This window comes from Clarias gariepinus, chromosome 7 (genome assembly GCF_024256425.1).
Source record: "Clarias gariepinus isolate MV-2021 ecotype Netherlands chromosome 7, CGAR_prim_01v2, whole genome shotgun sequence".
Lineage (NCBI taxonomy): Eukaryota > Metazoa > Chordata > Actinopteri > Siluriformes > Clariidae > Clarias > Clarias gariepinus.
Window position 1 is genome coordinate 12144703 of NC_071106.1, and position 72089 is coordinate 12216791.

The 72089-nt window shown below is 39.3% G+C and overlaps 3 protein-coding genes across 4 annotated transcripts; 2 read left to right on the top strand and 1 right to left on the bottom strand.

Annotated features, from left to right (window-relative positions):
* The first annotated feature begins 6901 nt into the window (after positions 1–6901).
* On the top strand, positions 6902–13050 carry si:dkey-5i3.5 (uncharacterized protein LOC565091 homolog). Of its 2 annotated transcripts, none has more exons than XM_053499983.1 (3): positions 6902–7098; positions 9915–10396; positions 12235–13050. In XM_053499983.1, the coding sequence occupies exons 1-3, from the start codon at positions 6947–6949 to the stop codon at positions 12594–12596; spliced, it is 996 nt and encodes a 331-aa protein (XP_053355958.1). In that variant the 5' UTR covers positions 6902–6946; the 3' UTR covers positions 12597–13050. The 2 variants fall into 2 exon arrangements, with proteins under 2 accessions (XP_053355958.1, XP_053355959.1); XM_053499984.1 differs by lacking the exon at positions 6902–7098 and adding an exon at positions 7116–7378.
* Positions 13051–14853: 1803 nt separating this feature from the next.
* On the top strand, positions 14854–36087 carry rbm28 (RNA binding motif protein 28). Its single transcript, XM_053500549.1, has 19 exons — positions 14854–15218; positions 18105–18263; positions 18352–18473; positions 20144–20219; positions 21622–21714; positions 21806–21877; positions 21948–22029; positions 22804–23039; positions 23126–23195; positions 24476–24585; positions 26648–26721; positions 26881–27016; positions 28142–28206; positions 28347–28505; positions 30422–30571; positions 31300–31407; positions 34194–34444; positions 34534–34648; positions 35766–36087. The coding sequence occupies exons 1-19, from the start codon at positions 15101–15103 to the stop codon at positions 35904–35906; spliced, it is 2337 nt and encodes a 778-aa protein (XP_053356524.1). The 5' UTR covers positions 14854–15100; the 3' UTR covers positions 35907–36087.
* Positions 36088–36676: 589 nt separating this feature from the next.
* lepa (leptin a) lies at positions 36677–39949 on the bottom strand. The gene is made up of 2 exons (XM_053500548.1): positions 39753–39949; positions 36677–38516 (listed from the first exon to the last, which is right to left on the bottom strand). The coding sequence occupies exons 1-2, from the start codon at positions 39909–39911 to the stop codon at positions 38148–38150; spliced, it is 528 nt and encodes a 175-aa protein (XP_053356523.1). The 5' UTR covers positions 39912–39949; the 3' UTR covers positions 36677–38147.
* Between the last annotated feature and the right edge of the window lie 32140 nt (positions 39950–72089).

The following is a 72089-nucleotide window of genomic DNA, read 5'->3' on the forward strand; positions in this document are numbered from 1 at the left end:
TAAGCATTAGCTTGGCAGAGAGATAATCACTGCACATTACAGTATGCTTGGATGTCTGAATGTTCTTCAGGCTAAAGGCTTGCTGGCGTATATGAGAAGCTTAACGATGTTGCACATTTGAATTCTAAGAAAAAAATCAAAGAGCTTTCGCGTCATCAATGCGACTTACACAATATAATAAAAATTAAAATAATAATGATTTCGTCCAGAGGAACAAGCCAAATAACATTTAACAACCTTAAATGTTATTTGGCTTGTTCCTCTGGACGAAATCATTATTATTTTAATTTTTATTATATTGTGTAAGTCGCATTGATGACGCGAAAGCTCTTTGATTTTTTTCTTAGAATTCAAATCTCATCTTCTGACTAGAATCTACATACCACCACAAGTGGATACTGCTATGGATTTCCCCGTTGCCTGGTGGTTCCCATGGCAACTAACAGCTTGTGCTAGTGTTTGGTGGAGGCATTGTGTTTTTAGGTTGTTTAAGTCTCATTTAGTGTGATCTTTAAACAAGTGGATGAACGTCTGTAGGATTCATACTGCATGTCATCATCATTGTAACTACTGTAGGAGGTAAACCAATTAGATTATGGAATTGATCAGGGTCGGATGTCTAAAAAAGGTTTTCTTTAATAGCTAAAAAGAAGGACTACTGTATATTCGTGGAAGGGTGAAACATCCAGGTCTACTTTCGACCTGTCTTGCTTTCTGTTTGGGTTTTGTATTCATCGCATGTCCTGTCATCCTGTCCTGTGTGCACTTGCAGCTTCTAACATTAAGTTCAGTTGCATTGCCACCTGTGTACGGGGTTTAACGATGCTTCTTGCTTGGCCGTAAATATAGCACACATCAAGCACCTGCACTTTTCAAGCATTCTGCCTCATTCTTACATATGTTACAGATTCACTTACTTTGAGTTGTGTCCTTATTTTTCATCAGGATGTAGAGGCCCAGACACCACAGCTAACCTACCGTAAGACACGCATCGTGGAAAAATAAAAAATGTTCCATCAAACATGCTTACGTAAGTTTATTCCTCCGGGAGCTCTCTTTAAGGTTCTGCTTAGAACACTATACCAAAAACTTTGGAGATACTTTCAAAAAGAATCCTTTGAAGCTAGAGCACTTAACCACTGAAAGAACACTTAGTGCCCACAGTGGTTATAAATGCACATGTCATAGGATGTAATGGATTTGGAAAGTAAGTGTATGTGGTCAGACAGTGCAGTCAGGGTCCAGATCAATTAAAACTGAGCCTGAGAGAATACAAACTAGGACACTTTTACAAAGACCTACTTTGGAAAGATACAAAAAGCATGAATGCTACCTAATATGAGTTTTACAATTAGACATATATACATATAGCAATTACTATTTTATTGGTTTCTCCATCAATGTAGTTGGTTTAGAAATGTATACCTAGATATCTACATTAGGCTGTCAGTTTATAAGATGTACAAAATCACTCAGTCCATGTTTTCAGCAACACAATGTGAAATGGAGTGTTGCATTTAAAATAAATGTTATCCATTTGTACAGGTTGTTGTTATGAATAGAGCTGTGCATAACTGTGGCTCATGGTCGATGGTCATCTGATTTTCCACTGTTTAAAAGCACAGGAAGACAGCAAATGAGCCAGAACTAAAAGGGGCTTCGGGATAAAGCAATGACGAGCTGGTTAAACATATGACATCACTGTGATCCGCTGCCTGACTCCCAGACAGGCCAGTGGCTCCTCTTCTGCTAATCATCTGCATGAGTGACCTTAAGCAGGCGATTAGCAGACCTGCTGAAGTGGGATTGTGCAAATATGCTCATGACTGATAACATACATACAGTCAGCAGGCACTGCAGTGACTTGGCCAGGACAACATCGGCTACAATTTAGAGACCAAACATAGTAGCTAAGGTTTTGGCCAAGACAAACTGAGACAGTTTAAGCCTGCGCTGAGAGCAGGTCTATAAACTGACCTACATTCTTAGGAAACAGGGTTAGAATTCTTTTAGGTCTTGTATGGTTTTTGGATCCTTAAGGCTCCTTGTCAATAATTGGTGAAAGGAAATTGCTGCTAAATATAATCACTAATTGATCTTGGCTCATTTGCTCTAACAAACATTGGGTCATATATATATTTTTCTTTTTCTTTTTTTAATCCCCCTTGTGCACTTTCCCACCCATTTATATTACTTAAATGGCATATGGTGGAATTAATAAAAAAAAAAAGTAAAGAAACAGATGGGTCTTTCGTTGTTGTTGTTTAAAGATTGCCAGAGACTCAGCTATATGGACATCTAGAGGAAGTTCATTCCACCACCTAGGGTTCCAGAACAGAAATATAGGTTCAGGCCTTCCTCGATGTCTGAGAGATGGTGGTACCAGCCGATCAGTGGTGGAGGATCGGAGGGCACGTAGTGCGGTGTGAGGTTTTATTAGAGCTGAGAGGTACAGTAAGTGGGTGCTTGGCCATTTTTAGCTAAGTAGGCAAGCATCAGTGTTTTGAGAGCATTGAGAGTATAAATTTTTTTAGGGAAAAAATTTCCATGAAGTTCCTGACTATTTTCCTTTTTAAAATTCTCCTTACACTTTTTTTATGTCTGTTCTTTAACCTCTTTCCTTTCTTGTGCATGGAATTGCATAATACATAAAACCCCTGTATTTCTGTTCAAAAGCACATATCATTAACACCATTAATGACCAACACTGATAACCAACTATAGACAAGCAAACTGGTGACAGGATCATGTGCACCCAAGGGTCCAAAGGCCAGTCTGTCAGTCAAGTTCAATCACACAGAAAATCAGATGCAGCACAAATCATAGGCCCTCCAGAGCCACACACTGAGATGCCAAGGCCATCCCTGGTACCTATAATCTAGGTGGTTTTAATGTTATGGCTGATCGGTGTATACAAAGATAACAAAGGAAAGTTGCAAAAAAATCTCTAGCACAGAGAACTGATCTCCTTTGCATATGATTGAATTCTAGTCTCCTGATTGCACGTGTCTACAAATAGGAACCTGGACAATATAATTCCATAACATTCTCTCAGCAGTAAATTGGGCGTGTGTTTGTTTTTGTGTGTGTGTTTTAATATTCCTGTAAATAGTCCTGTGCCACAATGTACGATATATCACCATAAGCAGCCAGTATAACAAAAATAATCTGGGTTTAACATGCTTCAGAAATCATATTAGAAGTTCTCATTTTTTCATCTGTATTTGGAGAAGTCATTTCTATTTTGATTTATACAAGTAATTTGTTATATAAATATTGTGTTTGTTCTGCTGGGAAATAAAATGAAGAAAACAACTGTACACTTTTTTTTTTGCATAATTAGATTTCACTACTGTATGTTGTTTTACAATGCCTAGCCAAAAAAGTCAACTCGATTTAATTAAGCAAATAGTTTCACTGGATAATTACTGCAGAGATTAATATGGCTCAGCTGGCAACAGATAATTTAACCCTCACTGATCTGAGGTGGGAATCGAACCCTCGACCCTGGATGTTCAAGGCCACCGTGCTAATTACTAAGCCTCTGTGTATCATGTTTAAAGTTAGTACTCTCCTTTTAATTGTATAATTTGTTTGTGTAAAAACGATAAAACAAATCATCTTATTATTGCGGGTCTCAGTATTAGGCAAATACATCCTCAGACGAATAACATAACGTTTTTCACCATTGCATTATTTATTTAAAGAAAATGCAGCCAAAAATGACAAAAAAATTCATAGATCCACCTTTAACAGCTTGAAATAATAAATAATAATTTCCTGTTTTACTTTATCAGTTTTACATTGTTATAGAGAAATTTTATTTCATTTATCTTTACAGCATTAATACATACACACAGAGCGGAACAAAAACAATGTATGCAAACTTTAACATAAAAAATATATACAATATTAAGAACTAAAGGTATGCAAACTTTTGAACAGTTATTTTTTCATTTTCTTTATTGTAATGTTTTGTTTGATAATTGTGTCATTCTGTTATGCCTTACATACTGTATGAACTTGAGTCCTATAAAAAATATAATAAATTTGTTTTGCCCTCTCACTGATCTTTGCATTAAAAAATGGTACACATCTTGCAAATTCTCGCTTGGTACGCAAACTTTTGAGCACAACTGTGTGTACATGTATATACTAACAGAAAAAGTATTAAATATGTACAGTGGAACCATGTAACTTGGTCTACGAGTGTTTTTGCATTGTTTAATAAATGTTAACTTGATAACCGCGCAAGGTCTTGACATTCGAGTAGTACGCTTTGTCTCCCGAGCGTCACATGATCATAACTGAGCCGATCTTCTTTTTTTTCTCGCACTGCGTCTCGGATGCTCAGTCTCATCCTTGTGTGTGTGTATTGTATATTACACAAAGAGTGATTGTGACCCACTGTGTGTGCGCAGGCGTAAAGCAAAAGCAAGTGCCATTGGAGAGATTCCTTGTTAAAAATCCAGTTTCCAGAGTCTCTCTCTGTCAGAAAACAGTGATTTCGTTAGTGTGTGCACGCACGCACCTGAGTGTTGTTAGAGAGATGCCTTGTTAAAGAAGTTTCCCGACAGAGCGGTGTTTCTGTGTGTGGTCCCTCCTTCCTTCTCTCCTCTCTTGTCTTACTTTAGCTTTACACACGCAAGCAATATAATTATTTTTATATTAGGATTTTTGGGTTGTGGAACGAATTATTTCTCATGGAAGTCCAATTTGATATTCGAGTGCTTTGATATACAAGCACGCTCCCGGAATGAATTATGCTTGCAATCCAAGGTTTAACTGTAATACAGTATATACACACAAGAGAGGGAAGCATGAAGTGCTCTAAAACATCTTAGTTATCCCTGATGCTTTTGCACCTTTTTCTACCACACTCTTTTCATTTCATTCTACTTTTCATTGTCTATGTGCTCGGATATGGCACTCTGTAAACAGCCAGCTTACTGAGAGACCATTTAAAGGCTCAGGAAACCTTTAATTAGCTGATTAGAGTGTGACACCATGATTTGAACATTTTCACAATATTCTATAATTTTGAGTTACTAATTTTGGGTTTTTTATTAGCTGTAAGCCATTATCATCAAAATTAAAATAATTAAACACAAAATACAATATGTGTGTGTGTGTGTGTATGTGTGTGTGTATAAGTGTGCATGGAGGTTGCCTGTTTTCCCTGTGCTTGGTGGGTTTTTTCCTACATGCAGATTAGGCTAACTGGCGTTCCCAAATTGCTTGTAGTGTCTGAATGCACATGTGCATGTGTGTGTGTGCCCTGCGCTGGATTGGTTGTACCCTGCCTCATCCTCATAGTTTCCTGGGATAGGCTCCAGGCCCCTTGCCATCGTGTACACAGAATAAAGCGGTATAGACGATAAGTGAGTGAGTCAACTTGGCCCCTGAAGTAACAGCCACAGAAACAACGGACATACACCATATGGACATAAGTATTATCCACAGTGAAAAGCAATCTTAATACTTCAGCATACCAAGACATGTTGGAGAATGCTATGCTTATAAAATTGTGGCAAAATTGTGGCCTTTTCAGTTCTAACATGACTGTGCCCCTGTGCACAAAGCAAGGACTACGTATAAAGACATGGTTTGATGAGATCAGTGTGGAAAAACTTGACCGGCCCACACAGAGCCCTGTGCCCTTAACCCCTTAGAGCAACTTTTGGGATGAACTGGAACAGAGATTGCAACATCAGTACTAGTACCTGACCTCATAAATGCTCCACATGAATGGGCTCGAATTCCCACAGAAACACATCACTTCCAAGAAAAGTGGAAGCTATTACAACAGCTGCAAAAGAAACAGGATAGATATGCCTCAATATGGACCAACTCCATATTGAGGTATATCTATTTGAATACAATGTCATTGCAGGTTTGGACAAATACAAACACTTATGTTTTAGTGATGGGTCGTTCATAACAGATTTGTTCTTTTTGAACAAGTCTTTAACATGACTCAGAAGAACGAGTACTCTAGAGAGTGATTCGTTTGTTTATAATTATTATTATTTTTTTTTACTAGTGCACATGCGCAAAGCATCGCAAAACCTCCATACGTTATGTACAGGAAACAGAAATGAGTGGTTACCACTGGCTGCCATCTGGTAAGAGACTCCGGTCACTCTGAACAGTAGCTTTTTCTATCAGGCTATAATGGCAATAAATACTCAACCCCACCACATGACTGACAAACTCAGCACATATTCACTTTATCTCACTCACTCACTCACCATCTATACCACTTTATCCTGTATTCAGGGTTGCAGGGGGCCTGGAGCCTATCCCAGGAGACTTAGGGCACGAGGTGGGGTACACCCTGGACAGTGTGACAATCCATTGCAGGGCACACACACACACTCTGGGCAATTTGGGAACCTAACCTACATGTCTTTGGAATGTGGAAGGAAACTGGAATACCCGGAGAAGACCCACCAAGCACGGGCAGAACATGCAAACTTCATGTACCCAGAGACAGGAATCAAACCCGGACCCTGGAGGTGCATAGCGGCAGTTCTAACCACTAACCACTGTGCAGCCCAGTCGCTTTTTACTTTTTGTACAACAAAATTCTTTATAATTTTAGATTTTATTATATTTTGTAGATATAATTTTGTTTCATTTATGTCGATTTTTTTGTTTTGTACAGTACATACATACATCCTTTAAAAAAAAATTGCACAGTCACTACTGTTGTACTGTACAACCATGTACGTGACAAATAAAATTGACTCAAAATAAGTTTCGTTCATTTTGATGAACGAGATTGAAAGAACCGAGTCACTAAAATGATCCAACCTTCCATCACTATTCAGTTTACAATATCAACACACACACACGCACACACACACTTTTGGCGCGGTTTAAAGGAGGTTTTTTTAAGCGGTTGGAGCTTGTGGGCGTGGCTACAGGAACAAACACGGTCGTCATGGCTGCCAGACTGATTCGGAGGTGTGGACATTTCTCCGGACAGAAGCTCGGTCTGATCCCGGTACTGCTCAGAACTTCACATCGCTATTATAGCAATGCCCTTCACCGTGAACACTTATGTACAGCCGCCTCTAACCTCAGCGCGACCAGGTACCAGCGACATAACGCTAAGTTTGGCATGTTTGTTCAGTTATTACTGTTGGCATCGTGTCATGTTCCACCTGTATTCTCAGAGCTGAGCTTATCTCTCTGTCCTGTTGTCTTTGCTCCATACACTGAACTGTTGTACTTAGTAACGACATATAGATTAGATCAGACATGGCGGTGTGGGCGGAGCGTTAACGTGAAGACTATACAGTACTGTAGCTAAACCACTGCCTGTAGCTTGTTTCTGCTGTTAGCAGTGATATAGTTTAACAAGTGGAAAAAGGTAAGAATATTGCTTGTAGCTTACCTTTTATCGAATTATATATCTGTTTAAAATATAAATATACTGTTATAACAACATGTATTATAATTAGTTATCATTACTATAGTGAAATGTAACTTAGTGACAATGTTAAATCTTGGTTGCTAGCACGGTTCTTGGCTAACTGCTTGTTTTGGTTACCATGACGTCATACATCACACTATTAACAACATTTTAAGTGTTTAAATATTTTGTTATTTCTGTTATATTTCTTTTCCTATATGTGTGAAAGCCTGTAGGTTTGTAATAAATAAATTAACCACATAAACTCTTTGACCTCTATCTCTGTCCACACTTACACACACACATACATACATACATACCACAAATCAACTCAACTTTACATCTCACAAACTGTCTGTTATTACTTTTTTTATTTCTATTTTAATGTATGTGGTTGAGTCAAAAATGATCCTCCCGTTGTAGAATTTATTTTAATTTCCTTTTACAAAAAAGACTAATTAGTGATAGGAAACACCAAGGTTAAGAGTTATTGCTTGTTGAGTCTTGATGTACATTGATACACTACACTTACCGGCCGAATCAACTGGGACGCATACACACAAAAGTAAAAATTTGTTTATTCTCAGCAAAGAGAACACATTAAAAATTTGGCAAGGTATGTTCTTCTGAACCACAAAAGAACCAGTAATTAACATGTCAGTCATAGAGATCCGAAGACAGACAGATGTTTGTTTAAACAAATTGGTTCTGGCAGACAGAAGCTGTTTGGATGTGTAAGGAGTCAGGAAGCACAATGAGATCGCTGTTCGAGGTTTTGGAGTGGCCTAGCTAGTCAAAGACCTTACTTAAATCCGGTTGAGATAATTAAACTCGAATACCCTCTAATGTGGTTGATTTGTAAAACAATTCTGCAAAAAGTGGGCCAAAATTCCCCCACATTAATGTGAAAGACTCATTGCCAGTTATCACAAATGGTTGTTTGAAGTTGTGGCACAACCAGTTCTTAGGCTAAGGGGCAATAACTTTTGTTACAATGAGTCAGACAGCTATTTTCCCCCTCAATAAATTAATTTATCTTTTAAAAGACTGTATTTTGTATTTACTCGTGTTACATTTGTGTAATATTAAAAATTGTTTGATGATCTGAATCGTTTAAATGTGCAAAAATAAGCAAAAAAAAAAAGCTCTGTACAATTGTAAATAATGAATTTAAATTTGGCGAAGGTAGAATCTTTAAAATCCTACAGTAAAAGATGGTTAATCCTGCTGGCAGTAGAGTAAATGATTTGTAACTGTAACTGTTGTGTGAATATACAATATGTTAGGATGTGCTCTGGAATGAACTGATGAGTCCTGAAAACACCACAACCCTGATCAGGCTAGAAGATTAATGATGGAGGGTTTCGAAAGTATTAAAGGAAAACTACAAATACATACAGAATATGTAACTTGTATACCAATCAGTCATAACGTTAGCATTGAGCTCCCGAGGCTCATCTATGCCTGTGGGGAAAAAGCCAATATAGCACAACTGGCTAAAAAACAAATCAATGATGGCCATGAAAGCTGTGCACAGGCCCCAGCAGGGAACGAGCCCAAGGACCTCGACCTAACCTTTTTTTTATGTGTAGTGTCCAATTATCTTTCAATGTTTTCATCTGTATAAATTTGGAGCCAATGCTGTACTTCGGCATTACTTCACAGATATTATTCAGCAGACACATTTGTTTGTGTACGAAGTCAAACAGTAATTACAGTACGTCACTTCTTCTTTTGGGCACGAGCACATAATTATTTCCTGCCTTCCGTGCTCACTGACAAAAATTAACTGGTCCCGGGGCCAAGTGTGCTCGGAAATGGTTCCCGGACCCCAGTGAGAAAACGCCCTTAAACTCTCCTTTATCCCAATTTTATTAAGCACCCATGGGATGGGCCGGACAAATGAGTCTGATCCATGGAGGGCTCCTTCCTGGAAGCCACAGCGACCAAAAGATCCTTGTCCTGGTGCTAGACACCACAGCACACCCCCGGAAGTCTTTTGGAGCCACGCCTCAAAGGGCAGAGCCACCCAGGCGGCACAAGGGGGATGTAGGCATATTGTTTTGTGTAATGCTGTTACTGATCGGTGTAGCTGCTGTGAACAGTGTGGAGAAAATCCATATGCGCTTTACTAGGGTGTCCAATTGAGGTGGTAAAATGTGACGAGCCCTAGACTAGTCACAAAGTACAACATTCAGTGTAGTAGGGGCAAATTATTTGCCAAGTTTGTTTAGAATTGTAAGAAAATCAAAAAAAACTAAAAGATTGTGATAGTTACAGAATTTTGATAAAAATCGTGGGTATCGTAATAAAATCCTATCAGGTGCTCCATGGTGATTTCCATCCCTAAGAAATACAGTAAATAGTATTACAAGGGATCATATTTGAACGCTTCTTATTGCTATGCTTTAGGATGTGATAACGAAACATCTCCTCCCTGTATAGTGATTATTGGCTTATGTATGTGTATATAATTTCATTTTTATCTCTTTAGGTCTTCTAGTATGATGTCTCACAGTGATGGGCCCTTAAGGAGTGTAACGACTCACCACCTCAGCAAGGGCATCGTGTTCTATGCAAATGAGAGTGCCGTGAAGCCTGCATTGAGTGGCCAGGCCAAGCCGCTGCTACTGATGCTGCCGTGGCTCGGCTCGAGGCCTCACGCTCAGGCCAAGTACTTCGAGTTCTACCTCAGGACAGGTTTCGATGTGCTGGTAGTGGAGAGCGACGTGGGTAAGTTCCTGTGGCCTCCCTGGGGCCTGGAACTTGGTGCTGAAGTACTAAAGCTGCTGGAGAGCGATCGCTTCTCAAATCGCCCCCTGGTGGTCCATGCCTTCTCCATCGGAGGGTACACGTTTGCTCAGCTGCTCGTTCACGTGGCCAAAGACACTCAGCGCTATCAGGACCTAATCAACCGAGTCCAAGGGCAGATCTATGACAGTCTGGTTATTGGCTCTCTCGAGCGAATGGCTATAGGTTTGTAAAGAGACAGAATGATGGTTAACCAGTTATTTATAAGTTTTATGTGAATTTTTTTGATTTACAATAAGATAACTTATATATTTTTAATTTGCAAAAAAAAAAAAAAAGTTTCTGTTTACAATTCAGGCAAAAGCACCCTGTATTCAAGTCAAATCAGATTAAAAAAATATATATATGTGCTATATCTGAAAAGGTCGGAATGATTCACGACTCTAGAGTGACCTGCATGTGCAAAACAACAATGTGTTATGTTACTTTGTCCATTCTTTGGGTTATGTCCTTAATTTCGTTAAAATTTTGTTGGGGTTTCCCTTAGCACTGCAGCCAGATTTCTCCCATGGTCATGTTCTGCCTTTTCCTTAGAGATCTCTTCTTCAAACACAGACTGGTTGCGATATGCACCTTCTTATTTTGCTTATTACAATAAGGTCTGTTACTTTATTGTTCAACTATGTCACTGCATCCTTAATCTTTTATAGTGTGAGATTTTCATGCTGACGATCGCATGAAAGTGGCCCAAATCAAAATTGAAAAAGATCAGACTTCATGTGATTTGTTCTGTTCAAACAACAAAAAAAAAATTGCATCACTAATGCCTGCATTGTGAACATTTGATGATGTGAAAACCTTTTTTTTCTGGGGCTGTATTTGCAATAACTATTCGAAGATATAGCTCTGGAATAAAAATAAGAGACTGCTGCAATTTACTCCAGGAAACGTCTGGAATGTCATCAAGAGGAAGATGGATAGTCACAAACCATCAAGCAAAGCTGAGCTGTTTGCTTTTTTGCAAAAAGATCTTTGGTTATTCTGATTTGTTGTGATGATGTCATTTCCTTTAAATATACTCTCTAAATAACAGTAGTTATATTTTGAATTTAGGAGAAATATTGTCAGCAGTTCACAAAAAATGAAACAAAACTGTTCATCTCACCACTACATGCACCTGTAAGGAAAAAAACATAAGAAACTGATTATTTTGCAGTGGTCTCTTATTCATTCTTTTTTTTTTCCAGAGCTGTATGTTCCAATGTTAGGTTACTACAGTTTTTACCTTTCTTAGGTCAGTTAGGATCACTATTTTATTTTAAGAATGTGAAATGATAAAAAGAATGAATAGTGGATAGAGATTTATTTCAGCTTTTATTAATTTCATGGCGTTCCCTGTGGGTCAGATATTTACATACACGGTTATTATTAGGTTTTAAAATGTTTAATTTGGGTCGAACATTTTATGGAGCTTTCCACAAGCTTCTTAGAAAGACTTTTGAAATTGTATCCTCCTAACAGACCTGGTGTAGACCTTCTTGCTAGCATGCTTTTTTAAATTCCACCCACAAATTTTCTGTTGGATTGCTTAGTCCTCCAGACAATGATGTGTTGTTATGGCCAAAAAGTTCCCAAAAGGGAAAACCTATGTTCCATCTGACCAGAGGCCATTTGAGCTGAGCTGAATATGGTGGCTGTGTGGTCCCATGTTCTTTTTTTTTTTTTTTTTTTCGCTTTCCCCCCCCATTTCTCTCCCTAATTTAGTCATGTTCAATCAAATAAACCTTTGACCCACTGGAGTTGTGATATACTGAGTTATAAGTAAAATAATTTATCCATAAACAATTGTAAAAAGTAAGTGTGTTATGCATAATGTAGATGTCATAACTGACTTGGCAAACCTTTAGTTTAACATCTCTGTAATAACATCTCCCCATAATTTGTGAAGTGGTAAGAAAATCAGTTTTAATGATTTTTAAATTATTGAGGTTCAGGTAATTTTCTGATTTTAACTGTAAATTTTTACCTGGATTGATTTGAATCATTTATGCTTTTTGTTGCAGGTGTGAGTCAGAACTTGTTTCCTCGTTTTAAGTTTTTGGTAAAGCACACCAGCCTCCTTTACTTTCACATGTTTAAACGACAGACGGTGGACTACTTCAACAAGAGTATTGACGTGTTCTGGAACAAGCCTCTGACGTCTCCTGCGCTTTATTTCTACTCTGGAAACGACGTCTTGTGTGATCCAGAGGTCATAGAGAAGTTACTGGAGGACTGGAGGAGGCAGGGGATTTCTGTGACGAGTAAAAAATGGGAGGAGTCTATACATGCCGGGCATCTGCGCGCTCACCCTCAGGAGTACCTGTCAGTCCTAGTCCACTTCCTCTGTTCTATTAACTTGGTCCCTCTAAAGGCCAAAATGTGACTTTCTGATAATAGGGACATCATTTATCATGTGTATTAACGCACAATACAGTTTTCATTTAATTACGTTGTAGTTAGAGAGTTAATAGATTGATATTGATTGTGAAGTCAATCATATTACACATTTGCTAAAAAACAGGTGGTTCAATTTGAAGAGACATTTTGCTGTCTGAGGCATCAATAATGGTTATTTCTTGTTGCTGTTACAGCTTGTTTCTTACTTTTTCAGTTGTGTTTTCTAAAATATTTAAACAGTACAGTAGAAACTTGGATTGTGAGTATGTTGGTCTGCTTTGATATACAAGCATGCTCCTGAAACAAATTTAACGAATACTGTTAAACCTTGCATTCTAAAGTTTAACAGTACAAATATTTAAAGGTGCATTAAAGTGTAACAATGAACTTATACAACACTAAAACCTATGCAGTATTTTATTAATAAATCAATTGAGTTATTTATTGTGATTCATTTGTGTGTCCACCACACTTACTTGAATTTTTTTATTATTTTTTTTATAAATTGTTCTAAGATATATATATATACTGCTTATCCTGTGCAGGTTCACAGGGGCCTGGAGCCTATTTCAGGAGACTTTAGGCACTAGGCGGGGTACAACCTAGACAGGATGCCAATCCGTTACAGGGCATGCATACACACATGCATGCTGCAATTTAAAATTTGGAAATGCCAGTCCAGTTAGCCTACTCTGCATGTCTTTGGACTGTGGGAGGAAGTCAAGTCAAGTAGGCTTTTATTGTCATTTCAAGCATATACAGTTTAATACACTATGAAACGAAACAACGTTCCTCCAGGACCAAGGTGCTACATACAACTTAAAATTTACAACATAAATTAACAAAAAACTAACTGGCTAACCAACAAATCCACAGGGTGGGCCATTTACAGTATATGGATACACCTTAATAAAATGGGAATGGTTGGTGATATTAACTTCCTGTTTGTGGCACATTAGTATATTTGAGGGGGAAAACATTTTCAAGATGGGTGGTGACCATGGTGGCTATTTTGAAGTCGGTCATTTTGGATCCAACTTTTGTTTTTTCAATAGGAAGAGGGTCATGTGACATCAAACTTATTGAGAATTTCACGAGAAAAACAATGGTTTTAACCTTACTTTATTCTTTCATGAGTTATTTACAAGTTTCTGACCACTTATAAAATGTGTTATAAATGTGTTATAAAATGTGTTCAATGTGCTAGCATTATTCCTGTGGTGTCGCTATCAGTGTGTGAAGAGTGGGAGAAGAGGGTTGCATTGACAATCCAAAACAATGGGCAGCACATTGAACACATTAGTAAACACTGTAGTTAGCTGGGTAGCTGAGACAAACTAGATTTAACATCACAAATTAACAGAAACTAGTCCTATACAGAAAAAGACAACGTAAAGTGCATGTGCATCTGTGCAAACAAGAGTGACAACATAACACAACAACATAATACGTTTTCAACACTCCGTGGTAATAATATAAGGTAGTGGAATAAGACAGTAAAAATTTAGTTGTAGATAGCAGCAGAGAGAAAAAAAAGATTGTTTGTGCAAAAGAGCAGTTTCAGGTTGGTATGTACAATTGTTAGATGGTTGTTGGTCAGTGTGTTTGTGCATATGTGTTTATTAGTCCATTCCCTTTGTGTTGAGGAGACGGATGGCTTGTGGGTCAAAAAGGAAACCAGAGTGCCAAGAGGAAACCCACCAAGCACAGGGAGAACATGCACTTAGACCCGAGGCGGGAATGGAACCCTCAACACTGGAGGTGCAAGGTGACCGGGCTGACCGATATACCACCATGCTGCCTGTTAATGTTCACCCCATCGTTTTTAATGACTCCACAACAATATATATTAACAGTATGAATGGGTATTTGAAATATTTTAGTAGTCATAATAATGGCAACAAATATTTGTGCATACATGTGTACCATAAAACTACTGTACACTAATACTATAGGCGTCTGTTTACTGCATTGTTTTGTTTATACATGCATCCGGCTCAGTAGGTGGCGCTGCTGTTCTTACTTTCCTCTTACTTGCTTTTTAAACACAGGAAGTAAATCCTTAACGTCTTCCGTTTTGACCTGAACATGTCAGCTTCGTTTATCCTACCCATTTTGGAACAAATCCCGCCTCCTGCGCAAAGATTGGCTAACAGCTCACGGAGCACATCGCCGATTGGCTGATTCTACTATCCAAACGTTAAACCTGTCATTAATATTAAAAAACAGCCAATTACAGGCAGGGGGTGGGAATTGTAATAATACGGGTGAGAAAAAACATCCAAGATGGTCGCCTCGTAGAAAACGTGTGCTGCTGGAATCATGTCTGAAAACGGCACATAACTATATAAATAATAATAAAAACGAAAGCTAGAGACCGTTCCGACAGCTGTCTGATCAGCTAGGTGATAATTTAAACGCGTAGACTTTGTCTTCGACAGAACAAACTGATTAAACGTTTAACGAGATTATCATTAGTAAAGAGAGAGAATGGAAGCGTTGACTTTATTTGTGCGGAATTTACCTGCATCAGCGTCCAGTGAGCATCTGGAGGAGATCTTCTCTGAAGTAGGACCGATAAAGCGCTGCTTTGTGGTCAAAGATAAAGGTAAAGAGCAAGAACACACCACGAGACTGCTTTACAACATTTAGGAGAAATCATTACACTGATCCTCTAATGATCTAATGAGAGCACAGAGTGTTCAGGTGACAAATATGTCATGTTCAGTATAGAATAAATGTGTGGAATAATTTTACATGTTTATTGCGATCAAATATTATACTTCTAATATAATAAACTTTATTTACCCTGTAAACCCTTATATAACCTTATATAGCTTGATATGCCCAAATATATTTACTTTATATACCCTTGTATAGCATTATATACCCTCATATTATTTACTTTATATAACCTTATAGCCTTACACTCACTCACTCACCGTCTATACCGCTTTATCCTCGCGGTTGGCCTGGAGATTTAGGGAACACACCCACACACTATGGGCAATTTGGAAACTGCAACTAGCCTAATCGGCATGTCTTTGGACTGTGGGAGGAAACCGGAGTACCCGGAGGAAACCCACCAGGCACGAGGGAGAACATGGAAACTCCATGCACACAGAGACAGGAATCGAACCCCTGCTAACCACTACGCCACCCAGCCTTACATACCATCATGTTATTTACTTTATATAACCTCATATAGCTTTATATACCCTCATATATTTACTTTATATACCCTTATGTAGTCCTATATACCCCCAAATATTTACTTAATATACCCTTGTATAGTCTTATATACACTCAAATATTTATTTTATATATCCTCATGTACCCGTATATATTTACTTCCTGTACCCTTATATAGTCTTATATACCCACAAATAGTGTGGCAAAAAAAATTTGGAATTTCATGGTTTTCTGCATTAATTTGTCATTAAATGTGATCTGATCTTTTCTCAAGGATATTGACAAACATAATGTGCCTAAATTAATAACACACAAAAAAAATCTAATATTTCATGTTTCTATTGAACTCATTCAACATTCATAATGATTCTGAAAAAAGTAAGTGAACCCTCGGAATAATAACTGGTTGAACCCACTTGGCAACCTCAACCAGGTGCTTCCTGTAGCTGTGGATCAGACCTGCACATCGTTCAAGAGGAATTTAAGCCCATTTTTTCTGGTGGAACTGCTTTAGCTCCGTCATGTTCTCTGGACATTTTATGTTTATAACTCTTTTCGAGTCATTCTATAGCATCTCTATTGTGTTGAGGTCTGTTTTTCTAAAGTTATTCTATTGTGGACTTGCTCTGGTGTTTTTGTCATTGTATTGTTGCATCACTTAACTTCTAATGGGTTTCAGCTGTAGCACAGACATTCTCACATTTCCCTGAATTTTTTTTGATACACTTAAGAATTTATCCTTTCCTCAGTGCCTGCAAACTGGCCACACCCTAATGCAGCAGAGCCCATATCATTGTTTCCTCTATCATACTTTTTGCTTGGGATGATGTTTTTATGATGATATGCAGTGCCCTTTTTAAACCAGATATAGTGCCACGTGTTCTTTCCAAACAGTTTAATCTTAGTTTCATCAGGTTGCAAAAAATCTTGCCAAGACTGCTGTGGTGGGTCAGTGTGCTCTTTCGCAAACTTCAAGCTGGCAGCAATGCTTATTTTAGTAAACTGACGGTTCCTTTGTAGTGTCCTACCATGGACACCGTACTTGTTTAATGTTTTACGTACTGTAGACTCATGAAAACCGATGCTAGCCAGTTCCAATGATGCCTTCAGATCTTGGGTGGTCACTCGGGGTTGTTTCTATACCTCATCGATGAGTCTTTGTTGTGCTCTTCAGGTAATTTTGACTGGGCGTCCACTCTTTGGTAGAGTAGCCACAGTCCCAAAGTGTCCCAAACTGTAGACTGAGGAAAAAGTCTTTGGAATAACTATGTATATTAGCAATTTATGATCAAAGATCCCCAAAAAAAAGCTATTTTTGTCGAGGCATGGCTCACGTATAAGCATATTCTTCTTGTTGGAGAAAACTTAAAAAGTTTGAGAGGTTTTTATCAGTCTTAGTAGCATGAGTCCACAGCTCCAAACTCATTTTCTTAACAAGACTCCAGGTATGCTAACACCTGACTCCAGTCAGCTTTTTTTTAGGACTATAATGTTTTATGATTGTTCTCAATAAAGACATAAAAGATCAGTTATCGGTTATTGTTTTAGGTACATTATATTTGTCAATACTCTTTACAAAAAAGAAATGAATGCAGAAAACCATGAAATTCCACCTTTAGTTGCCACTGTACATTTTATATACCCTTATATGGCCTTGTATAATCTCAAATATTTACCTTATATACCCTCACATCACCTTATGTACACTTATCTCTTTTGATCTGATCTCTCTAAATAATAATAATTCACAGGGTGGAACCTTGGATTGCGAGTAACTTGAAAAGTAACCTTTGCAAGACAAGCAAAACATTTATGATTTTTTTTAAATAAACAGTCTGTGTTTATGCAATAGTTTTTATGTACATGTGTATTTATATATTGTTTTTTTTTCTGAAATCTTGTCATAATTAATATATATGTTAAAATGGTGGTAATTGTTTTGGTAAATACAAATAAAACAAAAGAACTACCATATGCCAATTAAGTCACATGACTAGGGCTTGTTATAGTAGTAATATATTACTTGAACATAATACAAATATTTAATGTTGGCTAGCTTGGCATAAATGTATGTTGTGCTTTAATGTTAATAATAATGCTGTATAAATTTATGTTCAAATATAATATTTGATTGAGATCATGTTGCAGGGGACAATACATGGCAAGGTGGGCTTAATAAAATAAAAGAACTGAGAACAGGGTTACATTGAATTAATTTAAATTACTACTTAGCAAGTTGATCGTTTGTCTTGTATGTGATTATAATTAAATCTCAAAGTCTAGTGTGTCTTTTTCTGTTCAGGGTCAGAGAAATGCCGTGGTATAGGCTACGTTACTTACTCCATGGTGGAAGACGCCGAGCGAGCTCTCAGAGAAATAAAAGACTATGATGGGAAAAAAATATTTGTGGTTCACGCGAAGAAAAAACTTTATGAAAAAAAGCAAAAAAAGAACAACAAAGGTATGTGCCATGTTTAATGTCAGCTTTATTTAGATTGCTGTATTTCCCCCAATTTCACATCTTGTTTTTTTTTTTTATGTTTGCATAGCTGAGCAGAAAACTGAGGAGAGTCCCGAGGAACCACCAGAGGTAAAAAGCCAGCCGAAGTCCCAAGGTCTGAGAAAGAACAAGATGAAGGCCAGGCTTATCGTACGGAATCTCAGTTTTAAAGTAAGTGACAATGATGAGGTAAAATGCCGTGAAACGTGATTGTAGACGTAGTTACAAATGGAGTTATTGCTTTAGTAGGAATCGTATAGTTAAATATATTTGAGTAAGGACACAACATGGTTATTTAGGGGAAAAAATACATTTTTTTAATTAGTTAAATTAATTTAGCAATTTAATCGATCTTTTGTTAGTTGATGTAATTCACCTAATCGATGCCTCAAATTTTTCAATTCAGAATCAGTGAACACTTGGTAAACTTATTTTTTTCTTTTTGTGTTAATGCAATATCGCCATCTGCTGGACTGGAGTGCAAAGTAAAAGATTGGCTTCAAAAATAGGGATTATTACTTTGTTATGAAATTTGCATTATAAATCTTAATAGAGATGAATTTTTAAAAAATTCTGTTACAACTGAGCCAATGATTCTTCTCTCTCTCGCACATATCGCAATTGTTTCCTATGGCAATTCATTTATTGCCACGCTGACTTCAAAGTCAAATACATTTTTAATTAAAATGTTTTTTACAATATTTACATTTTACAATATGTCATTACACTGTAAACACTGTATACTACACTGTAAATTGTTTACACATTGGCAGGCAGCAGAGCATCTTGTCTGATTGGAGCAAATTATTTGGTGTTTGTTTAGAATTGTAACAAAATCTGGGAAAAAAATGTATATTGCAAACGTTATGGGGTGTAACCTTGGATTGCGAGTAACTTGTATGTTTGCCATTTGCAAGACGAGCAAGTTTTTTAAAATAAATTTTAACTTGATAAACGAGCAAGGTCCTGACATATGAGTAGAACGCAGGTGCTTTGTCTGCCGAGCGTCACGTGATTACAACTGAGCCAATGATTCTTCTCTCTCTCGCACTGTGAGATTATGGGTAATCGGCTCTCACGCTCAGTCTCAGTGCACGTGCGTCACTGGTATAGTCAACATCCGTGTGTGCATGTATTGTTTGTGTGTGCGTGCGCATAAAACAAAAGCAAGTATCATTAGAGAGGTTTCTTTTTAAAGATCTAGTTTCCAGAGTCTCTCTCAGAAAGAAGCGGTTCCATTAGTGTGTGCATGCACGTGAGTGTTATTAGAGAGGTTCCTTGTTAAAAAAAAAGTTCTTGATAGAGCAGTGTTTCTGTTAGTGTGTGTGAAAGTTGTCCTATACAGTAGCCCCCTTCCTCCTCCTCTCCTCTCACATCTTACTTCAGCTACAATTTTTATTAAAAGTAAAGTGCAGGTTTATTTGTTTTTTATTTTTATTTTTAATTTTAAAGTAAATTTTTTTTTAACCATCATCCGAGTTTCCATTATTTTGTATGGAGAAATTCACTTGGATAGACAAGTGCTTTGATATACAGACACGCTTTCAGAACGAATTATGCTCACAATCCAAGATTTAACTGTATTTATAAAATTGTGACACTAATAGAATTGCAATACACAGGTCAATTCTGTTTGTATCAAAATATTCCCATTGTTTCCTGTTTTTGTTCCCTTGCAAAAATGTTACAGATTTAGTATAATCATTATACATATGATTATTGTATAAATTTGTATGACCCAAATATAAATCCAGCGGTAACTTTTTAATTTAGTGAAACCCATCGGATTTATATTTGAACACATTCCATTTAAGATGATGAGTTATTGATTTGTTTTTCAGTGCTCTGAGGCTGAGCTTAAGGAAGTTTTTTCAAAGCATGGGACAGTGCTGGAAGTTAAGATCCCTGTAAAACCAGGTAACGTTTACTTAATTAGTAAAAAGTATGTATATTAAGTATAAAGATCATAAAGATATAAATATTAATCATGATAGTTATTATTAATAATAATGATTTTTTATCTGTAGTTATTTGGTAGAAGCACGTTTGGTGATGTGACGAAATAAAGCTGTTAGGTTCATTTTACATGTTACTTAGTGTGGCATGGTATACGAGATAAGTTTGCTTAATTTTTAGCCAGTGTATTTCTATTATATATTTAGAACAAAGTCTGTGCGTATGTTCATTTAATCGACTGGATTCATCGTTTGCAAAGTACTTTTGTTTTCTGTTTTTTTTATGTTAATGAGAGGTTGGTGCAATACTGCTAAACTGGAGTGTGGCGCAGAAGATAAAAAAGATGAATGTTTTAATCGTGCCTAGGATATCATCAACCCAAGATTATGTTGTGTAAAGAGCCAGTTTACCAAAACCCAGCCGTAAGAAGAGTCAGTCTGTTTAAAACCTTGCTAGTTAAGTATGATGCTTGGATAATTGATGTTGGGTATGCACAGTAACCAAATGTGTACGTTTAACCACTCCAATCTATAATCAGATCCCAACTGTCACTGACGCTTCTGCACCTGCACATCACCAGCATCGTCATCACAGTATAAATGTTTGCATTAGGGATGCGCGGTATGAGGAATAATGTAATCCTGATATTTTTTCCCATATGGATTAATATTCATATTTACTGTAATGCATTTTGATAATGCTGTCAGATTGAAGAGTATCCTGATAATGGGTAAACTGGGGTTATATTACCAAAAATAAAATAGCAAGTATTTAACTGTGCTCACATGCTTTATCTGCTTTAACAAAACAAAATAATATACAGTGTTTATAATATAAATAAACCTAAAACTGTAATGACCACCATTTATTTCTTAAACTCTGATACACCTGCTGTAGTCTAATGGGCTGTTACATCTTTTGATATGGAGTAAAACTCTCCAAAGATATGATCGGTATTGACACAGATTTTATCCCGATGCCAATTTATGATCGGTTTATCCCCCAGTCTTAGTTTCACCAGTGCATATTATAAAGCAGGCTCCTTACACAACGTGATCTTTGCAGGCAAACAGCAGTTCAGCATCACAGTGTAATCTGAATAACTAAAATAAAATAATAATGCATATCATTTTGGTTAAACCGTGTTTTCCTCAGGCTGCTGCGCAGATTATTGCGTCTTAGCTTTATTAAACCATTAAACAGAAATGAATGCGTCTCTCCCAGAGCATTTCATAAGCAGCTTCTGGTTTAACATAAGTCATGTACTATTATGTCAATGTATAATTACTTTAGTGATCCTCTTACTCTTGGCTGAAAAGCTTCTAAGACAAAGAGACTAAGACTCTTTTGTGGTTGTGTGTAGACGGAAAGAAACGAGGATTTGCCTTCGTCCAGTTTAGGAACATGCTGGAAGCAGGAAAAGCCCTGGCAGCAACTAACCTAAAAAAAATCAAAGGTGAGTCCCTCTCCCGCCTGTCCGATCCCGGTCTCTCCTCACTGGTCATATCAACATTCATAAACGCTTCCGTCTCTTTTTTTTTTTGCAGACAGACTCGTTGCTGTAGACTGGGCCGTGTCTAAGGACAAGTTCGTGGCTAATCAGCAGGGTTCAGCATCGGGTACGTGTTCATTTTCTGTTTGTGTTAAACGTTTGTGCTGATGTTGCACTCAGTATGTTTTTTACCATAGGAGGTAAAAAAGAGGAAAGTGCGAAAGTGGCAGAGGCTGAGGAAGAGGACGATGAAGAGGACGACGTGCCTGCGGAAAAACAGTAAGAACCAAACGTCTTTTTGTCTTGATCAGAAGCATGTGATTTTAATTTTTTAGTTATTATTTAGTTTTTTTTCATTATTTAGTGGAATTATTTAATTAGTGCTGCATAATTATTTCCACAAATATCGAATTCGTGATATTGGCCCCTGCAATTATTTAACCAGCACAGGCAGGTTATATACTTATAGTCAGGAATTTCTTCTTAATAAGATCAGTTCATGATGAGATGACTTTTTGGTGTTAACCTAGAGAAATAAGTTTGAATTCAAACTGGTACTTTTAATAGTTGCGGTTTAAATCACAATAACTGTGTCAAAATAATACACAATGTTAAATGTTTTAATCAAATCATGCAGCCCTAGAATGAATACATTTCATTAAAATACTTTGTGAGATTTACTTAGTATAGAAATATAACAGGGAATATACATATTTAACACTTTTTCTTTTTGTGTTTAGGATGGGAATATAGCTTTTAATAACATTTAAATGATTTTTTTTTTTGTTTTGCTTTTTATGTGCTTAGCATAACACTACGTAGCTTGTCATACTGCCGTTATTGCTACTCGGGGATAAGTACTTATCTTTTTCCCTTTTGAGCAGTGTAGTAATCAGCTGTTTAGTTAGTGTTTAATTAAAAGCAGTGTTTAGCTGAGGTGTGTGTGTGTGTGTGTGTGTGTGTGTGTGTGAGAGAGATAACACTGTGTCCTGATTGAAACGGTTGTGAGCATGGGTGATCGGAGCAGTGTGATGATGGACGTCTTATTTTAAGGTCTAAGGTCAAAACCGAAAATGAGTCTGAGGCAGGCTCGCCATCTGATAATGACGACGACGACGACGACGATGATGATCAAAGCAAAGACAGTGATGATGAAGAGGACGAAAAGCATGATGACTCTATGGAATCAGACAGCGATGCAACAGATGACGAGGATGATGATGATGATGATGAAGATGACGAGGAGGATGATGATGATGATGATGATGATGATGAGGAGGAGGAAAAAGGTTCTCATTTGTTCATTCATATTATTATTATTATTATCATTATTATTTTGTTTCTGCTCCGGATGATTGATTGTTTCTTTCTCTAGCCAAGAAGAAGAAGAAACCCAAGAATCTTCTCCCTTCAGATGTGAATGAAGGAAGGACAATATTTATCAGGTAAGCCTCACTAAAGGTGTGTGCTATCGATTCAGAGTAGTACGATGATATTTTTTATATTAGACACAATTAGTGGAGGGTATGATTCGTAGTGCATGCAGTACTCGAGGTGTAAGCACCATCTGTAAAACCCGGTCCAGTGGAAAGGGCGTGGTTTCGCGTTTACATTTTAGAACTCACTCATTTCATTTTCAATGGAGCATGATTAAGACCGCATTCCAAGGGGTAATTAATTTTTATCGATGTGAAATTTTCCAGTGTAGTAGCCATTTCGGAGCTTTATGACGGAATACGGAATATATAATCCAGAAGATGTAAAAATAAATTGCTGGATTTTTTAGGAACTGTCTGTCCGATTCCTTAGAAATTAGGGCTGATGTCATAGTGCTTGGGCCCTGATAATAATAATAATAATAATAATAATAATAATGTGCAATAATAGTAGTAAGCGTGCCCTAGGGACCATTGTGCAATTCAAATGCATGTTCAAGAAGGTGTGTCTAATAGGTTTGTGCGTTTCGCTTGTAACACATGATTCTGTTCCTACAGAATCGGTCATACATTGCCAGGTTGTCCATTGACATTTTTTTCAGACGTCAGAGCGCTACGGCTTCATGCAAGAGTGCTCGTATATCAGTTATGCTCAAGTGATCTTTTATTGCATCTGATTTAAAAGACATGAGATAAATCAACGATCTTAGACAGGGCTTTTGGAGGTGTGTTGTGGTGTAGGCACCAGGATGTTGGCAGCGGATCTTTTGTCCGCTGTTGGTTGCAAGATGGTGGCTCCAAGTATTGGAATTGTTTGTCCAGTGCACTGCCTGGGGAGTCCAGAACCTGGATCTGTGGCCTTGAGCTCTTTGCATGCTGAGCCCCATGCTGGTGCACTGGGTGTTCTGGTGCCAGCATGTAGCAGTTGTAGTGCTGTGTTGGCTTTTTTTCTGTGGGATTGGTCCCATTGAGCGCGCATGAGTCTCGGGTTCCAATGATCCTCTCACCAGTTTACTGCCGTACAGTTGATGATCAGTGTTGTTCAGTGTACCTGGTAGTGCCATTAATGTTATGGCTGATCGGTGCATAAATCTTAAACGATGTGTGTAGGATCAGAACAATACCAGTGTGGCTCTGTAGGTAAATAGAAACGGGCTGATCATTATTCAGTCATAAAAGTAATGGTCGGATCTCAATGTGACGGATGTGCTCCTGCTCTCCAATGTTTCCCCAAGCACACATCCGCTCCGAATTGCTCTCCAAATCCTCTTTTTCTCTGTCTGTGTTAGAAACCTGTCCTTTGACTCTGAGGAGGAAGGCGTAGAAGAAATTCTTCTGCAGTTTGGTGAACTCGAATATGTGCGAATCGTCATGCATCCCGACACAGGACTCTCGAAAGGTTGGTGGTGTTTTATTACACATGCATAAAGATTTATCAGTGTTTTAAAATGAATGGCATATTGCTTTTAATGCATCATTTTCCTTTATTCAAGATTTCTGAGAGTCTTTCAGTGGGTCCTTGACGTTTTACAGTAGCAAGCAGCATTTACTTGTTTGTTTAAAGTTTGGATCTGATAAAAATTCGCCTTTAAGCACCGTTTAAACGTCCAATGTGGCCGCTATTCCAAAAAAGTGCTCCAAATGGTCGCCAACACCTCTAATGTTGTGGGATCCTTATTGAAGACAGCCGTGCTATATGATCACGCGCTTCTGTACTTGGATGCACACGTTGAAGTGACTTGCAAAACAACCGAAGTGATACATTTAACGTTTCGTTTCGTAGTATTTACTGATCATTTTAATGAAATTAAGAATATTTTTTTCCTTTCCCACTCTCGCTAGGTTTTGAAACTCATCCAGTGACTAACGGTCTTGACGTAGCTCAGCTGGCTGGCTAGCCAAAGCTAAAAAATAAAGACAACAAAAATAAATGTCCAAAAGAAAAATCTCAGACATTACGTTCTCTCACACCCTTCCTGTCCAAACCCTGAATCTTTTACGTCAGATAACATGGATGCAGAGAATGAATCAAGACTGGGTTCTTACTGTAGGTACAGTTCAGCCAGTCGGCTCAGTGTTCAGTCATCATTACCGTTATCAGACACCGCTAGCAAAGCACAGCTAACTAAGTTGAAACCTTAAGAGTGGGTCAAAAGTTATCCGCACTCTAGCTGTGGAAATTATTTACATTTAAAATTTTTCCTATTTAGAAAAGACAAATCAATACATTTTCAACACAATCTCCTTGCTTTTTAGTATTAAACAGGTTCAATGCTGAGCAGTGAACCACTATTGCACCGTCTTCACTTCGTCATCAGAAGTGAATCTTCATCTGCTGCTTTCAGGGGACCAATCAGGTAAAAGTCTGATGGAGGAAGATCGGCACTCTGGGGAGGATCCTTTATCACCTCAAAACAATGTTTTTGCAGAGTGTCGACAGTGTGGACAGAAGGGTGCGGATGAACATAGTCGTGCAAGATCACAACGTCCTTGGAGAGGAGTCTTACTCTGCATTTAATCTGAAGTTTAGACTTCAGCTCTTCAATAAGCATTTGACTATAACGAGCACTGTTGATGGTTGGACCTTTTTCCTGATGATGTTCCAATACTAGACCTTGAGAATCTGAAAGATTTAAAACTGATAGGATCAATTTTCCAGCTGATGGTCGATTTTTGAGCTTTTTCTCGATTGAAGAAGTTTCCATTCCATTCTCTGCTGTAGTGATGAATCCATGTCACATCACCAGTAATGATTCTCTTTAAGAAACTTTCACCTTCCTTAGAGTATCGTTCCTGTTCATGCTCTTCTGTGAGTTGATTCGGCACCAGGTACACCATCAGACCAAAAATTTTTTTTTTTCAAGAATCACTACACTCTGCTCTTCTTTTAAATAATTTTTGCTCACACCGCAGTTACAAATGACCTGATGTAACATGTTCACACCTGCACACCTGACAAGGAGCCTTGGATGGGAAAAGCTGATAAGACAGAAGTTTTAATATAACCAGAGTGCGAATAATATTTTGACTTGCCCCTTACCCCAGAGTAGAAATCGGCATGTCAACATGATTTATTTCATTTTGATTTATATTATGAAAACCTTTTGGCTGGTAAATATTTTGGGTTTATGAGCCAAAGGCATCTAAAGATTTCTGTCTGTTTTTATGGAGCCTAAATAAAAGATAAAAAAATGGAAATGATCTTAGTCTTGCCTTGCTAATTGCTTTAAAGTATAATTCTTAATTTATTTCAATTTTTTGTGTTTTAGATAATTTAGAGTCATTATAACATTCGGCAGCTTCCACAAATCAGCTACTGAAAGCTAAAGCGAGTCTAACAAATTACATTTGCATTACAGTGCAACTTTTTTGTAGGACCTTCGTGGGCCACCGAAGTGGATCAGACAAACCTGCTCACTGTGTTTTTTTTTTTTTGTTTTTTTTTTTTTCTTTTTATCCAGGCTGTGCTTTTGCTCAGTTCAAAACAAAAGAAGGAGCAGACAAATGTCTAGCAGCTGCACAGACAGAATCTGAGGTGAGTGTGTGTGATTGTGTGGACGCTACCGTAAGGAGCCTGTTCATTTGTGGCTGTACTCTGGTACGCTGGTTTCCCGTGCTTTGCTCCGGCTTCGTGTCCGAGCGAGCGGTGTGTAATGTCTGTGTCAGGTTCTGACTTGTGCTCTGTGTGCTGCAGGGTGGCGGTGTGAGGGTGGATGGGAGGAAGCTGATCATGGTGCTGGCGGTGAGCAGAGAGGACGCTTCCAAACTGAAAAGCAAGACAGTGAAAACTCACAAAGGCTCCAGGAACCTGTACCTCGCCAGAGAGGGCTGTGAGTGCATCCAAGAGCATGAGTCCGGGAGAAAGCTGTAGAGTGGTTTTAACTGTAGAGCCAAGAGCGCGCTAGACGTTTCCAGACTCAACAAACCAATTCAGTGAAATCTTTTTAAATCAAGGACAAGTTAAAAGCGAAAGGGCTACTTTATAGCAGAAAATGAAAAGAAAAAATTAAATTACTAAATGAATAAATTTTTGTATACATAAATTATATATTTATAATATGTTTTACAATATATTTATAATGTAAATAATTAGAAAGAAAACGAAAATATATCTTATAAAGGTTTCATAGCATTTTATCTAACTAATTGTTCTCCTTGACAAATTATTTCATCACAATAATAAAAAGTTTAAAGTATATTAAATTCTCCAATCTCCTGGACCTGTTGGTGACTCTCATAACTACAGCGATATAGGAATTTAATTAATTCCTAAGGTCTTAGGGTGAAATTTCGTATTGTGAAGCGCATTTACCCATAGGAAATAATGTAAATGCATATAATCTGTTCCAGCTACCCAAAAATATTACCTATATTTCCAATTTCCAACACTTATATTTATATGTTAAGTAATATATGTAATATATGAAATAAATAGATATTACACCTCACTTCACCTCATTTTATGATTCCTCTTGACACCGGCTGCTTTAAAAACAAAAATATAAAAGTGCCTCCATTTTGTCCTTGCTAACATTCTTGGGACCCGTGGTGCTATGTCTTAACTAAATTTTGCACAAAATGGCAAAAAGATAATATATAAACTCGTTTTGCTTGGCTTTTCACTGATGCTAACAAGTTTTGATCAGCTCTTTGATGTAGGCGCAACCAGATGTGCAGGCAACTGGCTGTATGCTTGACCGGCTAGGTCGCTCGTGTGCTAAAAAGGCATCGGGTACCGGAGCAAAATTCTTGCAAAAATTGCGAAAATGTCGAGATAAATGTTTAAAGCTTTTACACACAAAATATTTTTAAAGATCATCACTAAATCTGAGCACAGTGGATATAAAGGCAAGGCAAATTCAACCAGAATAGTTCTGCTTCTCCTGACATTTTTATCCCTTTACTTCTGCATCTTGATTTCCTCCAACTGCTCTATTACCTCTTCCTGTATCCAGTGATCCGTGCCGGAACCAAAGCAGCAGAAGGAGTTTCTGAATCTGATATGGCCAAGAGGATGAGGGTAAGTCAGACAGCCGGCACGGCTAAGTGCCTCGACATTTCCATTTGATTAAGCTCGACATTTCCTTGGATATTGTTATTTCAATTTTAACTTGCAGCATTAAAGCAAGGTCTTTAGTTACTCAGTGATGTGGTTTGTAGTTCGCAGAGCTGAAGAAGGCAAAGCTGAAGGACGTGAACGTGTTCGTGTCTCAGACCCGCCTGTGTGTTCACAACCTCCCCAAAAGTGTGGACCGCAAACGTCTCTTCAAAATCTGCCTGTCTGCTGCAGGGGGAGGAAAGGGTGTCCGTATCAAGGAGGTAACACACACACACACGCAAAAAATAGGAGTATAAATAAAATATAGTTACAGTATTGGCTCATGATTTATGTTTTTTTGGCGTTAAAGGGATATTTGTGCTGAGGTTCATACACGTACGTTACGACAAGTTTTCCTCCTCTGCACACCGACCGTGAAGTTTGTCACCTGGAACGAGAAAGCAATGTAATTAATTGTGGCTGAATACCACAACCCTTGTTCCATGCAAAAATGCGTTCCAATTTTCATTTCAAACTTTACTTTTTCGGTCATTTTTAGATGGTCAGTTGGGTCTCTAGTGTGCGTACAAAAAAGTGCGGAAAACTATTGCTTACATTTTGTCCGTTTTTCTAAAAAAACAAAACAAAAAAAAACAATTCCTTCTAATGTGACCTCATATAAGAAGAAAAAGCCCCTCCAGCTAGTTGCTCTGCTAGTCTTGTTCTCTTTTTTAGGGCATTCGGAAAAGAAGTGTAAGAGATCAGTGCTTAAACAGAAATAGTAAAATATAAATATATATTAATAGTAAAAAAAACATGGCAGTGTGGCGCACTTTTAAAATGCTCGTCCTATCATCTGGAGGTCGCTGGCCCTCGCAGCTGAGGGCGGTGGGATGGGAGGCATGCAAGGGCTCTCATATTAATCACGGCTCAGTGGGCTAACGCAGTGGGCTAACGCAAGCGGAATGAGCGGATAGCGCTGTCCTCCGAGTGTGCTGTCCCAAATGGTGCATGAGCAAGCAGTTCAAGAAGATGCATTCGGCGGGCGTCACGTGCAAGACGGTGGCCCTCCATGACTGGTAGCAGTCCCAAATTCAATATGGGACCTTTAAGCTTAATTAATTCCCATGCAGATCATTAGATGTGTCATGCTAATGTTGCTGCATAATGAATTTATTCTGAGAAGCTTTGGTGTGGAGTAGCCCGTCTGTGATGTGAAGCCTGGCGTCTTGGTTAATGTTTAACGTCTAGCCCGTACAGGCCCGTGGGGATGATAAAGGAATGATGCCACAGATGGAGTCTGCTTTCTGTTTAGAGTGCTGGAAAGTGTTTAATTATAGTGCACTTCATATTACAGACTACATGTCAGTGACTCATCATGATCTAACGTCAAACTAGTAAAAAGTTCACACATTAGGGTGTTAGGGCTCCAATAGTTGAGGATAGATTATGAGTAAGATAAGGTAGTCATGCTGACGCTTAGCTTCCGCCAGCGATTCTTCTTTTACCATGAATTTTAACGTTATACGGTTCCGTATTTTCTGTTTTTAACAAGATTCCAGAGCTCCCTCTGTGCGTGTCTGGTAATAGTCCAGTTTTTACCCTCATAACGGGGTTCTGGGTCCCGGTTCGACCTGAACGCCCCTCGTACATCTTGATTCTGACCTAATTTTTTTGGACTAGACGCATCAAATCTTATCAAGTAACTTGAAAACAGATTGGTTAATCTTTTAAATAAAAGATTTTCATTATAGAAGTCTCCTCTCAGATTCTCAGATTACATGTACTCACTGTGCTTGGTGGGTTTGCTGCGATGTATTGGCGCACAGTCCCCATATTAAACCCTGACTGTGTTTAAAAATGATTTCGCTTCGATCATGCATTGACATATTCACTCCGTGGTCTCTGGGTGGCGATAAGCAGCTTGTCTATACGCACATAAATTTCGTGCGTATGGATTTTTGTGTAAAACGTTGATGGGAAAACATTGGGATGGGAAAACATTGCGCAAAAAATAAAAGTCAGTTGCTTTGCACCAACACTAGATGGCAGTATTGTTTTGCCATGATGCTGGAGTTGATCTGCTCGGGTCTGTCCCATTGTTTAAAGAAAAATCATGTTGCAGTCTTATTGTTATCAGATTAAGATCATTCCTCATTAAAGACACCTATTTTCTGTCCTTCTGTCCCTCTCCCAGTGCCATGTGATGTACGACCGGAAGCCGGTGCGCGGCGAGCCAGTGGGTCAATCGTTAGGCTACGGCTTTGTGGAATTTCAGGAGCATGAACACGCCCTCCAAGCCCTGCGTCACCTTAACAACAACCCCAAGATCTTCACAGCCAACAAGGTCAGTCGAATGATGAAGGTCAAGAGGTCAAAGTTTTTCAATTTTAGAATGTGTATGGCATTATAGGTATTATAAAAGGTGGAGTAAAGATGTGATGAATATCTCCTCGGAACACATTCATATCCAAGCACTAATGAAACACTGGGATAAATGCATTAGTGTAGCAGGGGATTATACACATCATCACTGGTTTGATTTGTGTGTGTGTGTGTATGTACAGTATAAACATTTATTTCCCTTTAGAGCAGTAAATGGCTGTGTTCTTTACATTGGCCTGGGGAATACAAACTTTTGCACTCCCTATTTGCTATATGATTAGGTTTTTGCATTATGTGATGAGCTTGCAGACAGAAATATAGTCTTATTGTGTGCAGCGGGAGGAAGTTAATTTGTTTCAAGTCCTAATGAAAGCAGTTTTCTTTAGTGCTGCCATTGTGTATAGAGTATTATCTGTTTGCTTGATGATCTGTAACCACTCAGGGACTTTTCTCCAAATAGATGGAAGCTTTCTAGCAGTACACTTATTCACCTCCTTTTTCACTCAGAGCCTTGCATACCACAAACCCATAGCTTTTCCTTTTCAACACTTAATGGATTTTTTTTTCTGAAAAAAGAAGCCAAATAATTACTTTTGATGTTTCCTGAACCTGTCTTTCAGTTGCCCTGAAATCATGTTGTGGAACGTTTTTGAAGTGTGTATGTTTTGTTTCCTTTGTTGTATTTCTCAGAGGCCCATTGTGGAGTTTTCGCTGGAGGATGGGAGGAAGTTAAAATTGAAGGCTATGAGGGAGCAGAAGAGCAAAATGACGTCTGCGGCAGTCTCCAGGCCTGAAAAGGTGATCACCATCATATAAATCACATCTAATTTAACCCACAGTGCTTCCTTAATCTTTTAAGCAAAGTCCCCAGTGAATAAACGGCTTTCGAAAATCTAGATGAAGGGAATTAATCAAAGACAGCTTCATGTCCGCGGTGAGAGATGTGCTGTATCGTGAACATCTGTTCCCCAACAATCTGTTCCTCTGTAATCTCTTCTTCAGAACCAGTCGCTCTGACTGTAATGATGTTTAGGGGCTATTTGTTTCGATTAGAAGAAAAGAAGTAGACTTGCTTTAATTTAATTAAGGTACGGGCGAATTGATTTTTTTTTTTTTTCTAAACGTGTTTGGGGAAATCTGTCTGCTGAATTGGTTTTGACTGATAAATAGGGGGCGGGCAACACGACTATTATGCCCACACAGTACAGGTATTTTGGTTACCTAAACATGGCACTGTGGACGTTTTATCTGGTACTCTGACATACAAATGACCAGAGGTAAGAATTTTTGCCTTAGAAATTACAATTTTGCCAAGAATTGAAGCCAGCAAGAAAAAAAACGGCATCACTTTCAGTTATGATTCAAGAGGAATCATAAATTAAAGTTTAAGTGAAGTTTAATGTCTATTCATTTATTTTTAGTGCAAAAATATGATTATAGTGTTGGAAATAAGTAATATTAGGGGAAAAAAAAATCAGTGACTGGAACGGATTATCTGCATTAACATTAGTTCCTATGTGAAAATGCGCTTCGCAATACGAGTTTCTCCCTTAAAAACCTGCCTCTCAAACGGATTAAATCCGTTTGACGGGATGCCACTGTAGTAACTGATGTTAACTCTCCAGCTGTCCCTATAAGGGACTGGGAATCAAAGTCGCTACATTGCATTATGTAGTTTGTTGTTTGTCATTTAAATGCTAAAGAGACGTTCCTCCCTTAAATATTTTTTTTTCTTCTAATGAGCAAATCAGAGGACATGTGATTTATACATTATATAGCCAAAGTACATGGACACCTGACCATCCCCAAACCATTACCACAAAGCTGGAAGCACTCTTTTGTCTCGTCTTTCTGTGCTGTAGCGTAACGTACATCTTCACCACAACGGCATAAACCTATTCCTGTGCTCCAAATTCTTGTGGTAAGCCTTTGCAAAATAGGGGACAATTTCTGGAACATTCCATTTAGGCTATTTAGTGTATAAAAACAGATACCAGGTATGTGATAATCATCCATCAGTGTTGTGTCTGTATGTTCTGTATTTGGACAAGTGATATAAGTTTCATATTATATTTGCCATCCTAACAGATTTGAGATAAAGCAATCATCATGTAATTTAAAGTTTAGGTTTTTAGCTTTAATTCAGGTCATTTAACCAAAATATTGTATTTATTGTTTAGCATTTATTTTATTTTTTTTTAAACAAAGACCCTCTATTTCTCCAGGCTTAAAATTAGTTGCACAGTTAACCAGTAAGTGGCTGTGGGGAGACGGGCATACCAGATTTAACCACTGATGCATGCATAGAGACACGCTGTCTTTACTGTCTGGGTTTTGAATAATAATATTAGCTTATTTTAGAATGGCAAAATCAGTACACAAATTTCATCATTTTGTGTGTGTACAGATTTCTATGAAGGGGGAAAAAATAATAAAAAAAAATTATATATTATATATATTATATATATAGTATGTATACAAGTGTCTGTGTATATATATATTTGTAGAATACAGTTAGAACCTCCTTTAAGCAGCAGCCATGTATTTGCCTGAAATCTCTTTGTACTTGGCAGAATTCCTAATGCGATAACCCTCCACAAGGGAGCGCCCCAGCTGCAACGCAACCCCAAACATCCACCACCATATTAAGCCCTGGATGACGTGCTTTTCCTGCCTTGCCTCCTTTTATGTCTTGAAACATGCTGACAGTGTCCTTGACCAAAAGGCTGATTTTTGGTTTCATCTGAGCACAGCACACACACGATGCCTGTTATCATTTTAATGGCACTCGTGAACATCAGGTGTTGCGTTTTTATAGATGCTCTCAGGAAGAGCTTGTTTTTTTGCAGTGCTTTCAAAGGACTTGTTTAATAAAAGTGGCAGTTAACATTTTAAAACTTGACATGAGGCCGCTTTTTAAAGGATTTGAACCGTTTTAGACATTTCTAGACAATCTTTTGGTTGGTGTCCTGTTTGTGCTTAGTGACTTTTTTTTTTTTAACTGCTTTGTGTATTTTCTTAGCCATTGCATTGCATAACTTTTTTATCTATTGCACCCAAAGGAAAAGTCATAGGATTCAGACATTTTAGGCAACTTTGGAGCTCTATTTCTGGCTTAAAATGACACTTCAGCTGCTGCCCCGTACTGTAGCTCATTATGTTTTTAGTTGCTAACAGGTAAAAGACTTAGAGAAAGCTTTAGAGAACCAGGCCACTGTGGCCAACCGCGGGTACATTCTCCACGCTTGCCCTCTCGCATCATCCTCATGGTAAACGAATACCAATGGACCAGTATTCAGCACTAGCTTATTTGAATATGTAACTATACAAGTTTTGCAAAGCACACTGCTATCTGTTTGTTCTACATCTCTGTTGTGCATGCCGATTGTATAATGGACATCTACACAAGTGCAGTCTATGGATTTTCACCCCACTGGGTATTTTACATGTGTGCAACCCCTATTTATATCCCAGAGAAGCATGACATGGTGTAATGGAAGCAAGCACATCGAAAGGGCACGGTGGTTTCAAATCAGTCCATTTGATTCAGTATCTCTAACCTGATATCATTTATCACATCACAGAAAAAAGGTAACAGAGTTGGATCTCAGGAAGACAGGAGTAAGCAGCCTCCTCAGAGATCTCCTAAAAGCGTCTCAGCTGTGGTTCAGAAGTCAGCAGGAGCTCAGAAAGGCAGCGAGAAGAAACCGGGAGCTCTGAGCACTCACTTCTCAGGTTTTAGGACCAACCCAGAAGTGGAGCACATCGAGGCGGGCGACGGCAAAAAACGCCAGAAGATTCTCCCCATGCCTTCACACATTGGACCAAAGATCAGGTACTGACTTGGGCTTGTCCTTTTTTTTTTTTTTAAACATACTGAGTAAGTCATTGACAAAGTTTGAACAAAATGTTTTTTTTTAACAGGAACCGGGATAAAGGTAAAAAGACCGCCCAGGTACGGAAAGTGAAGACGGCCCCCAGCAGAAACGAGAGAAAGAAACTCCCTTCGATGGAGAAATCCGTTCAAAATAAGACACAGGTAAGTTTTACTTGTACAACCTAACCAGTTCTATGCACCTACAATATTATGATGTAAAAAAGGGTCTTTTTTTATTAAAAATCACTATAAATCATATTCACTACAACAAGGCAGCACATATAACACACAATCTAAACAAATGTAAGTATAGATGGAACAATCCCCGTTATAAAATCTGAATCTACGTTTAGGCAACAGCTGTTTTATGCAAAGGGTCTGCACAGGTTTGTAGATCCAGACAGCAAAACACATGATTAACGTGAGAAATGCTTTTCCGTCCAAATAGTATTTGATCTGTTAGAGTGAGGCCCCACATCCTATTCAGACACATCAAAGAATTTCTAGTAACTGCAACAAGGAAGTGAACGTGAGGAATTTTAATGGGCTATGACTGTCCTAACCCCACACACGCGTGCAAAGACATCAGAGAATTTCATTAAGGAAGTCTTCGGAGGTACCTCACTGTACTGGGGGCATAGCAAGATTAAAGTTGACCATAAAACACTCTGTCCCACAAACAAAGAGGTTGGACACAGAGAGACTCGTTATGGAGGTTGAGAAGAAAAAAAAATCACAAGATCAAGAATCTTAGATTTAGATTTGTAGCTAAACAAATTACAATATTGGAGAAAAACAAAGTTGGCTATAAAGAAATAAATATATACATAAAAAAACATATAAAATGCAGAATAACAGAACATCATTAGTTCACTGCTACACTAATGCACTTTATCCCAGAGTTCCACTAGAGCTTGCACACCATCAAGGTAGAAAGTTTTCCTTAAAACAATGGCACCATAATCAGGCTGCCTGCTTAACTTTTGAAACGCTGGCCTTCCAGGAACTCCTTTAATGGCCTAAGCATGTGGCCTGGAGTGAGCTCTGGATTGTAACAATAACTCCTGTAACATGCAAGTATACAGTTCGTACAGACAGATGCGTCTCTTGCGCAAGCTTTTCTAAGACAATTGTTCCACTCGCTTGAAATCATGCTATACCATGCTTTATTTTTTATGACTTGATAAACGAGAGGGACAACCTGTACGTTTATCTTTATATTCAGAATGATTTCTTCTGTGGTTATGAGTGTATGTTTTTGCCTTGTCCTTGATTACAGAATGCTAAACCGGTGAAGAGGAAGTTCCAGAACAGGGAAGAAGATCGCTTCGAGCGTCTGGTCGAACAGTACAAGAAGAAACTCACAGGCGGGTCAAACTCTAAGGACTCGATCGTCAAGAAGAGCAAGTGGTTCAGTTGAGAGTGGACGTACTGTAAATAACGCTGTGCGAGTGAGGTCATGCCAGGGAAAGGCTGAATTTTTCTCAGTGTCTCTGGTGTGGTCCTTTTTACGTCATGTTCCAATATTTTTCATTTTATCATCTCTTTTTAGGTGTAACAGAATATACTCGTTTATGGAAAAATAAATATTTGAGTAACAATGGGTGTAAAGATGTTATTTACAGGCGAGTGCAAAAGTTTTTATCCCCTCCTTTGCTTTCACAAAAAAAAAATTCCTTCCGAACCCCAAGCCAGGAAAGAAAGAAAAAAAAAACAAGCCATTAAAGGTTTTCGCCAGACACACTAGGACAAAGCTTTGCAATGGAGCGGAGTTTGAATGAATGTATCCTGTTCTCTGCTGACCATAAACCTCTAAATTCAGTACCGATCCTGACAGGGTTCAGCAACTCTCAAGAGCTCACCCTTGATTAAACATACAGAACTCAAAAAAAAAATAATTCTTGTAAAAGAATATCTATCCATCTGATTTCTATAAAGTTTATCCAGTGTAGGATCACTGGGGAGGAGTTTAGATTATGTCCCAGAGAACTTAGGGCACAGGACACAAACACATACTTAATATTATGGCTTATTTAGAAAAGCTGTTCAGCCTATGAAAGGCTGGTTATGAATGTAGGTTTTGGCACGCAGCTGCTCTCTGCTGGGACGGCATGGTGGTGTAGGGATTATCACTTTCAGATTGCACATTCTGGATCCGGGTTCGATTCCCGGCCAGGTTTGATTCCCATTTAATTTGCAGGTTCTCCCCATGCTTGGTGGTTTTCCTCCGGGTGCTCCCGTTTCCTCCCACAGTCCAAAGACATGCAGATTAGGCTAATTGGCGTTCTCAAATTGCCTAAAGTGTGTGTGTGTTCCCTGCGATGGATTGGCACCTTGTCCAGGGTGTACCCCACCTTGTGCCATAAGCCTCCTGGAATAGGCTCCAGATTCCCCACGACCCTGAATACGGGATACAGCGGTATAGACGGGGAGTAAATAACTCTCTCAGTCTCTAGACTTGATTTGACTAAAGGAAGTATGATCTCTGGCAGAGGTACAACAGACACCAGGAATAACGTGAATAATATTTCCCGGCTGATAGGATACCAAAGTGACCTACTGATAGGAAATTTTTCCATTGGTTAATCTGATCTGAGAATAGAGGTCAGGGTTCAGTTAAGTGCATACTTTACAGATTTTTTTTTTTTTTAAAGCCGGTTGGTATTGTGTAATTTTGCCCCAGATGTATACACAAACGGTGCCTTTTCAGAGAATTAGTTGAAGATAAAAGCTAGTCGGGTGGATGGGTGGGTGAGAGTCAATATTTACTGTATTGGAGGTACACGCGTGTGCTTTTTGGTGCGTCATTCTTTTACTTGTTTCGTTTCTCTGGAAGATAATAGCCGCCCTCTTTCTTCATGGTTTATCTGATAACTAACAAACGTCCCATAAAACACATTTAAATGGCACTCTGTCTATTGAGATTTAGCCTTCATTCTTTTAAAGGAGTCTCGTGTTATACTTTACACAGCTCTCTCCCTCCTTAAAATCCACAAATGCATGTCTCATTAAGCCCCAGTACACAGGGCTTTTAGCTGGCAAGACAATTTTGCAGCAACATCAAGCAGCCAGATGGCCGTACAATATAAATGATTGCTAATAAACCTGGTTTGTTTTGTTCGCTCTTTGTGTTCCTTATTCAAGTCTGCGAATATCCTGGAAACAATCACGGCTTAGAGAACCGTTCTTTTTTTTTATTTCAATGAACTTATGACTATATAAGAAATAAATGCTTTACATCCACGACATAATTCATACAGATGGTCTCAAATTAAGCTATACATAAGATCATAAGAAGTGCTGTTCATTCGGATCTGTTGTGCTTGTCTGCTGGTGGTCAGAACCCTATTCCTCTCTTCAAGAGGAATTTTTGCTTCCCAGCACGATCAGTCACAGTCTTCCGGTAAGACTGTGACATCACTGAGAATACTTGGTTGGTGGTGATGTCAGCGTGTCTAACGTGTGTGTCTGGGTGCATGCATGTGTGAAGGTTGATGAGAACGCCTTGTCTGGTTCCCCAATGCATTAATTACACAAAACATATTAAAAATTGAAAAATAAAATACAAAATAGTTAACTGGTTCATAAATACATTCATATAAATAAATATAACGCACAAAAAAAAACAATCATAAAAAGCAATGCACGAATCATTCTTTTTTTAGCATGTTCTCAGCTGATCTAGATTGTGATTGAGTCTCTGAAAGTATTTCTGCAGTCTATCCAGAGCCACATGTCCCAGGGTGATGTAGTACGCGCTGTGGTTTTTCAGGAAGGCCTCCAGGTTCTTCTCCGTGCCTGTTTTCCTGTGTGCGCACTGCAGTGAGCTCATCCTGTCTTCCAGATAGTGCTGCAGCGTGCTTACGTCACTGTGCACTTGGCTCATGTGACCCTTGGGCAGGCTGTGAAGAACCCGCTGGAAGTTGTTCAGCATCTCAACCATGGAGCTTAGACCTTCGATGGGTTTATCAGGCTGCAGCTCGGGTAGGAGCTCGGGACTGTCCAGGATCATCTTATGGAGTATGTGGAACTGTAAGAGTAGATTGTAGCACGGGTCAGGTTTAAGAAAAACAGCTGGGTTGAAGCATAGCATGCATTCGTACCGTTTCTTAGAGAAAATCTTTGATGATGATGATGGTATGGACAGGAGTATGGATATGGTTTATTTTACTCAATAATTTGGTGGCATGCTGTTCGTTAGAAAATGAATGAATGACAGGATGAGTTACTGTTAACCCTAAGATAAGAAAATAATCACAGTGGTATGAATAATCAACTCTTTATTGCACTTCCTTACTTACTATAAATTTTGTAATGATGTATGTTTTGGATACTTAAGTAATGCATTATGCCGAAAAAATTATAATATATTTTCTCTCAAATTTAGCTGCCACAATTGCACATCAACTTATAACAATAACTTCTTAAAAATTAGGCATAAACCATTTTGTTCTCAAGTAAAGTGTTATTTTCGTAAACTCCTGCATTTTTCCCATTTTACAAAAGTGACTCCCTGTTATGTTGACATACTGTAATGGATCTGTACTTTAAAAACCAAATCATATCAGAAAATATCTAAATAAAATCTAATTCAAATCAATAAATAGAATAAAATGAAATAAATCCTTAGTCCTTAGTAAAATTCCTACTGAATTTGTTAGTAACTTACAAATTATTGACCATTTTCCTATAACCATACATAATGTATTGTACCGTTTTCAAACCAGTTATATCAAATATTCTTTTAAATTATGTAATAAATCACTTTAAAATAATTTTATATGATGTATTATCATTTATGTTATAGTGTTGGCATCTCAATTGTCTCTGTCTTGAAGGTAATATGACAAGTACAACTTTTCATGTTACCAAGAATCCTGGATGCTCTTGCAAAGTGCTCAAAGTGGAGAAAAATATAAGCGTCAAATATGTCTCTTTACAAAAAATTAATAAATGAGTATACGCTTTTTTTTCCCAGTTACATAACACATTTAATCTTATTGTACACTTATAAACAGTATATACTCTATTAGCCTTCCACAATGCAATGCGAATTAAACTTGTTAGAAATGATTCATATAAACCTGTGATGTGTTTTGCGGCCAGAACTACTATCCGAGTGCTTACCGAATTACTGAAAATGACTCAACACCTTCTGATCAATCGGAATCAAGAATTTAACAGTGTTACGATATAGGTAGAACTGTAATCTGTTTAACTTGGACTATAGAAAGAGCAGAAGAGTAATTTGTTCTCTTGTATTTACCTCATCTTTGTGTTTCTGGATTCTGGAGATGATGTTGTCGACTTGCAGTTTGACAGATGTTTTCAAGCTGTCTGTAGGAAGAGCACGGCCATGGGCGAATGTGAGCATCATCCCTACCGTCACTATACTATAACATGAAAGGGCAGAGTATACGGCCATAGTGCGTTTTTGTGCCTTGAGAATAGAAATACACCAACCTGCAGAAAAGAAATGGAAAAGAAAAATCTAAATATTTTATCATATTGACTTAACAAGCTTTAATACACTTAATTAACTTTTTAAAGCATTTGAAAGCATGAGCTTAAGCTTCTGCAAATATAGCATATACTGTAGAATGGACAAGTATTTAAAAACAATCTAAAATGCAAAGGAAAAAAAACAGCTCAAAACTCACTTAAAAGTTTCAGGGAGAAAAAAATAGCTTCTTTTCTTAGTACTGTATATGGAAACCACATGCCACATGGTAATCACATATACACTCCAGATGCCATGGATAGAGCCTAGCTTAAAAAGTCCTTTAATAATCCATTAAATAAATTTAATAGCGAAGGAGAGTCAGAAAGATAGACGGTAATTGGTTGGAGAGTCGGAAAGATATTAAATAGTAATTGGTCGCTCCACAGTTTATACAAAGTGCGTTCAAAATAAATGAACAATTAGACCGCCTAATATCTGGATCAATGATGTTCCAATAAATCACTCAGGTTTTTCAACTTGTTTTCAAGTAGTTAATTCTTCAAACTCAAATTGAAAAATGTTTTATCCTAAAAAGAGCAATGTCTTAATCTTAACAAACTGCGATGTTACATTTAATTAACATTAGTCAGAATTTACTTTGCTCATTCTTTGAACATTTTCCCCCTCATTTTCTTTTCCAGTCCATAAACAGCTGTAATATAACTTTTGTTTAACTTTCTGCTTGAAAAACACAAATTTGATGTTGTCCAGTCAAGTCCAAATTGCTGAACCTGCACTTATTAGAGTATTAAATAACTTAAGAAGCGATTTTTATCAAAGCAAACCAAGCAAAAAGCTTTAATTAGTCAATAAAGAACAGATGCTGTGGATCCATACAACCAGAGGAACAGGACTCAGGGTCTTACCTTCAGGTGAGAGAGCTGTGTCATGCTTAGGCTCCATCAGTGCTGTGGCTTTATAGCTCATAGCTGTTGACTCATCAGTGAATCACTTCAGGCTTTCTTAATGTGATGTCCCAGAGCAGAGATGTGGACGGGGACAACACCCCCCAACCTTACCTCAAATACATCAGACCTAACATACACAATTCCAGCAATACACATATAAACTTGAAGTGTTGTTTGTTGGTATTTATTGCAAATTTTTCAAATTAAGATTTTACAAAGCATAAAGGTATTCTATCATGAGTTTTGCTTTTTTTTTTTTTTTTTTTTTAAATTGGGGCTAATTTTTTTTTATTTACCATAGCGTGAATAAAATGTTTTTTTGTTTTTTTTTGGAGCATTCAAAAATGTACAAATATTGTTGTCTGTGATTTTACATTAAAAAGTGATGCAATATCTTTTTTTAAAAAAAAAGGAGAGGAGAAATTTGAAGAAGTGTTTGTGCTCTTGAAAACACGCATCATGTCCCCGCAGCGAATATTTGCAAAGATATTTCGTGGCTAAACATTCCGCAGTCGCTTCGTCAATTGTGAAAGACCATCTGTTTTTCTCTTCTTACACAATAATATGCAATAGTGTGTCACTCTAGGGAACAGTCCTAATGTAAACATTGACTCCCCCCCATAATGTTGATTCACTCATGATGTTATTTACTTGCCCTTATTAAGCCATTGATCTCTGATCGGGCAAACAAAGCTTGAGATTCAAAGCCTACATTTTGAAGGAACTCGTAACTAGGGTTTCATTTGTATTCTATTTATGCAAGTTCATTTTTGTGGTGCCATTTTAGTGCCAAAGCAAAGGTAAAAGGCATTTAAAACAGAGTTAAGTTCTCTTTCAGAACAACCTGTGTATGCCTAATATGAAAGATTGCATTACCTGTATTGATTGAAAATCGTATTACATCAATTTATAAATTCACGTAGTTTCTAATACTTAAACATCCTGTTCCATAAGTCATGCCTTAAAGTTTTAGATTTTTCAAATGATGTCCCACAACATTCATTTGTAAATATTTTTGATATTTTTACCACAAACCACAGCAGGAAGTTGCATAATTTCCTGAAGAAAGTTTATGAAGAAGGTTGCTTTCAGAGCACATTGTAGCCAATATCAGCAAATTACTAAGTGCATATTTCCTTAGGGTAAATTTTGAATAATTATGTTTTCTTTAAAAGTTAATGTTTTTTAAATTATTATTAAGTCCTGGCACCCCAAGCATGAATTCACCCATAAAGAATAGTTCCTCGGTGCTGTTCATCAAGAAATCATCAAGATATTTTCACAAATCAGCCTGGGCAGGTCAGTGGTGCAGCCGACATCTTTTTCACCTCACAGCTCCAGTGTATTGAAGGACAGCCAAGCTGGTGGTTAGGATCCAGGTGGAAGAAGGTTATTAGCAAGATGGTCGTAAACCAAATTATTGTAATCAATCAGAATATCTGGATCATACATAAAACGCTGATTGGTAATCACGGTCCAGATCAAAATCTCAAGAATCACGGTGGTAAAACAGATGAGAATAGAAATCAGCCATGACAATAGAATCAGCTGCTTAATATTGAGTGTTTCACCAAAACAGTCTGGATCCATTGAGGCATGGACTCCACAAGACCTCTGAAGATGTGCTGTGGTATCTAGAACCAAGACATTAGCAGCAGATCCTTTAAGGCCCGTATGTTACAAGGCGGGGCCACTATGGATTGGACCTGTTTGTCCAACACATCGCACTGACGCTCAGTCTGATTGAGATATGGGGGATTTGATGGTCAAGTCAACATGGAATTCTTGCAGTGTGGTAGGGTGGATTATCCTGCTTAACGAAACCACTACTATTAGGAAATACAGTTGTCATGAAGGGGTCTACTTGGTCTACAATAATAGTTAGGTGCAGTAGATGGCTCATGTTAAAGTAACATCCACACGAATGGCAGTGCTTCCCAGCAGGACAGTGTCCGAAGCATCACACTGCCTCTTGCCTTCATCCCATAGGCGATATTGGTGCACTTTCTTCCCCATCTCTTCCAAATGATGCATAAGAAGATCTTTCTGATTATTCAGACAAGGCTTCTTCCTCCATTGTGCCGTGGTCCAGTTCTGATACTCACACACCCTTTGATGGTGATTTCAGCAGTGGACACAGGTCAGTATTGACACCCTGACCAGTCTGCAGCTAGGCTGCCCCATAGACAGCATTCTGCAATGCACTGATCTGACACCTTTCTGTCATAGTCAGCATTAACTTTTATAGCAGTTTGTGCTATAGTGGCTCTTCTTATAGATTGTACCAAACGATCTAGCTTCCACTCCCATTAGCATCAATAAGCCTTGGGAGCAAAATGCCTTGTTGGCAATTCAAAGATTGTCTTTATTTCATTCACTTTAGGTAGGTACAAACTATTGGATATTGAAAACACCCCATTATCTAACCATTTGGGCATCATAGAAACATGTCTGTGTGTTTTACATAAGCAGGTAACAGGTAATCAAAAGGACATTAAAGTAACTACATTTCAGTGGAGGGTGTCCCCTGGCGGCATGGTGATAAATTGTCTATGACTGATGTAATATCTAGCCTCTCAGGTTCGTTCCTCAGGTTACTGCCTGTGTGGTGTTTCTTTGCATGCTGTCCCTGTCTCTAATTGGATTTGATCCAGGTTCTTCAGGTTTCTGTCCATCTCACAAAAACATGCTGGTAGTTTCCTTGGCTAGTGTTAATTACTAGTAAATGGGAATGAGTATTAGAATATACTGTACATTGCAGTGGTGTTCAATTTAGCATTTGTTCCCACTTTACACCAAGTTCCCAGGATAGACTGTAGATTTGCCACCACCCTAATCAATTAGGCCTGTCTTCTTTTTTTTTTCATTTGGAAATCTTGACTTAATTATGGAATTTATGAAGTGCACTGTGTAAACATTTCAATATTTCAATATAATTATTTTGATTTACAGTGATCAAAATCAAAGAGAATTAGTTTTTAATTGCTGTCATTGGTCTTTCAGCCGCTCCCGTCAAGGGGTTACCGCAGCGGACCATCCCATCTGCATATAATTTGGCACAGCTTTTAGGCCGGATGCCTTTCCTGATATAACCTTTTCCATTTTTTTAATCCAGTGGCTGGGGTTTGGGCATTGGCTGGGAGTTGAACCCAGGCTTTCCATATGGCAGATGAGAAATCTACCACTGAGCCACTAATGAGATACTAAGTAAAAATCACTGTACTAAAAAAAAATGCCAAAGCAATTTTACACTCAAACCAATGTAAGTAGTAAAAGAAAAAACTATTTAGAGGCCAATTAATGATTTGATAAGCTTAAATAATGACTTATAGTCATTGAGTAATAAATGTAATTATATATAACACTCACTATCTTGTTCATTCTCTATACCATCTATTTCGGACAGGGGTATGGGAAGCCTGGAGCCCATTACAGGGGACTCAGGGCACTAGGTGGGGTACACCCGAACACGCTGCCAGTCCTGGTCCTTTGCAGAAAAGGTACACCAACTGATAAAACATTACCCTCTATAGTTCTGGGCTCCCATAGATTAGGTAAGACTGACTGAACTCTGTACAATAATTCATTTGTATGACTGAATATCATAATTATTTACTGTATGAAAAGTTGCTTTTTCTTAATGTCAGTTTTAAAAGAATCCTACATAATTAAGAAAGGATAAGGGATACATATGTGCACCTTAACAGCTATATAAGAACCTGTATGGCGAACTGATACATAAATACAGTTGTGGATAGATACAGTCAGGATCCGTGTCCCCTTAGCTCAAACCCTAAACACAAGCTTTCTTTGCACATTCTGCGTGTGCTCGGCAGGAGACTACTGGGAACAGAGACCAGTACAGTACAATCGACAATGTTGTCCAATGTCCGGTAATACACTCTCTACCTCAACAGAGTGAGCAACGTGATAGCTCCACTGGGAGATTATTGCTATGTCAGGGATCTGTCTGCACATGTGTGTGGTAAACAGTGATCCAGATCCAGGTGTTACCGGAACCATAAAAGAGGCTTTCCTATGCCACAGGCATATCCCAAAGTTACGGGAAAAAGCGAAAAAGGCACAGGAAATGTTTCTATTCCTGCAGTCTCGCTGCTATTTTTGGCCCTGCAAGTCTGTTATTTGGAGAACAGAACAGAAGTAGGAGACACGTGTGTGTGTGTGCCCAATAGAAAAGTTTTTAATGGTTCCCCTAGGAAGAAGAAAAGACCACATACTTCAGGAATGTGTGCAGACATGTGTTTATCATTTAACACGTACATATTAACATGTTTTTTTTCCCCAATAAAGTAATAAAAAAGGACAGGATTGAGAAAGAACCTAATTATTTTAAGTATAAACAGGATCACGTACTAATTTGTGCAATGCCTGCGTATGTAAGGCAATACGACACCTTGCCCTGCTTATTAGTCTGATCGTGGACCTTGATGGGTGAGATCTACAGAATTTTTGGGCTCAGAATTCTGTTTTTCTGTCCAACAAATGTTGACACTGGACAAAGAAAGTGTGTTTCAGCCTCCATGCAGCATTTCTCAGAACTCCTTCTTAAACACACAGTGATAACGGGACAAAAGTGTGGTAAAAGAAACAGACGTGGTTCCCACTGAGGGGAACTGTCTGCTTGGCTGCCATCGCGTCACACTGAGGAAATCAAGAATTTAGCTTCGGGAAGAAAAAAAAAAAATGAACACATTAGCTGCACAAAGATTCACATTACTTATTTGTCTTTGGTTCTCAAAATGTCATTCCCCTTTATGTTTCCATTTATTTTACTTTAAAATATTAGCTAACTTCTGGGTTCCAGCGTTGAATCCCAAATAGCGTAAAATGGAATTCTAGTCAGGGTCGATTCCTGTCTCTGTGGGCGTAGAGTTTGCATGTTCTTCCCGTGCTTGGTGGGTTTCCTCCGGGTACCCCGGTTTCCTCCCATGGTTCAAAGACATATAGTTCAGGCTAATTGACGTTCCCAAATTGTCTGTAGTGTGTGCAAGTGTATGTGTGTGTGCCTTCCAATAGATTGGCACCCTGACAAGGATGTACCCTGCCTCGTGCCCTAGAGCTCCTGGGATAGGCTTCAGGACCTCCGTGACCCTGGATACAGGATAAAGCGGTATAGACGATGAGTGAGTGAGTGAAGAATGTTGGGGTTAAAGGGGGATTTGGAATTCAGCCATATATTAAATCCTACTTAGCTTTGTAGCTTGTAGCACAGACAATTCAGAGGCAATGTGGATGCAAACTTGAGGCAATTTGGATGCAAACTGTTGTTTAAGATGACACCTTTTTTTTTTTAAATATATTTCCAATTTTCTCCCAAATATTATTCGCAGCCAATTCCTCCCCGTCACTAGGGGGCTCCCACATTAAGGCTACTACTACCACTCAGTCGGGAGCACGAAGACTATCATGTGTTTCCCCCGAACCTCGCGACGTCAGCCGACCGCATCTTTTCGAACTGCTTGCTCACGCACCATTAGGGGCGGAGTAACACACTCGGAGGAGAGCGCTAGCCGCTCCTTCCGTGTGCGCGAGCTCACAGACGCCCCTGTTTGGCTGTAGAGCCGTGATTAATGTCGAAGCACAAATACCTCTCATCCCTCCCCCCTGAGAGAGCTCGGCCAATCAGCTCTCTCTGTGCCTCCGGCTGTGAGAGGAAAACAGCATCACCTGGGGTTCGAACCAGCGATCTGACCAGATTTCCACTGCGCCACTCGGAGGCGCATCTTAAGTGTATCAGATATATTTTCTTGCTCAAAGTGTTGATTGTAGGTTTATGAATAAATAAACCATGAATGTGGGTTTTGGCACGCAGTTGCTCTCCGCTGAGGCAGCACGGTGGTGCAGTGGTTAGCACTGTCGCCTCGCACCTCTAGGGTCCGGGTTCGATTCCCAGCCAGGCTCGATTCCCTTTTCTTTGTGCAGGGAGTTTGCATGTTCTCCCCATTATTGGTGGGTTTCCTTTGGGTACTCCGGTTTCCTTCCATAGTCCAAAGACCTGCAGATTACGTCTACAGATTAATTGGTGTTTCTAAATTACCTGTAGTTTGTGAATGAGTGTGTGTGCGCCCTGTGATGGATTGGCACCCTGTCTAGGATGTATCCTGAGTCTCCTGGGATAGACACCAGGTCCCCATGACCCTGAATACAGGATAAAGTGGTATGGACAATGAGTGAGCTGCTCTCCCCTCAGTACATCAGACCATGCCAACATACTTTCACCCATACTGGCGACCGACAGGTAGTGTTATTAACAACTGTTAGAACACCTCTGATGAAGAGTGATATATACCGTATATACGTAGTTAAATGTCCCAGCGCTGTTATGCTCCATTATCAGGACTTGTGAAATGCCTCCTGTCCAATCAGCTTACACAGATGAAAACTGGTAAACTGTTGTATAATTCATTCAAATGCCTTTTTGAAAAAGAATCCAATTGGTAACTAGTGTTACCAATTTTTTCTAAATGAACAGCCCATTTAGCATATAAAGAATTATGCCAAGTCACCCTATGCATTCAAATGACAGAAATATGTAGTAAATGCTGCTTGCTGAGGATGGAAATCAACTATGTGAGATTGGTCTTGAGTATCTCCTTATACTGTACATTTGGTATGAGTTGATTTACATAAAATTTGAGCCTTTATGGCCCTATGGAAAAACTTGTTGAATATTTTATGAACAAATGCCTTTATGCATGTTTTCAGGGAAGAAAATACCTGCAAATGTTTTTTTTAGGGGTAGAATTAACATAATTCAGTTAAGCTCAGGTGCTGAGACAAGTGCGCAGGTAACTTTGCATTTTAAAATGCTGAAGTGACTCACTCACTCACTCACTCACTCATCATCTATCTGTAAACAGGGTTGCGGGGGGACCTGGAGCCTACCCCAGTAAACTTAGGGCACAAGACGGGGTACATCCTGAATGGGGTGCCAATCCATCGCAGGACACACATACACACTCATTCAAACACTCATTCACATGTCTTTGGACTGTGGAGAGAACATACAATACATGCATACACAAGCAGGAATCAAACTCGGAGGGCAACAATGCAATGTAAAAATGCTAACCACTATGCCAACCGTGCTGCCTAAGTGGAAATACCCAACAGTTATAACACTGGATTTATTCTCTTTAGCTCATTTCCTCTCATTTTTACACATACACCAGTCAAATATTAAGTCAAATACCGTAATATGATATACAACATTACATTCCACTTTTCCGTTTTCTCCTTATGAAATATTGCATTTGTGCGAATCTTGTGTATGTGAATACTGTCATACACAACTCTATGCAATTTAAAATCCTGTTGAAACACTAATTACCTCCTTTGACAAGCCAGTGATTTTAATTTTGCTTGTTTTTCTAGATGCTGATTATCCTGTAAGCATGCTTACTGCCCCATTTAGTGTCATAGAGCTCTTATTAATTAATTCTCATATTTTCATTATCGGGTCACAGAGGCCTGGAGCCTATCCCAGGAGACTTTGAGCACAAGGTCGAGGTTCACTGGACAGGGTGCCAATCCATGGCAGGGAACACACTTACTCTCTCTCACACACATACACACACTACTGTCAATTTGGGAATGCCGATTAGCCTAATCTGCATGTCTTTGGAAACCGTCATACCTGGGGGAAACCCACCAAGAATGGGAGGAACATGAAAACTTTAAACACACAGACTCAGAGCAGGAATTAAACCCTCAACTTTAAAGGTGAGAGGCCGTAGTGCTAACCACTAAGCCACTAGAGATATTATTGCACCTAAAAACAAGTACTCCAACCAGAGCTAAAGGAGAAGCCTCCTTGGCGAAGGAACTCACACTGCCCCATACTCAGGTGAAGAGTAATAGACTTATCATCCATCAGCTGTTTGTTCATGACAGCACAGCAGTCAGTAGTTAATGATAATCTTCAGAACTGGAAACAATCAAAAACTACATCAGAAGCAAAATGTCTCAGGAAATATTAAATGGATTGGCTGCACAGTCAATTGAGTGTGTCAGAGCCCGGAGCTTGCAAGTAAACAAATCATTGATGATTTAGCTGCAATGAGTGAATGAGATTTCTGGTATGAAATTGCTATTATTTGTTCATAGCTGTCATGTCAGGATTTGCATATAATGCATGTTTTTTGATTTTCTATGATAGTGCTGTAAAGCAGCACTAAACTTAAAAAAACAAAACAAAAAAAAACAGCTTGGTATAACATGAAATGGACCGAATCTGAAAGCAAAACTGGAGCCAGTTGCTCCTGGCTTAGTGGCGTCAAAACATTCCTCACTAATGTCTCACTTTTGCTTCTCCCGTAAAACTTTTTTTTTGTATTAATAGTTAAGTCAAGTCACTCTTTTTTTTTTTTTTTTTACAGTTCATGAACACATACAGTACACTGATCTGCTGCACAGTAATACAAACACTGTAATTCTGTCTGTCATTTCTGAATCTTTATCTTGACATAAATGGTAAGATTTCTGTTTTTTTTGGTCATGGAGTGCTTTAATACAATTAAAAAGGAAATGATTCCCAACTTGACATTTATAAGCATACTGCTTCCTTTCATCTAGTCAGTGTTAAAACCTGTACAATGTGTTGTTTCGTTTAGGTTTTTTTCTTGGACTGTCAGGGGATCTTTCTGAATTGAAGAAACGGTCAAGCCAGCTAGCCTTAAAATAAAATGTAACTTATGGTAACCCAGCAATTTTGAATGCATGTAGTTTAGTGCAGTTTACTGGAACAATGAAATCTGTGTCATTCATACTCTGGCATTAACTATTGCACTTTGGTATAAAAATAAATACTGCTGTATCTGCAATATATATTCTAGTAAAAACGGCACCGTTCAAATAACATGGGGATAAATAAGCAAACATACTGGTAACCAGTTATAATGTTGCTATCCAGTAAATCTAGTTCCAACTGGGAACAGGCGAACTTTGTGATTGCAACCTAATGAACAGATCAAACTAAATACGGTCTTTAATTATGACGAGAAATACCAACATAGCAAATTGGCATTAGGCCAACAATTGTCCAACATCCGTTAATTTCATGAGGATAGTATTAATGGTCATCTTAATGATTACAGGGCCAACAGGATTTCGGTCAGTCACCTTGAGCCAATGATTTAATTACACCTTTAAATAAATTTTTTGGCCATCAATTTTGGCCATCTTTGGGCCAAAAGTTAGAATTTATACTGACAAAACAAATCAGTTCAAGAACCTTCCTCGTGAATTATTCTGATATAAATAAAATAAGACTAAAGAATAACCTATTTTTTTTTCTCCAGAAAATAACAGATTAACTCCTGATTCCAGATGTAATTGCATCATCGTATGAATTAGCAGGGCTATTGCCCAGAACCATTCATGAGACAGATTTAAATTTCATGAAAAGAATTCCCAGGATTCCAAGGCACAATTGACCAAAAAGTGTTCTGGAATTATGTTCATTTAAGACCTTCACTGACCAGAAGGCTCCACCCATAAATGCACAAAACTGAAACCATCTGGTTAAAGTGACAGCAGATGGCCAGATGTTACTACAGAAAAAGACAGTAGAGACAACACATGGGTCTGTCTGGCAAAGGTCTTTTGTGATAGTTGCTGAGCCAAAAAAGGAAGTGGAATTTGTCTTTTTATGTATGTAAGAAGCCTAGATAGACACTCTTAATAGATTTGCATCCATTCCATATCATCAACTACGTCTGATCGAACAACTATGGGTGTGACTCAGGTCAAGTGATGCTTTCGTTTATTAAAGGGGTAGCTCAGTGGTTTAGCTATTGGACTATGACTTGGAAGGTCCCAAGATTAAATCCCACAACCACAGTTGTGCTCTTGAGCAAGGCCCTTAACCGTTTAGATGTATAATGAGATAAAAAGTCATTCTGAATAAGGGTGTCTGCCAAATGTGTACAGTAAGTGTACATTTTACAGAGTACATTTTTCTTTAAGGCAACATGTGTGCTGTAAGGCAAGTTCAAATGATCCTTAACACACACAGGATCATTCACATTCACACTTAACATACACAGTAAAACATAAAAAATAGTTTCCACTAATTTAGAAGGAAACTGCCTTGGCGTAAGTCGAAGGTTTGTAAATATGATTCTGTTACTAAGTAGAGGACCAACCGTGGTCATAAATGATGATGTGAATGACGAAAATGGCCAGAGAACAAACATGAGGAAAACCTTTTACAGGCTGTACATCTGGGTCACGGTCATGATCACAAGGAGATGACTGACAAATGAAATAAATAACATAAAGCATCTCCTTACAGTGGCACCTATCAAGAGGTGAAAAATATTAGGCAAAAAGAGAACAGGCAGTTTTCAAGTTAATGTGATGGAACCCTCTGAGTGATTTAGATTTTTAAAGGGCCAATTTGTCATAGCTGGAGGACTGAGTCACAGCATCTACAAACTGTGGGTTTTGTGGCGTGGCCACGGTATGCTATGTCTAGTGCCCCAAAAAGTTGGTTCAAAAGAGCATAATCTGTGAACCGGAGAAGGTCACCCTTCCGGTCTGATCACACAGAAGAGAAATTGCTTAAACAGTTCATGCTGGCCACACACAAACTAGGTAGGTATCAGACTACAAGGCATTGCAGCTTGCTGTATATAGGGGATGAGGCCAGCCAGCCAGAGGTTCTCTGTTGACCCCTGTCCACTACTGAAAACATAGTGGGCACATATGCGTTAAATCTGGACCATGGAGTAATGGAAAGAGGTGGTCTAGCATAATGAATCATGTCTTTTTATTACTGGAATGGTCTTACTGATTTTAAGTCAAGTTGGTGGAGGCATTGTGATGCTCTTGGTAATGTTCTGTTGGAAAACATTAGGTCCTGGCATTGATGCGGCTGTTACTTTGACACATATCACCTACTGTGTAATTCTGTGTAAAAAGTACAACTTGTAATTGTACCACTAACAACAATTATTCTATAATAAATTTAAAAGCTAATGTAGGTTTCCCATTTTACTGTCATATTTCTCAAACATGATTACATCATTCTTCAATAAAAAAGTTTACAATTATGGACTGATAGCACCACAGACAATGACATAATGCAGACAAGAGTGTGCTAATACCAGTCAATAACAAACATTAGTGTCAAGGCATAATAAAGTAGACAACCACAGTCTAGGTATGAGCAGACACACTATCAGAAGCATGCACACACACACACACACACACACACACACACACACACACACACACATATATATATATATATATATATATGAAATATTCCAGACTATGGTTAACATCTCATGAAACTTAACAATGTCTCAAAACATGGTAAATATCAATACAATATCTGAAAATAGTGTAATATTTTATCTCAAGTTTGATTATACTTTCCAGATGCAAGCATATTTTGCAATTTATTTGGAAATCAAGGTCCTAGAGTCTGGAGGAAGAATGGAGAGACATAGAATCCAAGTCCAGTGTGAAGGTTCCACAGTTTGTGATGATTTGGTGTGTCAAATCATCTGCTGCTGTTGGTTCAAGCATTATGGAGATGCTGATTTCCTTTTCCAGCAGGACCTTTTGCCCACAGTGCCAAAACTACCACTAACTGGTTTGCAGGTCATGTTATTATTGTGCTTGGTTGGCCAGAAAACTCACCTGACCTGAACCCTATAGAGAATCTTTAGACTATTGTCAAGAAGAAGTTGAGAAACACCATACCAACAATACAAATGAGCTGAAGGCTGCTATCAAAACATACTGGTCTTCAAAAACACCTCAGCAGTGTGACAGGTTATTTGCCCCTATGCCATGCTGAGTGAATGCAATAATTCATGCTGAAGGAGCCCAGACCAAGGATTGTGTGTATATAAATGAACATTTGTTTTCAGAGTTTTTATATTGTAAATGATTTTTGTTGATTGATCCTAGAAAGATGTCTGAAATGCACCTGCACCATCACTTCATCACAAAACAAGAGTTTTGGATGTAAACGCTCCATATACAGATGACAGTAAAATGTTGAAATGTACTAATAAGACGAAAAAAAAACCAGAACAGTGCGGACTGAATGAATCATCCTCATGAACAGAGATCTGTGGAATGAAGGGATTATGAGGCTCAATTTTTAATGGAGTGAACAGCTTTTATCTTAAGTGATAACAGAAACAACTGATGATTCTGAAAGCAAACACATTTCTCATTACAAAAAAACTACATTTCCCTCTTTTTTACTTTAGAGGATAACAAGTTGTTAACATGCTATAACTTCACTTTTGGTTCAGGCCAGGTAAAAAAGGTTCTTTTGGCTTCCCCCGTCAAGGGGTCGCCACAGCGAACCAATCACACAGCTTGGCACAGGTTTCACGCCAGATGTCCTTCCTGATGCAACCTTCCTGAGATGGCAGTAGGAAGAAACCTTGAGAAAAACCAGACTCAACAGAAAACCCATCCTTATTTGGGTAATAATGGATAGAATAGATTGATCTGCGGTCATACTGTGTGTTAGGAGGCTGTAAGTTCAGTATAAAAGGAGATGTGTTTAAGTTAATATGGAGTCCAGTTCATTATTGGAGGCTCCAGTAGACTGTAGGAAATTTCTGTCCTGAACTATCCTCTGAGAACAGCTGTCTGCATCAGCCAAGGCCAGGACTGTCTTCATGGTAAAGTGGAACCGTCCCCAGTCACCACATGCATCCCAGGCAGATCACACTGGGCATCCATGCGACGAGATCTCCAACCAGAAGCGGGGCACCAGGATGAGTCAGACAGGTCCCGAGGGCAGGGGGGTCTGAATCATTGGCAGCTCAGGAGCAACATGTGTAGCTTGACCGAGAGGGGGAGAGAGAGAGAGAGAGAGGAAAAGAGGGAGAAGAGGAGAGAAGAGCAGATAATGTACCTAGTATACAATAAATGCTATGGTTTTATTAGATCTTAGCAATACAGCAAGACATTCACAGTGCTTTAATTGGTACCTGCTGATTCTTACTCATGCCAGCGGAAAAGATCTTCTTGGCAGTAATGTGATTGCATTTCCTGTTCGCTTTAGTGTTTTGCATGATGAGGGGATAGTTTATAAAGTACATTAGGAAAAATCTGCATATATTCTTTCTTTCTTTGTTTCTTTTAAATTCATTTCATTAACATAATTTAACTGTGTATAATAAAATTTTGCCAATTTATTAAAGACAGGCATCTTTCTATTTCTGACCAAATCAAATGAACATTAATTATTCTTCTTTCAGAGGTCAATAATTGGACTTCTTGTTGGTCTTTTGTCTGGTCCCGACAAGGGGTGGCCACAGTGGACCATCTGATCTGCACACAAATTTGGCACAGGCTTTACGCCGGATGTCCTTCCTGACTTAAAACTCCCATTTTATCTGGGCTCAGGACCGGCACTGCATCCAGGGGCTGGGGTTTGGGCATTGGCTGTGGAATCTATAATAGTATAACTATAATAATAATTATAATAACTCAACTATAAATATAATCATTTTAATAATTTTATAAAAAGTTTGGAGTAATTTACAACATTGTAACCTCTGAGCCAAAAATTTTACATACACCTAGATTGAAAATATTGCATCCCAATTACACTCATTTTATGTTATCATGCATTTCTTTTGGAAGTGAATTTATTTTCTTCACCTCTTAAAAACAATAAATTGTAAACAGATTAATTTGAGCTTTAATTTATTGCATCAGAAAAGTTACATATACCAAATTGGCTGCCTCTGTAATCAGTGTAGACATTGTGCAGTAATTCCGTTAGCGTGTCACTCAAACGAGTGTCATTTTAGAGAGATTTCTTGTTTATTTTTCTGATAAAACAGTGTTTCATGTTGTATGTGCACGCATGTGGGAAAAAAGTGGAGGAAGGGTAACTGTGTAAGACAAGAAGCGGGAAAGGGAAGGTGCCTCCTTACTTTAAATGTACACTTTTTTTTTAAAGGTTAATTTCAGGTAAAAAAAAAATGTATTAAATATTTTGTATTAATTATTTTAATGTATTTATTTCTTTGGACTGTGAAACAAATAATTTGAGTTTCTATCATTTCTTATGGGAAAATTTTGTTTACGAGTGTTTTGGAATACGAGCCTTCTGCTGGAACGAATTATGCTCGTAATCCAAGGGTTCACTGTATTCACTTTTACAAGGTTTTGATTCGTCAATTGTCATACTGTGGACAGGAGTTGCCTTGGAGTGTGCCAGTTTGTGTATTTAAAGACCAGTTCCTATTTGCCCTTGCCATCACAGGAAAGTACAAACACATTAGGCAATACCTTATGTAAAAATAAATAAATAAATAAATAATTGGACCTGCACACATCTGGGATCCCCTCAAGTTTCAAAACAAGTGATGAAAATATTGTAAACAAACAACGAAAAAACACACCTCTTTAAATACATGGACATTGCATTATTCACAAAAGACGAACCGTATTAATTTTCTTGGATAAACAAACTTTGGTCTAAAAAGTTTAACAAAAGAACTGATAATGTTCTGATAATTATAAAAAGTTGAATGCATCAGGTCCCAAAGTATGTACAGCCACTGTTAAGCGTGATCTACAGTACGCTGGTGAGCCATAAGCTTTGGTTGCATATCCTTTTGTCACTGGTTCACCCGTTTTCCTTCCTTGACCTACTTGGAACATCCCACAAGAGCTGTAGTTTTGGAGTTGCTCTGATCCAATCTTCTAGCCATCACAATTTGTTCACTTGCTGGCTAGTATATTCAACCAACATCCAGACACCACTGTAAAGAGATATTGTAACTGTAGTTACTGTAATAAAGGACTATTTTTTTGATGACTAGACGACTGGGTCAGAGCAACGCCAAAACTGCAGCTCTTGTGGGATGTTCCTGGTCTGTACTGGTCAGGTCCTACTAAAAGTGTTCCAAGGAAGGAAAAACAGTCCGGGTCATGGACAGGAGTGAAGGCTGGCTTGTGTAGACGATATTCCAATAGAAGAGCTACTGTAGGTAAAATTGCTGAAAAGATTAATGGTGTTCCTGAAGAAAGGTGTCAGAACACACAATGCAGTACTGTTTTGGTTGCAGAACCGGGACCTTTTTATTTTTTTGACTTTGTTAGTTTTAATCAGATAAAACTAACAGACAAAAAAAATCTGCAGTAAATATTTGTCTGTCATGTTTTTTTTTTTTTTGATGGAAAATGAACTAGAGCACATTAGAAAGTAGGTGACATCATAAAGAAGGAGGATTATATGGAAATACTGATGGAACATCTTAAAACTTTGCTGCAACTGGCTTCCAGCAGAACAATGTTCCTGAGCATACCCGCAAAAGTGAAAGAATTGGAGCAGCCATCACAAAGCCCTGACCTACATCCTATAAAAATTGCAGACTAAACCGAAAAAGCATATCTGAGAAAAAAGACCCACAGTCATGACTAAACTACACTGGTTTCTATCAGAAGAAACAAACAGTTGTGTTTAAAAAAAAAAAAAAAAAAAAACTTGTAGAAGGCTTTCCCAAGCATTTGGTTCAAATTAAGCAATTAAAAGGCAATGCCAAAAAATTAAATGTATGAAGACAGTTGACTCATTGAAAATCTGATATCATATATAAAAGCTAAAATAAATAAACTCCTCACTATAAGTTTGAAATGAATCTCATGTAAATTAATTAGATACCCTGTTTATTTTAACTCAAAGGGGGGTGTATAATTTACCCCGTTTGGCCTTAACTATAAATTAAAAACATCACACACCCTCTGATTATGCTTCTTAGACTCCTGGGGGTCTCCAGACTTCACTTTAAGAACCATTAATCAGGGTTTCTGATAAACGCTTACCGGTAACAGAAAAAGTTTCAGGTTCAGGGTTTCTGATATATACTTACTGGTAACTGAAAAAGTAAAATAATTAAGAGCTTATTCTTGGATCAGGACTGAAGTGAGTAATATATTTATTTAACCCTAACTGATGCAGTGAGTGGCCTCTCATCTTTCAAATTAACAATTTTGAAAGTCATATCTTGTTGTTGTGGAAATTATGTCACTGTATCATTGCTGAATTTATTGGAATTGAGTTAAGAACCATCTAATGTATTGTAGCGTTTTTCACCGCCACGCAGGAACTTGGAGAGACGAGTGAGCTTCTTTGCTGCCCAATACAAATGGCTGGGAGTAATTTATTTCTCTTCAGCATGTAAACACCAAAACAATCACATCCAACCTCCATAAAACACACATCTAACCACACACACACCTCTGGCCGAAGCCACTAACTTAAACACCTTTTCCCAACAGGGTGAACACAAAACAATCCCTCCCGCAAAGCATGATGGTAGCCCATCAAAACCCCGCCCACGCCACACTGCCCCCACCCGAGCTGTGACCGTCCCCGGTCATCATGGCGAACTCAGTCTAGGAGGCGTGCCGGTGGTCGGCGCTGGCGTTGTGAACGCCAGAGTCTCTTTGCAGAGGAAGGAGGGTTGCAACCGTCCTCCTGAGGCGGCCCGGCCTCCACAGAGTTCGATATCTCGCTGGCGTTGGGCTGATAAGGAGCGAGACGGTCCCGGTGGAGCACGACCACTCGCGACCGCCCCGTCAACCGCACCCGGTAGACTACGTCAGAGAGCTGGGCCAGTACCGTGCAGGGCCCCACCCAGTGAGACATAAGCTTAGGGGAAAGCCCCCTTTTCCTTCCAGGGGAATACACCCAAACCTGCTCCCCAGTAGCAAAGTCTCGTCCCCGGCTGTGGGTGTCATACACGCGGCGCTGTTTAACACCAGCGTCCGCCAAGTGTCTACGCGCTAACTCGTGGACACGGAACAGTTTGTCTCTTAGTGAACAAAAATAATCCAACCCCGGCTTCGTAGGTAAATCCACTTGTGGAGGTGGGCCGAACACCAGGTCCACGGGCGTGCGCAATTCGCGACCGAACATTAACGCCGCTGGCGTCAGCTGTGAAGACTCCTGCACTGCGGTGCGATAGGCCCACAGCACGAGGGGCAGATGTTCGTCCCAATCCTTCTGCCGGGCGCTGGTAAGCACGGCGAGCTGGGTAGTGAGTGTCCGGTTGAAACGCTCCACGAGGCCGTCACTCTGCGGATGAAGGGGCGTGGTGCGGGTCTTTTTCACCCCGAGGCGCTCGCACACCGCCGCAAACACCTCCGCCTTGAAGTTACGCCCCTGATCGCTGTGCAACTGCTCCGGGGCGCCGAACCGGCTGAACACCTCATCCACCAGCACTCGAGCCGTGGTGGAAGCGCTCTGGTCAGGAACGGCAAATGCCTCCGGCCATTTGGTGAAGTAGTCCATGGCCACCAGCACATACCGGTTCCCGCGATCGGAAATGGGAAACGGCCCAAGAATGTCCACGCCCATACGCTCCATAGGTGCCCCCACCCGAAAGTCTTGCAGGGGTGCTCGCGAACGCTGGGTAGGGCCCTTCTTTGCCGTGCAGACGTCGCATCTGTGCACAAAGAGTTCGTTATCAGTGTGGCAGCCCGGCCAATAGAAACGAGCGCGCAGCCGCCGCAAAGTTTTTGTTACGCCGAAGTGTCCCGCGCCCGCGTGCCCATGAACCATCCCTAACACCCGTGTCCGCAAAGTCCGCGGCACCAGCAGCTGAAAATACTCGCCAGTGCCGCACGGCCGCTCCCAGTGGCGATAGAGTAGGCCCCCCCGCAACGATAGTCTGTCGAACTGCGAATGGAGCGCTTTTACCTCTAGGCCCAGGTGGGCGACCGCGTTATACTCCGGTCTCCGGCCCGCTTTAACCCAACCTAATACCTGCTGCAGCGCCGGGTCCTTCTCCTGCTCGGTGATTAACTGTTCACAGTCCAGCTGCGGCACCGGCGCAACGGCTATAGGCGATGGTTTAGGCACCGCAGTAACTCGGCTGCACGCCGGCTCGGACGGCTGGTTGCCGACGGGGGCTCCGGAGGACTGTGCAGGAAGACTGTTCTGACTCACGAGGTTCAAAAAGTGCTCGACGTCGCAATCACCCGCGCGCGCTTCTAACCTCTCGCAGTGCCGACAGCGCTCGTTGCTACACGGCCGGCGGGACAAAGCATCGGCGTTAGCATGCAGTTTCCCCGCTCGGTGCTGAACGATAAAATCGTAATCTTGCAACCGCTCAAGCCAGCGCGCTAACTGTCCTTCAGGCTCTTTGAAGCTAAGCAGCCACACTAATGAAGCGTGATCGGTCCGCAGCAAGAAAGGCTGCCCATATAAATACAGCCTAAAATGCTTAAGAACCGCGACGACCGCTAACAGCTCGCGCCGCGTGACGCAGTAGTTCCTCTCCGGTCCAGACAACGCACGGCTGAAGTAGGCGATAGCACGCTCTTTGCCCTCGGACACCTGAGACAGGACGGCCCCCAGGCCTACATTGCTTGCGTCCGTGTCGAGGGTAAACATACGGGACGCGTCCGGATATTCTAGAACAGGCGACATAACCAGAGCTTCCCGTAACTGGGTGAACGCTCGCGCGTGCACCCAGTCCCAGCGAAACGACTGGTTCTTTCTCGTGAGTTCAAGCGCATCATCTATTCGCGGTAACGGATAAGAATCTTTGCGCGTTACCTCGTTTAACCGCCGGTAATCCACACAAAACCGCCACGATTCGTCTTTCTTCCGCACAAGCACAACCGGCGAAGACAACGGCCCGGACCCTGGCTCTATGACGCCCGAGTCGGCCATCTCCCGCAGCGTCTGCTCGGCGATAACCCGTTTAGCTAATGGGAGCCGTCTCGGATGTAGCCGCACAGGAGCTGCGTTACCCGTATCTATGGTGTGCTGCACCAAGTTGGTATGAGTGCACTCGCGCTCGTCTACCGTGAAAATGTCCGCGAACTCGTGCAAAAGAGACTTCACGGTGTCAGGCTGTGTCGGACTTAGCCCAGTCAGCTCGGCCATTATCCTCACTCGGTCGGCTACCGGATGTTTACCTGGCGCGTCCACCGGAAGTTCCGCCCCCCTGGTGCGTGCTACTAACACGTCCGGCTGCGCTTTGGGCACTAGCAGCCTAGCTAACCCGAAGTTACCGCACAGAGTGCCGTCCGCGAGATTCAGTACCGCACCCCACCTTTGCAAAATGTCTAACCCCAAAATACAATCATCCTCTATGTCTGCCTCAAAGAATGGATGAGAAAGAATGACTGCACCTACTTGTATTCGCACTGTGCGACAGGCCCGTATCTTCAGGTAACTCCCCGACACGGTGCGAATGTTCAACGCTGGTTCCGGCAGCATACAACCGCGCTCGCCGCGCCCCAATAGGCCCCAGCGCAGCAGCGAAACTGTAGAGCCGGTGTCCACGAGCGCCCGCAGCGAAACGTCGTCCAGGTCACAGTCCACGTACACACCCGCGCGATTCCCTAAACGTCCCAACCGGAAGTTACATGCAGCAGTTGGGGAAACAAAAACTGCTGTGGGAGGCGGCTTCCCCTCAGCGCCCCCCGGAGCTAGTTTAACGGCTGCTGGGGTACGCTGTCCTCGGGCCGAAGAACGTTGCAGCTATAGTCCGACGGTCCCCCACCGCGCGGCCCCGAGCCACGGGAGATCGCTCCGCTCTTCCGCCGTGGTGTTCAGCCATGATGGGCTCGGCGCGCTCGGCCTCGCGCAGCGCCTCAGAGAGGGAAGCCGGTGCCGCTAACCGGATGTGCTCGCGCAGCCGCAACGGCCGGATTCCCCAAAGGAACGCGCGACGAGCTAGCTCCTCCTGCTGGGCGTGCTCAAATTCTGGGTAGCCCCGGCGCGCGAGAGATCTTAAGTCCATAGCAAACGCCCCCAGTGGCTCGTAGGTGCGCCGCTCGCGAGTCGCTAGCTCTTCGCACGCAGCCTCCTTACGGTCACCCGTGCCGAACCGGAAGTGGAGCGACTCCCGCAGCTCCGCCCAGTCCTTCCGCTCATCAGCCCGGAGGTCCTCCAACGCCCGGAGCGTGTCGCCTTCCAGCGAGTGGGCCACCCGGACGGCGGTTTCCGCCGGGGACCAACCCGCGTAGTCGGCGGCTAGCTCCACTTGAGAGGAACGCGTGCGGCTCGACGGCGCCGTTGTAGGCAGGCAGGCGCAGCTGCATGTCGCCTCGCCGGCTGGCGGCGCTCGAAGCTGTAGCTCGCTCCTGCGCTGCGTCGCTGGAGGAATCCCCTCTGAAATCTAGCGCCGGAACCCGAAGCGCGCCGCTCCGCTCCGGTCGCCGCTCCTTGCTCGCGCTGGCCCCGTCAGGGAGGGTTTTCTTCCTTCTCAGCCGCTCTGCTACTCGGCGACCCTCCTGAATCCTCCGGATTTCCTCCGGGGTGCGCTTCAACCCGCTTCTCTCCATCCCACTTCTGACACCAAATGTAGCGTTTTTCACCGCCACGCAGGAACTTGGAGAGACGAGTGAGCTTCTTTGCTGCCCAATGCAAATGGCTGTGAGTAATTTATTTCTCTTCAGCATGTAAACACCAAAACAATCACATCCAACCTCCATAAAACACACATCTAACCACACACACACCTCTGGCCGAAGCCACTAACTTAAACACCTTTTCCCAACAGGGTGAACACAAAACAATCCCTCCCGCAAAGCATGATGGTAGCCCATCAAAACCCCGCCCACGCCACAGTATTATTAAGACCTGGAATGATAGTGGTGAAACATCAACTTTGCAAAGGCAATGTTGTTAAAACCTTATTATTAATGACGATCTGAGGAGATCACTTAAACACTTGGTGAAGTTGCAGTGTAAAAAAATGTGACTGTAGAAATCGCATCTATGTTGAATATTGAACGCAGGAGCAATCTACATGGACAATGCAAACAGAATTTATAAGACTGGGACTAAACAGATGTAGGGCTTATCAAAAAATGCAGATAAAGTTTAGACATTGAAAGAATGGAAAATGTTTGATTAGTCTAGATTGGCCCTACTTTGGATGCATCAGGATTAGAAGTCAAGCACATGAAGTGATGCACCCATCATACATAGTGCCACTGTACAAGCCTCCAGAGGCAGTATTATTATCTGGGGTTGTGTTATTAGGACAATTCATGTGGCAAAAAAAATAGACCACCACCACCACAGAGCCCTGAACTTAACCATGATGAAAGTGTTTGGGATGTGCTGGAGAAGACGTCATACAGTAGTTTGACTTTTCCAACACAAATATGAGATCTTGGCCAAAACTGAATGCAACAATAGAAGCAAATGAATGTTGTAATATTACATGATGTAAGACTTAAGGCAGAGCAATTAATTCACAGAGATTTTTTTTTTGACCTGGCAGGATAGTACAGTATATGGCTAAAGGATTTTAAACACTTGATCTCCATCTAGAACCTTGTGGTCAAACTAGAGACCATGGAGTTTCCCATATTTCCGACTGTCAACATTCACACATGCATCCACATACTACGGGCAATTTGGGAATGGCAATTAGTCTAATACAGTATGCATGTTTTTGGACTGTGGGAGAAAATCGGAGTACACGTATGAAACCCACCAAGCACTGGAAAAACATGCAAACTCCATGCACACAGACCCCCTTGTGGGAATCGAACTGGTGACACCTGATTATCACACTGTAACGTGATTTTTGAACATCCTGTTTTTAGATTTCATCGTCCATTGCTGGTATAATAACCTCCGCTATTCTGAAAAGTTGTTTGACTAGATTTTGGAATGTGCCAGTTGGGTATTTGTGCTCATTGAGATCATGGAGGGATTTTAGGCATGGACACTTAACGCGCAGTTGGTGTTCCAGTTCATCCCAAAGTTTTTTAATGGGGTTAATGTCTTGCAGAACACTCCAGTTATTCCACTCCAACCTGACAAACCATGCCTTCATGGAGCTCACAGTGTGCACAGGGGCATTTCCATCTGGATCATGTTTCATCCATCTGGAGGCCTCTTAGTTTCAGTGATGGTAAATTTTAATGCTACAGCTAACTAACGCATCTTCTACAGTTGTGTGCTTCGAGATTTGTGGTAACAGTTAACTCCCAATGGTGTGATGGTCAGATGTCCACATACTTCTGGCCGTATAGAGTACGGAGTATTTGGCACTCCAGTGATAAAGGTAATGAATGAAATGGATTGAAATGTAATTTCCACATAGTTAATGCCATGGGTTTTCAGAGAATCCAAAACTATGCTGTGTTAAATTTCAATTTCCACAAATTAGAAGTAAATAGATGGCATAAATATTTTCAACATAAGCCATTAGCTTCACAGAAATTCATTTACAAACACTGCTCATACTAACACATCAGTGTGTTTTGAATCAGATGTAAGTTATTCCAAGAACAGACATATTAAATAAATTCTTGAAAAAACTTTTCCTTCTAATCCTTTTTAAGTATTTATGAACTGAAATTCTGTTTGTCTTTTTGTTTATAAACAACATCAAGCAGAAGCTACGTGTATGAGCAATGTGTGGTTTATGGTATTAGAAACATTAGAAACACCTTCTTCTGTGTTATAAGGTTTAATAATGATAAATAAATATAATTATTCCCATTGATCAGCTCATCTGTTTGCTTCTGTAGCATGTGTGATGAGCTGTTGTAGAAAATTTTAAACACATGGTGAATGGTTATTTACATTAACAAGGGCCAGTGCTATTTTTGTTTTTACCTGAGAACAGCTGGATTACAGGAAGCTTGATCAGAACTTTCATAACTTTCACAACTGACTTGCTCATATGATCTTTTGGGAAATAGTAAATTGAACGCATCTGCTTCTAATTTTAGATGAATGTTTTTGCCAAAGATTTACCAGTCGTCTTGTGATCAGCATGGGGGACATGAATCGAATTTCTAAACATATCCCGAATAAGAAAACATGACTAAGCAAACTGCAAACTCAATGTCACCTTCCTTCAATTGGTTTAACCTAACACTGTGTATGATTGATTCAGGTTCATGCAACAAAAACCTTCGAGACCTGAGAGAAAGAGAGAGAGAGAGAGAGAGAGAGAGAGAGAGAGAGAGAGAAAGAGAGGAAAAAAAAAATATATATATATATATATATATATATATATATATATATATATATAAAAAAAATATATATATATATATATATATATATATATATATATATATATATATATATATATATATAATGCTTTAATGAGTCATATAAATAAATATATTGTGCAAACAAGTGAATTCAACTGAATAAATAAATAAATAAATAACTGTTGATTGTAAATAGACTGGTCATTGCACAATGAGACCCTTCAGTATTGTTGCTCTATGTGTAGCAAAGGAGATTGTACTCCATCTGCTGGATGTTAGGTGACAAAGCAGAGAAATGATCTCTGTGACATGGAGGAAAGTACACTGAAAAATTCAAATGATATATAATTAAAAACATGAAATAATATTTGAATCAAAGTTTTCAAGAAAATTGATAACATACAAATTTGTCTCACCTCATTTCTGAGAAACTAAAGATCAAAAAATAAGATCACCAAAAATCACGTATGTACAGTACATGAAAGTGCTTTATTATATAGATTAGAAATATGCATAATTCAAATTTTATTTGTCACATACACAGTCATACACAGTACGATATGTAGTGAAATGCTTACACGACCACCTGTGACCTTAATTTTTTTTTTTTTTTAAATGGAACAATTGACAAGAAATAAGAAAAAATAAAAAAGAAGCAAGAAATAAATAAATAGTTTAACTATAAGAAGTGACCAAAATATAGAAATTTCCAAAAATATACAAGAAATATAAAACTTTTCTGTATATACAAAATAAATTTAGATTCGGATGCAAATAAGAAGTGGAATGAATGGAAAATGTCCAGAAGTGTGCAAAAGAGCATCGTGAATGCAAGTGTGCAATATGCAATATGTGTGCAAATGTTGCAATGTGTGTGCCAATGTGCAGTCTCCTTGGTGGTCACAGTGTATTGGGGTGTGTGCTCAGATGAGAAATGACCATGAGTGACCAGTTCTGTGTAATGTTGCAGAACATTGAAGAAACACGGAGATGATTAGTCCTGTCTGTTAACCTGGATGAGAGACTGTATTGCCTGCGGGAAGAAGCTCCTCCTCAGTCTCTCTGGTTTTTCCTTCAGGGAGCGGAAATGCTTTCCTGATTGCAACAGAGAGAACAGTCCATTGTTGGGATGGCTGAGGTCCTTTACAATCTTCCTGGCTTTGGTCCAGCATCGGTTGCTGTAGATCAAGTGCAGGTCAGGGAGCTCGGTGCGGATGGTGCGCTCAGCCGAGCGCATGACCCTCTGTAGAGCTCATCTGTCCTGCATAGTGCTGTTCCCGAACCAGGTTAAGATGTTTCCCGTCAGGATGCTCTCTATGGTGCAGGAGTAAAAGTTCCTGAGCACCTTGGACGGCAGTCTAAATTGAGGTGGTAGAGACGCTGTCGGGCTTTTTTCAGCACGGTGTTGATGTGACAGGACCATGACAGGTCCTGCGTGATGTGAACGCCGAGGTATTTGAAGCTCTCCACTCTCTCCACTGCGCTCTTGTTGATGATGGGGGTCTGGTAGTTCCTCTTTTGCTTTGTGCTGAAGTTCACTATCAACTCCTTCGTCTTGCCGACGTTCAGGAGGAGATTGTTCCTCTGGCACCAGTTCTCCAGATTTCCAATCTCCTCCTGGTAGGCTGTCTCGTCGTTGTCAGAGATCAGGCCCACCATGACAGTGTCATCAGCAAACTAAATGATGGTGGTGGAGTTCGTAGTGGTTATGCAGTCATGCAGGTGTACAGTGAGTACAGCAGGGGGCTCAGAACACAACCCTGGGGGGCACCAGTGCTGAGAGTGAGAGAGGCTGAGACATGACCCATCCTTACTGCCTGTGGTTTGCCAGTTGGGAAACTGGAGATCCATAGATGAGCTGAGTCCCAGGTGCTCCAGCTTGGTGGTGAGTGTGGAGGAAATTATGGTATTAAATGCAGAGCTGTAGTATAAATTAATATCTAAAATATTCTGTATTTGTAAAAGTGATTATCAAACATCAACACATCAAAGAGATTAATTAAAGAGTTTTATTCTATAAAGGATACAATAGTTGAATTGAATATAGAATATAATAGTTGTAATATTTCTTACAGAATAACTAATTTCTCCCAAATAACAGCAATAAACAAACAAACAAACAAACAAACATCATATGAGTTAGAAATAGCACAGGAGATGTGAAAGTGTGGTGCTACTGAATCAGCATCCCAGTTATCCATCTAGGAACCTTAGTAGTCCAAGTAGGGACCGTGGAGACCAGTGGTGACCACTGAATTTATTTACATCTAGTGCAACCATAGTAGGACCTCCAGTCAACATTTACACACTACAGGCATTAGCCTAATCTGCATGTCTTTGCACCGTGGGAGGAAACCGGAGTTTTTCCGGAAGAAGGCCACCAAGCATGGGGAGAAGATGCAAACTCCATGTATGCAGGCCATCACAGAAATCACACCTGAAACCTGGAGGTGCAACACAACAGTGCCCACCAGTAAGTCACCATCCCGCCAATATCAACATGGCCATGATTCATACGTAATCCCAGTCATGCCAGTATTCAGTAAAATAGCATTCTTCCTCTTATGACAGTTTTTATACAACAGGTCTATGAGTACATTGTTTAATATTATTGAAATAACACATTATACTGAGTAAGTGACATATAATACACAATATGGCCAAATCCTCTGTTTATGCTTGGTCTGCTAGGAAAAATAGATCCTAAATACGTTACACTCGAGTTATAGCTTTTTTCCTAGTTAGTTAGGTCACGTTGATTAGTGCATTCCTAATAAAGTTGCTTCTAGTGAAATCAGCGTCTCTTAGTCCATTTTCTCGTCAATGTCCAAAGTTATATTTCTGAAAAGTATCATTTTCACACAGTTAAATGTCCCAGTGTGATCCTAGGAAATTTACTGTATTTTCCATTGTAGTTCCTCTTGAAACATTGTAAAAAAAAAAAAAAGAAATTATTGTGATTTGAGTTCACTTAAATGCTTGGTGAAGTGGCATCATAAAAAAAATAATGAAAGTAAAAAAAAAGGAAAGTAGCAATCATAGCTGTGTTTAATAATGAAATGAATGAAATGAATCATTTCCACAGACAAACACCTTCACACACACACAACGTGAAAAGAATTCACAGGACTGAGACTAACCTGGTTTGTTACTATAAGAAAACCACTTGATAGTGAAACTAATCACACAGGCCTCAGTTTGCTAAGGAGCATAAAATTTAACCTGGAGGATTGGAAAAAGGTCATGTGGTCTGATAAGTCCAGTTTGACTTGATTCCAGAGCGAGGGTAAGAAGAGAAGCGCATTAAGTGACGCACCCATCCAGCAGTGTTTCCACTGTACAAGCCTCTGGAGGCTGTATAATGATCTGGGTTTGCTTGGTCAGGTCTAGGCTCAGTAATGTTACAGTATGTAGTAATAAAATTAGGTCAGCTGACAAGCTGCATATAGTGAATGACTTTGCTATCACATCTGTGGAGTTTTTCTTGCCTGATGACATTGGAATATTCCAGGCTTCAAATTGTGAATAAGCACGAGGAATCATTTTCACACGTGAATGAGTGGACATCCATATATTCTAAGGCTAACATTACAAAATGTTATTTAGCAAAGAAGTAACTAATGTAGATAGGTTTTCTGTAAGTGGAAGTTAATTAAATATTTAATATTAGTAAAATAAGAAGTCTCAGCATTGTCAGCACTTGGTAACAGTAAGTCATCTGTTCTTTAGGCCAGAGCACTTTGCAGTTCTTTAGAAACATGATAAACAGAGTTTTTGTCTTATTAACTCCACAAAGGGAGGCTGGTAAGGGAATGACTGTTTATGGCTACTATAATGTTGTGAAAAGTTTATAAATTAAAATAAATAAAAAAGATATTGGCAAAACTATGTGGTAGAACAGATAAAAACACTTTAGTATATGTTATTACAGAAAAACAGTTCAATTTAAGAAATTAAGAGTATCTCTGCTTTGTTGGGTCCCTTCATACTATCCCCCTGTTGATTATTTTATCTACAGTATTTTATTTTCAATCATTGTGTGTTTTATTTATTTAGAAGTTTGTGATTTATAAGAAGAATTAAGAAAATATTCTGTTGGTCACTTTTGGATTATAAAAGTCTTTTGGAATATATAGCTTCCTTTACCATGCACTCACTCATCATCTAAACCGCTTTATCCTGTATTCAGAGTCGCCAATCCATAGCAGGGCACACACACACTCATTTAAACACTATGCGCAATTTAGGAACGCCAATTAGCCTAATCTGCATGTCTTTGGACTGTGGGAGGAAACCGGAGTACCCAGAGGAAACCCACCAAGCACGGGGAGAACATGCAAACTCCATGCACACAGAGACGAAAATCGAACCTGGACCCTGGAGGTGCAAGGCAACAGTGCTAACCACTACACCACCGTGCCTCCCTTTACCATGCATAAAATTTAAATGTACAGAATCTTTATAAATATGATTTAAAACAACAAGACATTTTGTGTGTCAGGTTTAACAGGTGCTTTATTATCACAAGTAACACATACAGTCAAATTTTGTATTTGATTTCAATTGCAAGATTTTTTGCTCATTTTTTTTGGAATTTGACTTTTTACATAAATGGTAAAACAAAATATTATTTATTTTCATGAAAACAGAACGGTAGATGCAGTTATTGGCTTACAATGTACACAGACATAAATAGTAAATAGGCACCGATACTTTTATGATAAATATTACTTTCACTCATAATTTTATGATAAAATCTATGCACTAAAATGTGTTGCCGTTGCTATGACCGCTATTTGTTTCCTTATTTTCAGATCGGACTATACTATACCCGTTTTTGAGCATGTCTAGAAGTGAATTCCAAAGGTAACATGCTGGATTGTTGATTAATTGAGGGTGGAGTGTTCCAGAAAAAAAAGGTAAAACAAGCCAATGAACTGGTTGGCCAGGGTCTGCTTTAAGACATCTTTGTGCTGTCTGAAGATCTGTTTCCCACCGCCACAAACAAAAAAAGGTATCAATAATGTTTTAATATATAAACTTAGCTTTTAATAAAACTAAGCTTTCTCAAAAATTTAACAATAGTTATATGGGTGTCTGTTTATCTTTCTGAATTTTCTGTGTATAGTGCCAAATAGAAAAAATAAGTATCAAACAATACAACCATGCTGTTCTGTCTTATAGTCTTGAGTCTGAGCGATGAGAAGTGCGTGCAGTTTGGACCCCTCACAAATACTTTTTGGGGTAAGGGCTTCCTGGCTACTCAGTTACAGAACAGCAAGCCCAGACCGCAAAAAGATATGTGAAGAGCATGAACGCAGGAGCGATGTGAAAATAAGCCCAGAGTCCATATTGTATCTGAAAAAAAAAAAAAAGTTAATTTTTCAGTTCCTCTGCATATTCATGTTTCTTTGTATAAGAGACTTCATGTAAATGGATCAATATGCTAACAGTAACCTCATAATACTGTAGATGTTAATTGCCTTTCCAACATTGCATGTTGTTGTCTGTAATAACAGAGGGACAAATAAATTCTTAAATTCTTCCTGATTTTCCGGACACTTCTGCTGATTTACTATGAATATGTAATTACATGTAATTTGCTCTGAATTGGAAAATTCAAGAAATTGACTTAAGTAGACGCTTAACCCACTTCTAAATCCATGTAATTTTCCCAATGTAACTACATCTGTAACTTCTGATCTGCAGTCATGGACTCTAAACATGATTTTTCATGATAATCTAAATCTAATTCATTCATGCGTTCCCACAAATGTACTAATATTTTGATCAAAATGGTGCAAAAATAATGCTGGTCAATACTTAACCACGTTTCATTTCTGTAATACGTTGCAATGTTGCAATAATGCAGGACACAATATATTATATAGCTACAGTATATAGTGTTATATAATGCGAGTTAAAGCATGTTTGTGACTATATAATTACAATGCATTGTTGTTACCGTGTTGTGCATCCATACCCGTGAGATTTAGTTAGGATGTCCAGTAAAATGGCAAATAATTTTTTTTTTTTTGCATGATCAGGGTTTGGATGAGTGGCTCATGCAGTGGCTCATGCAGTGGCTCATGAGTGTCAGAGGAACTACAGTATAAGGGGAACTACTAGCCCTCACCCTGCCTGGTTGATAGCTGTTGTGTAGGAAGTGGTAAATGACCAAATTGGAAAAAACAAAAACTAAGCAAGTTTTAGAATGGGAATAAACTTTTTGTTTAGAAGCTTTGCACAGATATCTAAAACTCACTGAATTTTATTAATGGATAATAAGACTAGTTACCACTGTCACCTTGCACCTCCAGTGTCCGGGTTTAACTCCTGCCTCAGGGTCTGTGTGCATGGTGTTTGCATGTTCTCCCCGTGCTCAGTGATTTTTACTCCGGGTACTCCGGTTTCCTCCCACAGTCTAAAGACCTGCAGATTAGGCTAATTGGCGTTCCATAGTATAGTGAATAAGTGTGTGTGTGTGTGTGTGTGTGTGCCCTGCAATAGATGGGCACCCCATCCAGGGCCTCCGCAAACCTGTATACAGGAAAAAGTGGTATGGACGATGAGTGAGTGAGAGTAATTGATAGTAAAATTATGAAATTTATGTAAAAATATTTATGTTGAAGCTAAACTTATCACGCATTCACTCATTTGCTGTGCTGCCTATGCTCTACAGGGTTGTGGGAGGCCTGGAGCCTATCCCAGGGGACTCGGGACACTAGGCAGGGGATAGCCTGGGCGGGATTACCATCCATCGTTGGGCAAAGGCACACACACACACACGCTCACACACTATTGGCAATTTGGAAATTCCACTTCTATTTGTACTGTGGGAGGAAACAGGAGTGCCTAGTGGAAGCCCACAAAGCATGGGAGAACATGCACACAAACCTGGTGTAGGAATCAAACCCGAGAGCCTTTAACTCACAAATGTTTTTTTTTCTTTCATAAAAGATAGCAGACTAGTGTATCGATCAGTAGCAACAAATTATATGTTAGATATTCAAACTGATCAAGGTTAATGAGTTTTATACTGTAAATGTGAACTAATAATCAACTAATGTATCACAAAACCCAAACCCAGCTTATATGAATACAAATATTTTTTGAAATCCTACATGTAATGTTCTAAGAGATTTTGAAAGACACAGAAAAAAATTTATGTATTAAAGAAAAACCTGAACTACTGCTAGTAATAACATATACAATCCATCATCGGATTAAGTCTAGGTGTTTCTTCGACCGAAACAATACATTTCTAATGACCTATTTTTAACCCCCGATAAAATGTAAAACATGTACATGTAAATAAAAAAAAAAATTGGACTACCATATACTGTAGGATCTATTTCTATTAAAAAGAAAGTTGTGAAGAAATCTGATCCGGAAGTCTGAGTATAAGAAAGGTTTTTTATATTGAACCATGGAACAATGTTTCTTACTTACTGAAGTGAAATCCCTATAGAAAGCTACAGGATCTTAATCTGTCTTTTATCTATGCTTTTAATACTTTCTTTCTTCTTTAATTTTCATTTTCTAAAGCACCACTTTTAGTTTTAGTTTTCTTTTTGTTTTTAATGGTACTGTGTATAACTATTAACGGATGTGATGAATGTGTGATGATGAGTCGTGCAGACGGTTTTCACTTTAAACGCAGACAACCAGTTATAAAATAAACACTTAAATGACAAAAAAAAAAAAAAGACAGACAGAGTATGTATTTATCTCATATAGTGGACATTTACATTTGAACACTTTTCTTATGCACCTAAAAAGTGTGCGTTTGCATGTTTTTCACCACAACCTCAAAGGCGTTCCTGATGAGCCTACTTTTCTTGCCTGCTTCTTTCCAGACGTAGCTATCTGGTTCATTACCTCTTAATAGGAATTTCAGGAAATTTGTAAAAAAAAAAAAAAAAAAAAAAAAAAATTAAATCATTCAGTCAAATTGGCCATTCTCCATATGGTTAATGATTATAACTAATGGTGTTTAATTAATAATGAAAAATTAACATATGACAAAAATAGTTATTTGTAATTACCAGTCAATTTATTACCAAGGCAATAAGAGTCATGGTCAAGGTCAATAATGTTCAAGGTTCCTAATTGGGTTCATTTTTGAAAAGCTAAAATGTAAAACCTTTAGATGTTCTTCTGTTGTTTTCCAAGCAAAACTCCAAGCCCTATTACC

Coding starts and splice junctions, on each gene's coding strand:
- lepa (XM_053500548.1), bottom strand. CDS start 39,911: ATGGCCGTATACTCTGCCCTTTCATGTTATAGTATAGTGACGGTAGGG. Junction 38,517..39,752: donor TCCAGAAACACAAAGATGAG/GTAAATACAAGA, acceptor CTACTCTTACAG/TTCCACATACTCCATAAGAT.
- si:dkey-5i3.5 (XM_053499983.1), top strand. CDS start 6,947: ATGGCTGCCAGACTGATTCGGAGGTGTGGACATTTCTCCGGACAGAAG. Junction 7,099..9,914: donor TCTAACCTCAGCGCGACCAG/GTACCAGCGACA, acceptor TTATCTCTTTAG/GTCTTCTAGTATGATGTCTC. Junction 10,397..12,234: donor TCTCGAGCGAATGGCTATAG/GTTTGTAAAGAG, acceptor TTTTTGTTGCAG/GTGTGAGTCAGAACTTGTTT.
- rbm28 (XM_053500549.1), top strand. CDS start 15,101: ATGGAAGCGTTGACTTTATTTGTGCGGAATTTACCTGCATCAGCGTCC. Junction 20,220..21,621: donor TAAGATCCCTGTAAAACCAG/GTAACGTTTACT, acceptor GGTTGTGTGTAG/ACGGAAAGAAACGAGGATTT. Junction 23,040..23,125: donor TGATGAGGAGGAGGAAAAAG/GTTCTCATTTGT, acceptor TTCTTTCTCTAG/CCAAGAAGAAGAAGAAACCC.